At 42.4% G+C, this 72089-nt stretch overlaps 2 long non-coding RNA genes across 17 annotated transcripts; one reads left to right on the top strand and one right to left on the bottom strand.

Moving 5' to 3' along the window:
* Window positions 1-5021: 5021 nt before the first annotated feature.
* On the bottom strand, window positions 5022-22028 carry LOC101788046 (uncharacterized). 8 transcript variants are annotated; one of them, XR_010046671.1, is made up of 5 exons: window positions 21902-22028; window positions 15409-15480; window positions 13755-13935; window positions 11890-11987; window positions 5022-10006 (listed from the first exon to the last, which is right to left on the bottom strand). It is a non-coding gene; the product is annotated as an uncharacterized LOC101788046 (long non-coding RNA). The 8 variants fall into 8 exon arrangements; XR_010046670.1 differs by having other exon boundaries at window positions 13755-13915; window positions 21902-22024; XR_010046672.1 differs by lacking the exon at window positions 21902-22028 and adding an exon at window positions 17088-17102 and having other exon boundaries at window positions 13755-13915.
* On the top strand, window positions 17096-58235 carry LOC134475506 (uncharacterized). Of its 9 annotated transcripts, none has more exons than XR_010046666.1 (5): window positions 17096-17247; window positions 47775-47846; window positions 49342-49502; window positions 51270-51367; window positions 53251-58235. It is a non-coding gene; the product is annotated as an uncharacterized LOC134475506 (long non-coding RNA). The 9 variants fall into 9 exon arrangements; XR_010046668.1 differs by lacking the exon at window positions 17096-17247 and adding an exon at window positions 41212-41348 and having other exon boundaries at window positions 49322-49502; XR_010046664.1 differs by lacking the exon at window positions 17096-17247 and adding an exon at window positions 41214-41348.
* The last annotated feature ends 13854 nt before the right edge of the window (window positions 58236-72089 follow it).

The raw sequence follows: 72089 nt of genomic DNA on the forward strand, positions 1-72089 counted from the left end.
CTTTGTCCATGGTACCATTCCATGCAGGACCTCTCACACCCTGGGGCTATAATGAGGTGAAGCAGCCAAGAAATGCACGTGCCTGCTTCTCTCTTATGAAGAACTCGTCCATTCTGGACCAAAGTCCCCGAGAGAAGCATCTATCACATTTGCCTTCAAAATCTTTCTGCTTGTATTGTTGAGACGATATTGATGAAGAGCAGGCAGTGGGCTCTGTGGTGTTTAAGGGTACCTTTCCACTTCCCTCAGAGGCCATAGAGTCTTCTAGACATGATGGCTCTACTTTTGAAAGTTAGTGAAAAGTCCACAAGTATCATGTAAAGCAAACCTGATCAAGTCACGGCTGATAGCTCAAATATTTTGACCCAAGAGAAGCCAGCCGTAGGACTAGAAGCCCTGTGAGAGGGACGTATTGAAAAAGATCTCTTCCCAGAGAAATGCATGGAATATCCAGAGAGTGACTAAGAAAGACTGGAAATGGGAATTCTGTAACAGACTAACATTGAGAAACTAGAGAAAAAGTTGACTGGAGGATTGAGGGGGCTGCAAACTGGAAGCAGTGTGGGCTGCAGAAGCCTGAATGATCGATGAGCTGGTAGAAACAGAAGGTGCCTCCCCGAGAGCAGTCACCCATTCCAAGCATCAGCCCTGTCCTTCTAGATAAGGTGCAGAGGATGCTCCCTGCAGCCCTTCCTCTCTTCCCAAATGCGTGCCTCCTCACATGCTTCCTTGCTTCTGGAGCATTTCACATCCTCTTTCTGTCTTTTCTCCTGCTCCTACATTTCAGAGCTGTTTCTCTCTCTCCGCTTAACCTGGTCTCTTCCCGGTTCTTACCGTGGGGAAGAAATAAACATCTCTGTGTCCTTTCTACCTTCTTCTCTATTCCTGTGCTCTTAGGTGTCCACGCTCTGATTGTATAGTGTCAAGATACAGCCTCTGTTTGTCCTCAGAGGTGCAGGTGAGCCTGTGGGACAGGACAAGTTGCATTTGAACACTTGGTACCTTGACCCCTGAACAGTTTATGCAGCATCGCACTTTGGCTGTAAGAACCAGGTGTGCATGTCCCCAAAATGGCAGCACTTGGGAGGCTGAGGCAGGAGGATTCCCATGAGGTTGAGGCCATCCTGAGATACATAGTGAGTTCAAGCCAACTTCAAATTACGGAGTGATACACTGTTTCAAAAGAAAAAAGAAAAAAAAAAAAAAAAAAACTTGAACCAGGTATGGCAGGGAAAGCCTATAATCCCATTACTCAGAAGGCTGAGGATCACTGCAAGTTTCAGGCCAGCCTGGCCTACCCAGTGAACCGAGCCAGCCTGAACTACACAGCAAGAATCTGTCTCAAAAACCAAACAAGAAAAATGAAAGAAAAACAATCTTTGCTTGAACAGAGTAAGGAAGAAAAGCTTAGCATGAAAAATCATCGCGTGAGTAAGTAGGAGAAAAGTAGAGTAGCATAGAGACAAAGAATCACTCTCCTAAACTCCATGACCACCCAAGTACAAAGAGTATTTAGCACAGAGCCGGTGGTCACTCAACAGCTGGGAGGAAATTGTACAAGGATCTCACTGAGGTGAAAAATATATGTCTCGAAGCCCGGAGCTGAGGTAATGAAGCATGAGGAGCGGAACTGTCTTGCTAAAAAAAAACATATAACTACCCCTGAGGGCAGGTGTTCTTTACTATCCAGAACCTAACCTCAATTGTACATGTTCTGTGGTTCTGGATTCAGCCCTCACCACCACACATGGTTTTCTCATTATTTGAGACCCCTCTAGAAAACTTAGGAAATCATCTAAACTGCATGAATGGGAAGCATGGAATTTACTCACTAAGATGAGTAAACAATCCAGTTGAGGGCTAGTTTCACCATTCAGTGGCGTCCAATTTGCCCTTCACCTACTTCTGTCACTTTGTGTGTGTGTGTGTGCGCGTGCGTGTGTGTATAGGAACTACTAGATACTCCACGTTCATCTTATGTAATCTTAGCCTCAGCCTTGGAATCAGTCATTTTTCCAGTTATCAGTTTTTTTTTCTGTATGGCAGTGAGGCTCATTCTGGCCATAGATGGCTTGATTTAACCCTACGAATGCACATGCCTTTCACCTTCTTAAAGAGTTGGTCACAAATTAAAGGAAACACTATTTTCTTGATACTGAGAATTGAACTCAGGACCTTGTGCTTGCCAGTCAAATGGTTATGGTACCAAGCCAGATCCCTGACCAGTCAGAAATTAAAAAAATAACAACAACAACAACAACAGCAACAAAACAGGAAGACAGTGGAACACATAGAGCAAAGATTTCCAATAATGGCTAATATACTCACTATTTCGCCCTCTCCAGTAGAGTTTTGTGTCGACTGGACTGTGGCAAAGACATAGAGAAAAAGAAATAATTGGTAGTTTTGTGTCTAATTTGCATTTCATCACATACCGGGTGGGACTTGTAGGATTTGCTGTACTTCCCTCATTACAGAGCTAAATCTTGGGGCTAGGGACATAGCTCAGCAGTGTGAGTGCCTGCCTGGAAAGCGCTAGGTCATCAGTTCCATTCCCTGCAAAAAAAAAAAAAAAAAAAAAAAGAGCCAGGCATGGTGGTGCACTCCTGTAACCCCAACAGCACTGGGAAAGTTGAGGCAGGTGGATCGTTTCAATTTCCGGAACAGCTTGGGCTCAAAGTGAGCTCATGGCCAGCCTGAACTGCATAGTGAGAAGTTGTCTTTAAAAAAAAATAGCAAGCTGGATCTCAGTGTCCCTTGCAGTGAGCTTACAGGGTGACTCTGGTGTTCCCGAGAGGAGCATTGTGAGATGCCGCTAGCATGTTTGGTTAATCAAAGACATTTCTAAGAGACAATTCCAGCATGGCAGTAACCAGCCCACAAGAGGGCCTGTTTGCGCAGGCGCCATGAGCCTGGAAAAGCACCCTCTGGGTGTAAAGGGGCGGAGCTTCCTTTGGCGCCTCCTTCAGTCTAGGAAGCAAACGCGTGGGAGTCTTGGTGGCTGATGTGGTAGATTCTGTGGTAGATTCTGTGGTAAATTCTGTGGTAGATTCTGCATGACAACACAGCCATGCAGGCCTCTGACAGAGATTCAGGACAGGAAGATGACCAGGATGACTCCGGAAACTTTGAAGACCAGGACAGCTTTACTGCTGCGGTCATTGACATGGGCATCGACTTAGGAACCATCGCGCAAGTGGTGGCGATACCTCAGGGCGCTGGGTCCGGTGGGCAGGCTATGCTCATGATCTGCAGGACCAGGCTGTACCTGCATGAATTGTATCCTTTGGGATGTGGCTGTGTGGCCAGGGCCCTCGGGGACACCAGGCCGATGTCAAGGTTGAGGCAGGAAGACATTCAGACAGGAGAGTGGCTTGGGGATGGAGAGGAGATGCCTAAGCCAGAGGGGGCAGGAGGCATGAATGACAGGATACCCAAGAACACCAGATAGGAGCAAACAGCCCCAAAGGGAGAGAGACATCACCTGTGCTGAAGAGAGAGTGGAGGAGCTGTGGCCTTAAGGTTACACCACCAAGGGGGGCACGGAGGCCGATCCCTGAAGTGCCGGGGGGGGGGGGCGGTGGCTAGGGACAGCCTGAGAGAACCTAGGGCAGCCAGCTGGAAAGTCCAGGAGGCCGCCACATCCAGGCAGTACAGGACTGTGCCTTAACTCTTTCCCCATCAGCATCTTCAGGGTGCCTTTCCCGTCTTCCAGGGAGGCAGAGTTTGCTCTAACGTCCCTCTCCCCATTTGAGGGCTATCCTGAGATTTACAGGGAGCTCACAGTGAATGGACGCTTCATGATTGTGTCAGTCCTACAAGGAGCTGGGGCTCTAGGGATTGTGGCCACAAGTGCTCAGAGCTGAATTTTAATGGAGATGGGAGGCTCTGCAGAGTTATGTCTAAGTGCAATGTGTGGGGACTCTTTCCACTGATTTGATGTTCATTCTCTCTCACTTTTAGGAGATGGACTGCTCCAGACCCTAGCTGCCTGCAGGCAGTGTTTGCTGCCTTCATCCAAGACCTTTACTTCATCTTCTAGGTCATGCAGCTCTTGAGAACCCTGTCTACCTGCGTGTCTGGGTAGGAAAAGGGGGCTGAAACCCACGTGTCCCTTGTCAGACTAGGCATTATTCCCTACAGCTTGTTTATGAGATTAAGGGACACATTCTTCTTAGACCCCATTTTCTTGCCTTTAATGGTTATTGAGGTCTCATGCCTGCTTGTTTTGTTTCACTGTTGCTGGTGGAGAGACATGATGAAATGTTTGTCACTGCAGAAAATAAAGCTGAGCAATGATGCCAAGCTTGAGTTTCTTTTCAGGTACAACATTTCCTTATTTTCTAGCTTTTGCTGTCTGGAGACAGAGGGCAACATCTCATGGAGCACATATATTTACAGGTTAACAGATGTGGAGTTAATACATTGAACAAAAGTTAGATATAAATAACAAAGTTGACACAGGCCTTCGGATCTAGTGGGCAGGAGGTGAGGAGGGCAGAATTATTGTGCTGCCAGAGTGGGGGTTTTGGTCTTGTCAGCTCCTCCTCCTGCAAGGTCCCAAGCAAGGCACTGAGAAAGGAGGCTCAAGTGTGACTGAAGGGCCCGTGGCTCAGTGACCATCCCTAGTGGCCTGCTCTGTGACACCCCACAGGAGGTGAGCTCCCTGGGTCCCCAACTGGACACAGCCACTACCCTTGGTGGGAGGACTCTGGAGCCCGCTCCTTTCTGAGTCTGTCACCCTCAGCTGATACTATTCTGCCCCAACTTGCACTCCCAATGAGGCATCTCTGACCAGGGCAGTGAGAAGCTAGGACAGAAGGGTCCCCTGGAGCTGGACTCGGAGGAACCATTTCCTCCAGCACCAAGCTCCCAGTACCCAGCTGGGATCTCATTTCCTACATTCCTCACATCATCCGTCTCACCAAAAGGCCCTCTGACACTCATGACTCCATTCTTTCACATCTGAAAAAAGTTTTAAAAACTTGTTTATCCAAACAGCAATCCCAATGACAGACATATAAAAAGGAATAATGGTATTTATTGGGGAATAGAATAGTACTGCAACAGGAATGTGCATGCCATGACACATTATGAGTGCAGCTGAGGAGGTTGAAGCCAAGGAAAGTTTTTAGGGCAAAAATGGGGAGGACCACATAAAAAAGTGGGGTTTTCTTGAGAAGAGTTCTCACCATGTAGTGCAGGTTGGTCTTGATCTCATGGCAATCTTCCTGCCTCAGCCTCCTGAGTACTGGGATTACAGGTGTACACGGCCCTGCCTGGTACTCATCAGATATTCTGAGACACAGTAATCCTTGGCCACAAAGCTGGATCACAATGGGACACATGTTTGATACCTTGCACATTGTCCTTCATGTAGGCTAAATGATCCTGTGAGGAAATAACCTGAAACCAACAGTAAGGAAAAGTGGAACTGAAGGAGAATGGGTGGGGAGGAAACTTGGAGAGGCAGAGGCAGGTGGTTTCTTTGGAAAGGCTACGAGGAAGCCTCAGAGAACTCTCCGCCACGGTGATATTCTAGAGGGCCCAAAGGGCCTCCCAAGTCTTCCAAATTATTTTAGAAATGTCCATCACAACTGTGAGGAAGCCTCTCTTGGCTAATTTGTGTTTCTCTATTCACAGCAGAGGCATGATGACGTTAGGGCCCCAGGCAGCCCTGCAATGTAGCAACTTTCAGACTTCCTCTGAGTCAGGTGTCCCTGGGATCTCCAGAATCTGCATGAACTTAGTGATCGCAAGGGCAGGGTCACAGAATGGCTGGCAGGTTCCTTCTGGGCCTACAGGCAATAACTTCATGGTAGGATCCGCTGGTTCCCAGGCTCAAGGCTACCCAGACCTTTAGAAGTGACATTTCTCTGTCTTTGTCTTTGTCTCTGTGTCTCTCTCTCTGTGTCTCGGTCTGTCTCTGTCTCTCTGTCTCTGTCTCTCTCTCTCTCTCTATTTTACAGGGAATTGAACTCACAGCCTTGCGCTTGTCAGGCAGGCGCTGTACGACTGAGCTGTGTCCCCAACAGGAGTGACATTCTTCATTCATGTTTGGCAGAAGTAGACAAGTGATGCCTGATGCCACTAGATAACAAATAAAAGCACTGTAAATGCAATGACTGTAAGGTTAGATGCACAATCGAATGATCTGCAAAACTAATTTCTCTAAAAATGAATAATGAATCTTCATCATGTTATGTGAGATGTAAAAGATAACAATTTTCCTAAAATATTTATGTAACTATTGAGTGATTCTCCTGAATCAGGCACTGCATATAATCCTTTCTGTAGGCATGTAATGCTTAAAATCAGCACATCAGGCTGTCATGCTTCCCCTTTCAGATGACAGAATCAAAGGACAAAGACCACAGTGAGTAGAATAAAAAAATGCCATGTGCAGGATGCAACAAGGTGAGCTCAGATTAGCAATTCAGCAAGGATGACAAACAGGATAGGCAATCAGAGGAGGGGCGAGGAAAGAAAAAGGGGATTAAGAAGGAAAAAACTATATTACGTGCATGTACACAATCTCCAAGATGATTAGAAACTGCATGTACTGCAAACATGCTACTAAAGCAAAAGTGGTAAACTATGCACATGTTAGAAAATAATCAGATACGGTTTTATATGTATGAAAGCGAGTTTCTGTGTTTTCATTGAAGTTTGAAAATTTTTATGACAAGGTCTGTCAGTGCAGTTCAGGCAGGTTTGAACTCACTGTGTAGCCCAAACTGGCCTTAAATTCATGGCCATCTTCCTGTCCCAGCTATCCTAGTGCTGGGATTACAGGCATGTTTCATGATGCCCAGCTGGATTTTTCTTTATTACATAAATGCACCTAATTTAGTATTGTCTACAGGTGAAGCAGAGAAAAAGCAATGATTAATATACATAAATCAGGATGTTTACTGTCAGGTGAAGACAAGATGTAAACCATGTGTTGTCAGAGAATTCTGATATTATACGTTTTTCCAAAATTTTTTTCAATTTTAATGAATTATGAAAAAAATTTAAAACTTATTAGCTAGGCATGACAATGTCTGTCTATACTCCTAGCATTCTGAAAGGCTGAGACAGGAGGTTTTCAAGTTATAGCTTAAGTTAATTTTCTCATTGCTGAGAAAATACCCAACATCTACAAGTTAAAGGTGCAAGGATTTATTTAGCTCACAGTTTGGGAAGGTTTCAGTCCATAGTCGGCAGGCTCTGAGACAGGATGACATGGCAGAGGGGCTCTGAAGTTGAGGAAGGGTCCATGGCGTGGCAGAGCAGGTAGAAGAAAGCAAGCCACCAGCACCAGCATTACCAGCAGCAGAAAGATCCCTTTTATCCTTCCAGGCTACCAGCCTTTTGGGTGGTGCCATCCACGCACAGGATGGGGCATTCTTAGTCCCAGTATCACACACCCTAATACAGCCACCTTCAAATCTCCCCACCTAGGATCACGTGAGGATTTGGAGGAACATGTAGCAAAAGACATAACAGAGCTCAAGCTGGGTAACTTAGCAATTAGAAGACCATGTCTCAAAACTCAAAGAACTAATAGGTGGCTGGAGATGTAGCTCAGTGCAAAGGATCAGGATTAAATCCTCAGTTCCACACACAAAAAATGGAAACATCATACAGTGTGAGTATTAAATTAAAACAGTATCGTCAAATATTGTTTTATTGATTTTACAACCTTCCTTTATTTACTCTTGGAATATCTTGGAGTATATCACCAGACACGTCAATTTACCTCCATGAAGTGCCATCAAGTTACTGCATGAACAGCCTACTGGTGTAAAAAGGAACCCATTCCTTTAATACTCTTCACTGGGACTAGTTCCCCACTGGTCTAGGAATAGGGAAGTGAAGAAAGAAGACTGAAATCTATTAGTGATTCACACTCCCATTTTAAGGGAGCTTGTCTAGAACTGTCTCTCCTAGCCTCGGAAGTTATATTTAAGGGGCGCTTCCACACCAACTTCTTAGAATAGGACTCAGGAAAACAACGTTAACTGCATTTAGTTGCCAATAACTGCTTTTGGTCTAATCTCCACTTATCGCTTTTGTTCTTACCACATTTATTCTTGATTGCCAGATTCTGAATTTGATTTTGATGCCTATTTTCCCCTGTCTATATTGGAAACTAGTCAGACTACATTCTGTAATTTAAGGTAAGATTGGTTTTTCCTCAACTGCTTCCTTCGTCCAGTATCATGAATTCCTCCTCTCAGAGAATGATTTGATGGCCGTGCCTGGTGGTACATGCCTGAATCCTAGCACTTGGGAGGCTGAGGCAGGAGGACTGACAAGACGTTGAGGCCAGGTAGAGCTACATAGTGAGTTACCAGCCTGAATGACAGATTGAGACCCTGTTGCAAAAACAAAACAATGAAAAGATTTGTTTATGGTCATAGGTACCATAAGTACGATATTTGCTCTTCAAGCATTTATCTTATTTTTCCTGTTTAATTCACAAAAATAGTGTGTACTCTTACTTAAAGTGAAATCAGTACAGTTACTTGAGCAGGCAATCTTATGAGGTATAGAAGCTTTGTTTGGTACTGGGGATTGAACTCAGGGCCTCACACTTGGCAGGCAGGCAATTACACTGCAGATCTAAATTCCTGGCTGGAGTTGAGCAGCATGTAGAAAGTTGTTTGACACTGAAAAGCAATTATGATAAATTCTGCTTTTGTTGTCCTTATTACTATTATTATTACTGGCTTTTTAGATGGTCTTGAACTCACTACACTGCCCAGGCTGGACTTGAACTCACGGTGTTCATCCTGCTTCAGCATCTGAAATGTTGGCATTCACGGTGCATACCACCACACCTGGCTGGTTGTCATTGTTTTCAGAAAAAGGGAAGCAGGCAGCAGAACCAGGGCTGAAGCCAGGGTCAATAAGTAGGCTTTTGTCTTCCTCCTGGAGGCAGCAGCTCGAGGACTTTCCATTTACAACACTTGAATCATCCTATGACAAGGGAATAGCTTGGGGCCAGGGTACGGCCTGGGACCCTGTGGAACAGACAACCTGCCACAGCTTGAGGCATGTCACCCACTGGTCTGAGCTTGGAAGTGTTCACCTAATAACCTTCCACCAAGAAGTTGAGGCCTGAGTATAGGCCTGCTTTCCAGAGAGGGAAACAGTGACACAGGGAGATGATGTAGTTTGCCCAAGGTTATAGGAAGTAAGCAGGAAAATGGGACTTCAGTGCAGGCAGTCCAACTCCAGAGCCCTCCCTGGAGCCCTGAGCTGGGCAGCTTCCAGGTAGCTGTCTGCAGGTAGACACGCCTGCAAAGTCTTAACTACACAAATGAAGCAAATACGTGTGTGATACTGACCCGCAGCTGCTCAGCAGCACACTCCTCCTACCTTAACCAGGACAAAACTTGATGGCCTGTTTGCTGGCCGGGAAGGCTAAAGCATCCTTCCTAGTGCTTATAACTTAAGAGAACACTGCCTACACCACACTCCCACCACAACGATGAGATCATGGGACAAGGTATGCTAAGGTTCTTCTGTTTCATCTGTTTGGAAACGGATTCTCCCCTGGTTGCGGCAGAGGCTGGCCGTGTGCTAGAGCGCAAGCCACTGCCGGCTGAGCTATTCCAACCCGCAAACTGAAGACAGTGATAACTTCTCCTCCTGTCTTTCTGTCTGGAAGGAATTTGACACAAGGTCTGATTTTTATGTAAAACAAACACATTTAGAGAAAAATTGTGACTTCAAAGATAACGATGGTTCAGTTGGATGAAGAATAAATTGTCTATGAAGAGGCAGGTATAATTTTCACATCACTTAACGCCTTGCTACCTTCGTCGATGTTTTACACATCACCATGCCTTGCTGCTTTCGCTGGACACGTCCCTCGTTCACGAGACTCCACTGATGAGACCCCAGCGCAGTCAGGGAGCTGTGTGCTCTGACTAGGGAACTGGGTACTGTGTGGGCTGATGTAACTTACAGACTGGAATCACTTTATTCTGAGGTCCATGTCCTTGTCATTAACCTGCCAACACAAAGCACAGGCCATAAAAACACATCAGAGAAGTCAAGAAAGTGGAAGAATCCATACAGTGCAAAATCAAGTCAGGAGAACAATGTGCTGTTCATCTTTCACCCTACCGTCTCCCATTTTGTTTTCCTTTTTCCTCTCCCTCTGCAGTCTGCTTCTCTTCTTTCATCCCTCCCTCTCCCTCTTCCTTGCCTGCTTCCTTTCAGACCTCACACATTGGTCGTGAGTCATTCCTGAACTCAGTTTCCGGCCTAGAGGCAAGTCTATGGGAATGGCCTGTGAGCTGTGTTCTACTGATCAGTGAGGTTGATCCCCATGGCATCAGGGACTGCCTGCATTGACAAGCTGTGGTTCTGGGTTTTCATCTTGGTATTCAGCATCTGCCCTCCCTCCCTCCCTCCAGGGGAACACCACTCTGGAATAACGCTTCAGTGCAACGCAGGGCTCACTTTGGAAGCTGAAGAAGGGAGGTATCCCTGTCTTTCAGGCACTCCCTTTCCAGCTTCATAGCAGCCAGCCACTGGACAGAGACTTGGGAAGATTACTTGAATCTCTGCTTGGTGCTGTGAGCCTGGTGCAGGTGACACACAAATGAATGAAGGATGCTGAGAATCATTTCCCCCAAGCTGCAGTGGTGTACAGGTGGCACCATCCTGCAGGGGACGCTGTGTCTGCCTGTCAGTGTCCAGGGATGGCAGGCATCTGCGAAGACCGTTCTGGCTACACTGTGTGGCCTCACTGAGCCGGCTGCCCCCATCCATTTCCTATAGCTCCCTTCTAGATTTCCACTGATTCTTTGGCTTCCAATCTCCACACAGTACATTCTTCATTCTTTCAAAAAATAACCTGAGTTGGATGTAGGCATCATGTGACCCAACAGTTTCAACCTAAATGTGTACACCACAGAAATGAGCTCATGTATTCATCAAAACAAATATGTTAAAGTGTTCACGGCTGCACTGTCTATCACAAGCCCAACCTTGAAAGTGCCCAAATGCCCATGAGGAGGAAACAAACATTTAGGGACAATCACAGAACGAATTCCTATACAGCATGGGCAACAAGAGTCTGTAGCACCCCCTTCCCTAACAAGGGAACCCAAATTCATGGATGTGAGGTATGACAATTGAATATCACGCTGTTGCAAGTAGGGACCAAGTTACTCCTAAGGGCACAGTAACCCAAAGTGAGGCATGGCACGGCTTCTAGAAAGTTCTGTTCTTGACCATGGAGCCTGTCATCCATTGTGTTCAGACTGTGAAAATTCTCACAGCTGGACACTTTTGGTTTGGTTGCTCATCTGTATGTACATTTTACTTCAATACAAATTTGAGTTTTGTAGCTCCCAATAAACGAAAAACTAACTTCACTTTCTAATGCTTCTGCAGGAGAGCAACCAGAGTATATCCTCATCTAATACATTAAAGGGCAGATTAGGTGCAGGAGCATGAGCACCAGGTGAGTATACACTGGAAGACCGAGTATCACTTTCCGTGATTAAAACCACATGTGGATAATATAGACAACTTCAAAATTCATCCGTTTAGTAACAGAAACCGAAAAAATAAACGAAGGGGGTAGTAGATAGACATTGTGGCTCAAGGTTAAATTTGCCAGACAATTAATAACATAACAATGGCTGGATATTTACACAGGGCCATTCTGTTTTACCCATCTTAAATGGAACATGGTTGCTTCCCTGTCTAAAAACATATATGATGGGGAAAATAGGACTTAAAACTTCAAGTTAAACATGCAAACATGTTGAAAAATACGACAGTACTCTACAGAGGCTTCTTTCTCTTATTGCTAGCCACCACAGTTAAATACTTTTGGTTTGGTATGAAAATGGAAAACACATCTGCGATAGAACTCACTTCTATTGCTCCCAGATGTTCTCATAGTAGCCTTGAGTGTTTCCTTGGTGACTCCATCATAGGGAAGCGGTCTCAAGACTGTTCTTTCCAGCAGGCCCCTGAGAACATATAAGGACAGTCATCAGGAGGAATAAGTCTTTCAGAACCATAGGTCACTTGATACATTTCAGTCTTCTCCACTTCTTGAATTTGGTCTCTTAACACCTGTGCCATCGTGGCTCAGCCTGTTCTGCAGGCCTACTCTCTCCATGCAAATTCTTCTATATTCAAGAACTCAGAACCTGAGTTTAAATTCTCTGACCATAGACTTGGGTCTTCACACTTTTGATATCTCTTCAGTCCCATGGACCTTATCGTGCATTTATTCTGATTCCCCATTCCTTGCAAACGCCTTATTTTTCCAATTCAGCACTTTTGATCTGGCTTCATGTGGCTCCCTCTTTGATTAAAAAAAGCAATGGCTCACTTTGGGGAAAGGGGATCATCATCATATAGACTGCTTAACAGCATCGTATTTTTAAGAATTTCTGCTATTGCTGTGTAACAAATGTTTGGCTTGGACTCTTCTCACAGATAATCCTGACTGTGTTCCTAAACTGGCAGGATGTTACCAAACCTGTTTACATAGTGAATATCAACGGAGTACCACATTAACCAACAATATTTAATATGTGAATGGGAGAAATTTACAAACAGAAGACAATATTGTAAAACCTGTTGAAAGCCACACTGTCCCTGGGAAAATGATGTCAGACTGACACTGACACTGGAGGGTGTCTTTAAATTACAGGTAGTGGGAGAAAGACTGAGTCACAAATTGCAAGGACGTACACAGGCATGAAATATTTTTAAATTTTGGGGTGTGGTGTGGTGAAGCCTCCGGTCAGCTGAAGAGAGTCACATCCACTGAGAGAGAAGTCCAATTGCTCTCCCACCAATTTAAGTTCTGTTATTCGCATAGCTCATTTTGCTTCTCACTGATCTGCATGACCTTTCCTATACATCAGATTTCCACATGTTTCTGGTCTTTGTCCCCTTCTATTGATACACTTACACTGAAAACAAACTTTAGCTTTCGGGACTATTTTCCCTGTGATAAAAATGATTATATTAAATTGATTTGGACATACTGAGGCTTAAATACGACTGCTGGAGACAGCAATCATGGACTTTGAAGCTCAACATAAAATAGGAGCTTCAGGAGAGGCCGGGCTAGGAGCTGAGCAGCTTGGCTGTGGTAGCAGCTGCAGTGGCAGCAGGGATGGCAGGGCTGCCACATGGCAGGCCTAAGGTGCTTTAGACTTTCTGCACAGGGTCCAGCAAATTGTTACCCAATCTGATTCAAGTCTTCCCTAGAATACTTCTACAGCTGTAGTGGACCAGTCAGTGTATGGATATGGAGTACAGAAGAGGGGGCTGGATGATGGAGTAGGTAACCAGTCAGGGGCTCTGGCACATCAAAGGGCAGTCACAACAAAAAAAATCCAAAGTGCCTGATAAAATGGTTGCAAAGCAGGCAGGAACCTCTGGAGCATCAATCAGCAGTCAGGAGTTTCCCAAGGTGCTTCACAGGAACCCAGCCCCAAAAGGGAGCCCAGCCTGAGGACAGTCACCATTAGGGGCATCCCGCAGCAGACTGAGGTGGTGAGACATCTCATACACAAGCAAATTGGTGAAATCGGCCTCCGTGGCCCCCAAGCCTTTGGGCAGAGCCCCTTCAGCCATCTGCCCTGCCACCCCAACACCACCCTGAGTGACCCAGGGGAAGCAGCCGCACAGCAGGTCCCGACCCACCAGAGCCAACTTCAGAACAGCTAGCCAGACCGCAGGGGAGCCTTGGAAAATTAGAACAAAAGCAGACTCACCCAGATCATGTGGCCAGCGCTGCTCCTTGGGCCAGCTCCCCGGCATACTAACACTGCCTGCCCTGAAGTGCCCAAAGAAACTTCCGTGGGAGGAAATTCGCGCAGGCGCAGTGCAGGCTCGCGGCCCAGAGCAGTGAAGCCCCGCCCTGCTGCTGCTGCTTCTGGAAATCAGAAGGAACACCTGTGTGTAACAGGGGGTTTTAGATTTGCAAACCTTCTGAGGAAGAACCTTTATTTGTTCTGTAAAACGTTACGCTTAGAGTCTGACTTTCCCTAACAGTTGGCAAAATTAGATACTAAGAATTGCTGATAATTTTTGTTTCCTTAATTTTGTTGGTTATTTCCAAAGTGTGAGCTCTGGGATTCTTTTTGGACAATACCTGTAAATTCAGGTGCCAGAATTTGCTTTGGAGCAGTGACATTTCAACTGGAGTTTTTCTGTTTGTTTGTTTGTTTTTTTCCTTTTTTTTTTTTTGGATTTGTTTCATGACTTTTCATTACATTTTTTTTTTTTTTTTTTGGTTTGTGGATTTTTGTTTCTTTTTTTTTCCTGCTGCAAAAGAAAGTGGCTTGGAATTTTTAGGTAGTATGTAAGCAAATCTTTAAAAAAATTTAAAACAGTATTTAAATAGTCTTGATTGTATAAAGTCTCTAAATGTCTTAGTTCTAAGTTCTTATATCTTGGATGTCTGGTTTTATTACCTTTATAAAATGAATTATTATGTGTTGATGTGTTGCTTTTATTTATTTATTTAGAAACAAGGTCTCACTACATAGTTTCCGATGGCCTTGAACTCACTGTGTTGCCTAGGCTGGCTTTGAATTTGCAGGGATCCTCCTGCTTCAGCTGCCTGGAATGTTGGGATTATAGGCATGCACCACCATGCTTGGCGAAATCTGAAATATTGTGTAAAGTAATTAATCACATGAACTCTGAATTGAGCAGATAACTGTACTGTTGATCAAAGGCATTGGGAAGGGAAGCTTTATACAACTTGTATAACTTCTAGAGTTTCAAGGAGGTAAAATAAAACAGTGTCAATGTGCTCAGCTTTTATTTTCATGTCTTCCTTCCTGCTTGCAATTGTATGTCTAAAACCTCCAAGCTGATTGTACAAACAAACAAACAAACAAAAAACCTGACATTCTGGATGGACATGGTGGCACACTGCTGTAATGCCAGCACTTGGGAGGCTGAGGCTGGAGGATCTAGCAAGTTCCAGACCAGCCTGAGCTACAAAGTGAACCCATGCCAGCCTGAACTGCAAAATGAGATCCTGTCTCAAAAAGACAACAAAGAACCAAACAACGCCCTCCATTTTCTCAGTAATATAAATACGGTTGTTTTTACTATTAAAGAGGAATTCAATATAAGTTTTAATAAACACTGTGGAATATTACACTGTATAAATGTAATTAATTTTTAATTCCAATATGTTTTTTGCCTATTTCTTTAAATTATTTTCCTAATATTTCTTCATTAACCAGGTGAATAAATAATTCTAGCATGGTCTCTAGTATGAATTAAATAATTTTGATTTAATAAAGAGATAATAAAATTTCTGATGCTACTGTAGTATATATTGAAGAGATAACTTGTATTTTAAAGGAGAAAAATGGAATTGCAGCTATTTGTCTTGTATTTTTAACTTACCTGAGAGTCATTCTATGTGAAGTGTACTGAAGCTCCGGCTTCTGGTGATTCCTCCTTAGTTTCTTTACAGTACTTGAAAGGTGTAAGGGGTAAAAAGGCAAGCGGAGAATGTTTGAAAAATAAAATCAGTAGCTTCACAAGTGTTGGTCATATTCCCTAACAACAGCATCATAAAAAGTCAACTACGTAGAAATTTAAGTCTAGCACTGGGTGGGAACATCACTGAGCTTAATGTCCTTACACTGTGAAAAAACTATCCTCCAAGATTAAGGAGTTCACTCACCCTCACATATCAAATAGTAATAAAATCAGAAACCATATGAAATTTCCTAAAACTAAGGTTCTGTCCATGCTATTTCAGCTGGCTCTTTGTGAGAATCCAGTGAAAACAAGAATGAGAAGGAAAATAAAACTGGAAACCAGGAACGTTTGTTGGATTTTTTTTTTGTACAGGGAAGCACATTCCTAACCTTATTTTTGCCGGGCAGGTGCTAAATCATCAGCCTGTCATTGGGGACAATTGTCCTTTAAGCAGTCCTTGAGTTCCTTCATATGAGTTTATTATATCTATCTAGAAATAACAAACAACGAAGCAAAACTACAGGCCTCGAGGAGCCCCAACTCTGCACAACCCAGGATCTCCCCTCCATAGAAGGGCATGCACTTTTTTTTTTTTTTTTTGCTTTTTATTTGTTTGTTTTTCTGTGTGTTTCTTTCTTTTGAGACAGGATGTTGCTATGCAATCCCGGCTGCCTTTGAGCTCAATTTGTAGCCCAGGCTGGTGTCAAAATCACAAGGATCCTCCTGCCTCGGTATCCCAAGTGCTGGGATTAGAGGTGTGTACTGTACCACCACGTCTGGCTAGTGCATAAACTTTAATGCTAGGATTAGTTCTTGTGCACTGAACAAGGAGCACCTTGCAGAGGTCCAGTATCTTCAGGGCCCCACCCAGAGCCCCTTGCTCTGGCTGTCCCTGACCCTAGCTAATGCTGCTCCACTTCCACCCCCATCCTTCTGTGTGGCCATCCCAGTTTATTTTCTTCGTAGCACAGAGTCACTACCTTGCATTGCACTGTTTATGTGTTTACTTGTTTATCACCTGTCTTCTCCACCAGAGGTAAACTACATGAGAGCAGGAGCTTTGATTCAGTGTTATATCCAGTGCCCAGCACGGCGGCTAGCACTCAAGTGTTCAATAAATGATTTGTTGAATGAATGAAGAAAGCACGGAATGACAGATTGGGAACACATTCATGCCTAGAAAGTAAGTGATGCAAAAAGCAAGAGGATCCCTATGGGTTATTGCCCAGGATGGCAGAAACAGTGATGCCTTGGTTCATTTTTCCTACCACCAGGGCTCCTAAGGTCTCTGGACTAAACCACATTACAAAGGGAGGGCGAGAGGGGTAACTCTGAAGGGAGACAAGTTCACAGGCTGTTATCTTCTTCCTCCCTGCTTTGGACACTCAGATCTCCTCCTCCAACTAAAGTTAAAAATGTATAATGTTTCTACCAAAACATAAGTCTAACATAGCGGTGTTGTTGTGTCTGGGTGCCCCTCCAAAGCTGCAAACAGTAATGGAAGTGGCTGAATCCAGCGTTTGTGATTGGTTCACTGTCTAGCTGGGATTGGCTGTGTGAGCGCTGCCCCCGCCCAGAGGCCAGTAACCAGCACAAACCTTCAGGAAAGGGAGGAGGCCGGCTTTTCCCGTTTTAGGGGGGTTTATTTTATTTAACTTTACCCTTTTCCTTCTTGTTAATTGCTGCCGTGAACGCTTGCCTCAGCCATGCCACCCTGCATTGGAGCCAGCTAAGTATCTACTGAAATCACCAAAAACTGTAAGTTAAATAAACCTTTCCTTCATTCATTTTGGGATCAGGTATTTTCAAGACACATAGAGAAAAAGCGTTTTGCAGAATGCACAAAATAAAAGTTTCAGAACGTGTATACATGCCAAAGATTTCTCTGATACATCAACTTAGCGGGCACTATGTGTCAACCAAAATCTAAAATCAAATAGAATGCCTTCTCAGAAGGGATGGATATAGGTGGATGTGAAGATAAGTGGGTGCACAAATAACTGGACACAAGAAAAGCTTTGTCAGGGCTCAGTGATGTGGTTACTTTGGAAATGCCACACATGGTCCTAGTGGGAACTCTCCTTCTTCAAATTCACTGAGCAGGAGGGGATTAAGAAGCAGGGAGGGGTGTGAATTCTCTTGTTCTTTTAATATTAACTATTTAGCATGTGTCATGCCCTCTGCTAAGTGTTGAGATACATACCATGAGTCACCTCTGGAAAGAGTTTGTATTCATTTTTTTTATTATTAATCCTTTTGAGACAGTGTCTCACTATGCTCTTCAGGATGTCTTTATGCTCAATTTGTAGCCCAGGCTGGTCTCAAACTTGCCACAATCCTCCTGCCTCAGCCTCATGTATTTTTGAGGGCAGCTGGCAAAAGGCAGCTCAGAATGCTGGGATATAGTAACATTTCAGCTATGGAGACAGCCTGCCGGAATCCTGTGACTGGGATACAAGAGGCTATTTTGGACACACATTCAGGGTTCCTTCCGTCAAAATCAAGTGATGCAACACACTTGACATGAATCAGTGAATCAAAAAACCTTACCAAAATCTTGTAAGAAGAAGCAATGTGCTGGTGAATGCTGTCAATCTTTACTGGGCCTGTGCAGCTACATACAGGGTTTCTCTCCAACTGGCACAGCTTTTATGTTTATTAACTGTTAAAGAATGTTTTATATGACTGATATTTTGGATAGTTTTTCTCCTTGGTGTGGACTCTGTTGGGTGCAGTGGTGGGAGCTCTGACTGAAGTCCTTCCCACACTTGTAGTATTTATAGAGCTCCTCTTTTGTGTAGACTCTTTGATGCACAGAGTACAAGAGATGAACCTAAAGTAATTCCACAGTGTTCCCATTTGAAGGGTTTTTCAACTATTAGCAAAAATAAAACACCAAAGTAAAAATAAATAAGTGTTGTGCGGGTTTATGTTTCCAGCTGAGAAACACGGAAAGTCTCTGAATGTCACTTTTGCTGTCCATCAGACTAGAAGAACCAGGCCAATAGAGGACCAGGGAGATTTGATTTGAAATAATGCCTTTGTGTGGTCACAGAAACCAAGCCAGAGAGGGAATTCAATGTAAATTGTTGCATTCCTTGGCAAGGGAGCGAGGACACCCCACAGAAAGGGACAGGATCTACTAGAACCATAATGGAAGAATGAGGAGGGGGAGCAGGTTGGGCAGCATGTTGGAAGACATTATTCTCCTTTATATATCAGCAAACAGAGCTCATAGAATATAAATCAAAAAAGAAAGGAAAAGACAAAAAGAGATGAAGGCAGAGAAGAGATAGATAGACTTATAGAGCCCAGAAAGCACTCAGATGTTAGGACATGAAGAAGGTTCAGAGTTTATATACCTGGTGCTTTCAGGTCAGAGGGCCAGAGAAGTGAGAGCCACAGAGGGAGAGAACCATGCCGTCCTCAGTGGGCCCCGTCTGAGGCTTCAGCAGAGCAGAGATGAAAGCAAGCAACGTGAGGAATCTGTAGGGCCTGGAAAAGCACCTGCCCTCAAGTGGATGCAGGGTACAGCAGCCCAGGTGTCCAGGAGAGAAGTTCCTAGCAGTCAAGGAAAATGGCAGGACTTGACATCCATCAAAAGAGAAACTACTAGAGATGCAAAAGCAGCAAGAAAACACAATCCTTCAGTAGGAAAGAAATCAGTGAACAGATGGTATCCAGATTGGGAAGGAGGGGAAAATACCTGCCTTTGTTTACATATATGGCCATGAATGAAGAAAATCCAATAAATTTATAGGGTTTACATCAATTTGAGCTCAACAGGTTTCAGGACATAATTTATTTTACAGAGCTACTAAGAAGCTTAATTCTTCCTGTTGAAGAGATTCCTCCTCTTTGTAAAATATGTGCTTGAGAGAACTAGAAGGGATATAAAAATGTCTCAAAGCTAAAAGAAAGCTTCACACCACCCTTATAAGCAAGGATGGTGTTTTTTTTTTAGGAGCTAGGAACCATCTCTTTGAAATTAAATATAGACAGCAGCAAAGAGGATGATGCACTCCTTCATTTGCAGTGAGAGGGTAGAAGCCTAACTTCATTGGGTACCTCCATTTGGCTAAACTATCTCTTGTCATCAAAGTTGTGTTATGCACATATAGCAATGCTCTCAAGGATGTGTAATTTGTGTGAGCACCCAAAGAGGGGATAAAAACCCATTGACTGATATATATATGGTGACCCAGTCACCACGTACACTGTGGAAACCATGTGTAATTTATCGAAGCTGCTTTTTTCTTGTATATTTAACTCACCTGAGAGTTCTTCTGTAAGGGTACATTTATGCAAATTGCAAAGACATTGTTATAAAGCAGTAAAATTACAGACATGATATAGCAAGTTAAAAATCACATACCGTCATATGCCTAAGCTGCTACTGCTTGTTACGGAAGGAGTCTGCTAAATTCAGTTAGCCTTTGACTGTCTCAGACCAGATTGTTGCTTCTGACAATGTGATTGGTCAGTTTGAATATTTCAAGCTTATATTTTCCTTAGTTAGAAGAGTTTGTATTGTTTCTAGCTTACTTCATGGTCTTTGTATTTGACAGAGTGGCTCAGTCTAGGACACCCTTAACTTTTCTTGCTCCACTTGAATCCTCTCCCCTCATACATTGTGGTAAACAATGCCTTTAAGTAAATCTATTTACTTAAGTAAGTATATATATTACCTGACATTATGTGACTCAATACAATTCATTCAACCCATCCTGTAATAACCTGTCATATGCCTTGTACTTTACGCTTGTAAACTATATATAAACTGAACACAAATCTAACTTGGGGCCTAGTGATTTGGATTCAGTGCTGGCAGCCTGCCAGCATAATAAAGAAGTTGCCTTCTAGATTCCTTGGGAAAAAGAATCTTCCATTCAGTTTGATACTGCTTTTTTCCAATTCCATTTGAAATATACTGAGGATACAGTTTCTCATTTTTTCTCCTTATTTTCCTTAAAGTGCTTCAAATGTCTGTTTAAAAAAGGCAATGGAGAGGTTAAAAATAATTAGTAGCTTCACTCAGTGGACACTTATGTTCAAAATCAAGATAGCACAGGAGAGAAGATCTATAAATGTGTTGATTGTGATAATTCTTTTATCACTACAACAAAACATAATAAGCATAAGAAAACCTGCACTGGAGACAATTTACACCTGTAGTGAGTGTAAAAGTGACTTCAGTAATAGTTCAAACCTTTGTATATAGCAGAGGGTCCACAAATTATACATCAATGTCCTAACTAGCCCTGTAGTTATAAGGAGAGATTTCAGCTCTGAGAGGTGCAATCATTATGTACTACAAATATCTATCAATAAAAATTAAAACTAAAAAATAAAAGATGTGCTTATTTTCATTTGTATAAATTAAGTTGTATTTAATCTGCTAGGGCAGCCATGACCACCCTCGATAGCTGGTTTGATCAAAACAAAGAGATTTCCTTCCTCACTGTTCTTGAGGGACCTACCTGTCCATGATGAAAGTGCTGGTGAATTCTTTCTGGGGAGGGTTCTGCTCCTTGCTTAGTCAGCCACTCACATGTCCTTGCCCTAGCACCTGTGTCCTGATAAGAGTGCAAGAGCCCCTATCTTTTCTTAAAAGGACAAAATTCATATTTGCATGAGTACAAAACTCAGGGGCCTCCTTTACCTTCACTGCACCCTCTGAGATGAAATCTCTGCATATAACCATGGGACTGCTTAGGATTTCAATGTGTAGTATACACGAGGACACAGATAGCCTGTTACCTCAAGTGAATAATATACATATGGTCACCAGTCACTGTGTATCCAGCAGACAAACAATGTATGAGTGATGCTCAGGCAGCGATGACAAACCCCCCTGGTTGGCTGGCTAAAACAGGAGACTCATTTTCTCACTGTTCTAGAGGCAACTGTCCATGATGAATCAGTTGGTAAAATCTTTTTGTGACTACTCTGGCCCTGGCTTATTTGCAGACAACTGGCATGGCCTTTCATTAGCACCTGTGCCGTGGGAGGCCCCAGAGCCCCTGTCTTTTCTTAAAAGGGTACAATCTTTCAGCTTCAGACTACCAAACTCAGGGTCTTCTTTAGCCTTTCCTGCACCCTCAAAGATGAAATCTCTGCATATGACCATGTGACTGCTCAGGACATCAATGTGTATCATACACAAGGACACAGACAGCCCATTACATCGAGTGATTCATTCACGTAGGGTCACCAGTCACCTTGTACACTGTAGACAAACCCTTTGTGAGTGATGGGCTGTCCAGCCTGTCCTTGCTGAGGATGGGTGTAGAGTGGGTGCACCTGCCTAGCTGCAGAAAAGGGGAAGACTGATTGCTGCCCGTGCAGTCTCCTAGTCTTCACTGCTGTGAAGCGCATCACACTCTTATTCAGGCACAACCTTGCTTCCTACCTTTGTGCAGATATGTTCCTGCTGAGTTGCGAGGTGATTTTCCCAGTATTTTCCCAACACTGCAGCCACTCCTACTCCAGAAATTCAACTGCTTCTCCCAACATTTTCTTCACTGGTTTGACACAGGAAAAGAATGTCAGAAATTTTTTCACCCAGTCTTTCTGGATTGGTTGCTCTTCTGCAGTGAAGTAAGTAACTACTTTTGTTAAGTACTTCTGTTTGCTTGTCTTTATACCGTGAAACAGATGCAGCAACAATGGTGTGAGGAAAGCAGCATTCTAGTAGGAAGACATCAATCCTGGAGAGAGATTTTGCACTGTAGAACCAGCGCCTCAAATTAGTAGCTGGATGAGTAAATGAGTGTGTCTGTGTGACCTGGAATCAATGGTAAGCAAACCACCATGCGCCCAGGGAAAGATGTGCAGAATCCTTAGGAATTCTCGTCATACAACATGGGAAGTAGATGGACTGTGCAGACTTTAAATGTCCAACTATTACACTATAGCACATATATTTTGCTTCTATTCAATAACACGCTTTTAACCATTTGTTAGAAGTCAAACACATATTACATGCAAAAATTTCAGGGAAAAATCTAATAGGTTGCAAAATGAAGTTTTTTTACATTTTGTAGTTGCTAAAATTTCATGTATGAGATCAACTCTCAAAGTAGCAATATGTTTCAAAATGCTGAGGCTAGTTCATGCTGAACAGTAAGACCTAGTTGATGTTTATGTTTTTCCATTTCCTAAATTGTCCTCAATTACCTTGTCTAAATCTCAGGATCTTTTGTCCCCTGAAAACAATGGCAGCAGGATGTGGGCAATCAAAGACTGAAAAAAAACTCAGAGATGCAACAGCCATTAATTTTATTTTCAGCATGAACAAACATTTATGCAGCAGAGGGCAGTGCAGAGAAGCCATGGGGCCAGCCCAAAGAAAGTGGCAGGGCACCTCAGGAATCCCTGCCCCAGGGAAGTCACTGCCTGGGCCTGGAAAGCAGATGAAGAACAGGAAATCATCTTTTGCAGCGGAGGCTTGTCCAGACCCTAGGGAAAGTAATCTTCCAACTGAGGAATCACTGCGGAAAGCTGGTTCAGGAAGGTGGTCACAGAAGCCTCCAAAAGGCGGACATTTTCTGCAGTTAACCGGCTAAAGGGAAGGGAAACAATCACACCAACAGTGCTCAGATCTCTTTTCCTCTGCCAATCCCTCTGTATATCACTCACAGTGTCCCTGTCAGGCCCTGCAAATCACACCCTCTCCTTGGACTATCTTTTTCTTTCTTTTCTTTTTGTTGCATGGAATCAAACTCACAACCTCATGCTTGCCAGGCAGGCGCTTATGCTGGTGAGCTAAATATCCAGCCCTCTCTCCTTAGACTAAAGCTCTGGGATCTAAGCCTGTCCCTGGATGCCCTGTCAGCCCCAGACACGTGCTGCCCCCTCTCCATAGCCCACCGCCACCCATGGCTTACACATGCAGGTTATGCTCGCTCACTGTGAGCTCTCTTTGAACTCCTTGTGCAAGGCACTCAGGTCCCTGAGCCAGGATCATGCAGGTAACATCAGCGTCCACAGAGAAGCGGAAAGGCACAGTGAGCTGGCTGGTGGACACTTGGTTAAGGCGACTGTGACCGCGGCTGCTTTCTCCATCTGGCCACCTGGCCACCGTGCAGGGTCTCTCTGGCCCCATTCCCAGTCCTGGTAACTCGGCCTCAACTCAGCCTGCTTCCTCCAGCCCCGGGTTCCCGACCTCCTCTACTGACTCTGAGGGGCCCCTCTTTATCCTACCCTCCCCTCCCCCCCCCCCCCCGCGAGTCCCGGACCCCTCGAGCTCGTCCCTCAGGAAGGATACACTTCCAGACGTTTATGAGTTGGGTTTTCAAACAAGGCCCAGATGCATCTAACTGGCACAGGGTCCTGTGCTGTCACCTGGTTCTGATGACCTTCCTGGGCCACAGCACCTTCTCTTCTGGCACCTTCCCCGTCTTCATTGGCTCCGGGGCGTCCAGGCATACCTGGCGCCCCAGCATAACCCTCCCTTGTGTTGGCACCACTCTGGGCATTTTCAGGGACCTGCATGACTGTCTAACCTCAAAAGCTGCGTGGAGCCCTGCCACACGCACAGCGGCCTCCTCAGAGAATGAAGCGAATGCGAGGCGCCTCAGAACATCCCCCACAATGCAGTGGGGTGAAGCCCACAGCGCATGCGCAGATATGCCTTTAGGGTTAGGCGCCAACCAATGGTGGAGTCCCACTGCAACTCCCATGCCATCCACGGGTCCCTCAGAGACCCCGTGGGACAGAGAGAGCAGTGCCTTTGGTTGGGGGCTAGGCCCTTGGATCTGAGGGCACCTCGGGCTCCACAGAGCACAGACAGACAGGCCACTAAGGGGACCTACTGAGCTGTCTTCAGTTCCTTACTTTCAATGCAGAGCTGCAGGTGCCTGTGGCTCCTCACCGGGAGTTGTAAAATCATGCATATGGAGATATCACTGTGGAATGATACTTTTAATACTTTGCTGAAGATACATAGAAGTCCCAAAGTTGTATCAAATGCAACCTTTAGTTTTAATGTTTTGAGTGATGTCCATATTGATTTCCATAGTCGTTGCACCAGTTTACTTCCCCCAACACTGTAGAAGGGTTTCTTTTCTCCCAGAGCCCCAGCAGCACTTGTTATTGGTTAATATCTTGATAATATCCACTCTTTCTGGATGGACATGTAATGTCACTGTTGTTCCAATTTGTATTTCTCAGGTAATAATGATATTGAACATTTTTTTATATATTCATTATCTCTGTGTTCTTTTTCATCTGAGAAATATGTCTTCATTTCAGGTGCCCATTTTTGGACTGGGTCTTCATTATTGGGGCACTCTGACTTTTTAAAAGTTTTTCACTTACTCTTGATACTAGTCCTTTGTTTGAGGAGTAGTTGTTAAAAATATTTCCTTTTCTGTGGGCTGTCCTGTCTCTTTACTCTGTTGGTGATTTCGATTGTTATGCAAAAACTTTTTAATGTAATGTGATTCTTGTTGTTTTTTCTTGATACTATTTTCTTTGTGATATGTGTTGTGTTCATAAAGTTTTTGCCTACATCAAAAGACGAAACTATTCTGGGTTTCAGCAGATTGTTTCTGTTTTTATATTTAGATCTTTGACCCATTTCAATTTTGTTTAGTGTATGGTGGGAAACACGTATCTTTGGCATGTGGAAAGCCAGTTACCCAACACAATTTGTTGAAGAAGCTGTCTTTTTTCCAGTGAAGGTCCCTTATTTTGGCCCCCTTTGTCAAAGATAAGGTAGCTGAGTGTGCTTGGAGCTCTTTAGGAGTCTTTTATTCTGTTCCATTCATCTTTGTGTCTTCTTCTTTGCCCGTCTCATGTAGTTTTTGATCACCATAACTTTGTAGTACAAATCGTACTACATGTTGATGCTTCCTGCCTTTACCTTGCTGCCCAGAATTCCTTTTGTAATTCTTGGTCCACCGAGACTTCATGTGCATTTCACAGTCATTTTCTCTAGTTCTGTGAGTTATGCTGTTGAGAATTTAATTGAAATTGCATTAAGTCTGTATAACAATTTTGGATGTAAGGCCATTTTTACTATATTGGCTCTGCATAAATAAGAAAAATGGATGTCTTGCAATTTTCTGATATGTTCTTCAGTCTCCTTTTTTGGAGTATGGTACTTTTTAACATAAAATTATTTTACTTCCTGCAGACATCCGGCTGCTTCCCAATTATTTCACTTTTCTTCATGCTATTGTGAAAAACCCTTTGTTTGACTTGTTTCTCATTGTGTTTGTTATTCATGTATAAGAGTGCTATTGATTTTTAACTCCTTAGAAGAAGCAATGAACTATGAAAACTCAGTCCATCAGATGTTAGACAATGGAAAGATGAATTATATAATGTTAATTTTAGTAAAGGAAATTTCACAACATAAAACAATGGACTGAAAAAAATCTGTCCACAGAATTACTAGCAGAAAACTATCCAATTATGGAAAAAGAATTTCACATGCAGATAAGTGAGGCATATAGTTCTCAACTAGCCATAATCAGAAGAAAGGTGTGCCAAGGCTTATAATACTTAAGTTTAAAGAAATTCAAAGCTGTTAGAAAATCAGAAGCTGTTAGAAAAATAACGTATAGGCTAAAAGCAATCAAGACAAAGAAAAGAAGCATTATTGGTCTTAAATGCCCTTATGGCTCTCATTCTTATGTTTTGATTGCTTTTATACTATTTTAATGAGTATTAACTTATTGTGTGTGAAAGTATGGACAACTATTTTGAAGAAAACAAGAGACATTTAGGTAGCCAGTGTTGATTTCCTATTGTCTTCTTCTGTAGTCCTGTTTTACACTTTTCTGCATTGTTCTGTATTGTTTTGGATTACTTCGTTTTGTGTTATTCTCTTTAAAATAAAAATTAAAGAAGCAAAAAAAAGAAAAAAATCATAAAGAAAGCCATTAGAGTCAAAGCAGACTTCTCTACACAAATTGTTACATGAAACGAAACAAGAAGTAATTCAAGCATAAAAAGAAAACGAGCTCTAACTCACACTGGTATACTACACAGTTATATTTCAAAACTGATGAAAAATAAGATACATCCATGTTGAAGTAAACTTAGAGAAATATATTATAATCAAACCAGTACTCCAGAAATTTCTGAGGGACATTCTACCAAAAGACAACAATTGCCATCTTCCCAATGGGTTGAATCCACAAAGAAAATCAAACACTTAAAAGAAGGGAAAGAAGGGGAATCAATAACAGGAAAATAGTAATATTAAAAGAAAAGTCAATAATTAGCAGTCACAACTATCAATGTAGATAGTCTCAATTCATCAATCAAAACACACAGGCTCGCACAACGGATTTATGACCAAGATCCAACAATATGGTTTATACAGGAAACTCACTGAACTAAAAACGAAATGTATATACAGAAATCAATGGAAAAAAATAATTCTGCATGCAACAGGAACCTGTAAAATCCAGGCGTAGGTATTCTACTTGTAGACAAAGTGGATTTCAAGCCAAGATTGATCAGAAAACCAGTAGAAGTTACCCCATACTTCTTAAAGGATTGATCCAGTATGAAACTTGATCCATATAACAATCTTAAAAACACATGCATCCAAATCAAATGTACCCAAGTATATAAAAGAAAGAAAATAAATGAATCTTAAATACAGGATAAGAATGAATGCAGTTCTACCGGCAGAACTCCAATAATCCATGGTCACAAATCTATTTAAAAATAAAATATGTAGACTGACCAAATATCAACAAAGAAACATCACAGCTGAACGGAACATTTGAACAAATGCGTTTAGTGAATATTTTCAAAAGATTCCATTGCATAACCATAAAATACACATGCTTCTCAGCAACACAAGGGATTGTCTCCAAAACAGACCACATCCTAGCTCATAGAACATGCTTAAGTAAATGCAATGGGGATAAAAATTATCCTATAGAAATTTCCAGGTCACTGTGCAGTGAAATTTGAAATAACTGGCAGAAGAAACCACAAAAATACATAAACACATAGAAATTAAATGATGCCTTCCTGAACAACCAGAGGGTCAAAGATGAAATTAAAGAGAACTTAAACAATTTCTACAATTAAATAATAATGCAGATATGGCATACTGGAACTTATGGGGCACAATGAAAGAAGTTTTAAGAGTAGAATTTATAGTAATGGATTCCGACATCAGAAATACTGAGTGAGCTCAAATAAACAATCTAATGTTGAACCTCATGCTTCTAGAATAAGAAGAACAAATTAATCTCGAAGATCATATGAGGAAGGAAATTTTAGATATCAAAGCAGAAATTACTGCAATTGAGGCTAAGAAAAAATATAAAGAGTCAATGAATGAAACATTCATTGAAAAATTAAATAAAATAAAGAAAACCTTATACAGCCTAGGCTAAAAGGGAGCTCAAGGCCAGCCTTAACTGCATAGAGAGACCCTGTCTCATAAAGACAAAAACAAACAATCAAACAAACAAAATATTTAAAGAAAGAATAAAAGCAATGGTATAGGATTTCAAAACAAGTTAATGGGAGACTAACAATGGTTAACATCTTCCATATTGCTATCTTCAAGTAGTGTACAGATTACAGGATATAGGTCTGGGGGTGGATCATGGGATGGCCAATGCTGTACTGGAGGAAGGAGAGAGCACCATTCACTGTGCTGGTAGCCTGAATGGGATAAAAGGGAAGGAGAAGCTTGATGCTGCTAATTTGCTGCCTGCCCTGCCATGGACTGTTTCCCTTCTACCAAGGCCCTCTGCCATGCTGCCCAGCCACAGAACCAGCCAGCTATGCGCTCAAAGCTCTACAGACTTTGAGCTAAAATAAACTTTTCCACCTTTACCTTGTGAGAGTAAGTTGTTTTGTATTGCAAAAAGAAATAACTAAAACATATTTATATCTGGAATACATGTTCTTACTAGGTAAATATGACTATGAAAACCTTGATATGAATTTGAGATTTAACTGGCATGGACGAAGCATACATTATCCATGAAATAATTTTTAAACATGTAAAATAATAAAGCAAGATCACTCAGTATCTCCAAGCCTTGGTGTCAACCTATTATGAATTTATCTTATTTTTGTGTGTCCATATATTTTGAATTGCCCACAAAAATCAGTGTTGTATCAGATCATAAACTGCATAAGCATTATGTGGTTACTGAGATAAAAAAAAAAATGACTGACCTTGGATGTCGTTCCATTCCCAGAACACGGGCAATCCTTTATTATTTTCACTATTCTGAAACTTATCTCTGTAATATTGGAAGATCACTGAGATTTCAGTCAGCTGGTAAATATTTTATTTTATTAGACTCATTTAAAAACTGGAATTTTGACTATGCCACTCATTAGGAACATGAAGACAAAGTTTTGAATTTAAAATTTGAGCATATTACTTAAACCACACCTTTCTTGACAGAGAAGTCACAGTGTATACAGTTGTGTTTAGAATTTGCATGTGATTAGGAATAAATGTGATAAGCCATAAAGCAATGGAAATAGTTTAACTTTCAAAGGATTTCCTGATTTATGTCTAAGACATATTCTTACTCGGCCATAAAGAAGGATGAATTAAAGACATTTCTAGGTAAATGGATGCATCCTTTGAACATACTCTTAAAATGGAATAAATTAGACACACATGAGTAAATATAGCATTGTCTTCCTGGTATGATAAACACAAAGAGTAAAAAATACCAAATTGTACAATAGTTATTGTAAAATAGGAAGAAATTGTTCAAAAGGAAGTAAGAACTAGGGAGGAGGAACGGGTAAGGAAGGTTGGAAAAAGGGAAAATATGATAAAAGAAGGAAAAAGTGGAGGTAAACCTGCTTAAGTAAGGAGAAGAAGAGGGACTGAAGTGAGGGAAGGGATTGGGGAAAAACGAGAACTCAAAGTGTAAGATAGATACAAATCCCCTGCGATAAATATAATCATTATGTCAATTGTAACAATAAACTTAATGTTAAAGAGGAAAAATAGGATACGTTTCTACTGTCTACCTCAAATAAATTATATCACAACATATGGTTTTTAGATTTTATTAGTGCATATTCTTTACATAAAATAGTTTTTGTTTTTGATATAGTCAGGCATGCATATAAATATACTTTGATCACTGCCTCATTACCCTTCCTCCCCTTTCCTCCCTCCTCCCCTGATCCTGTTCCTCTTCTTTAATAGCCTATGACTCTCACCATTCAGCATTTGAAAACAAGTATTATTCTAATTCATTAGTGGCTTCCAATTACTTCTTGTTTTAAGAGCACATATAAATAAACATATATTTAAGAAAGGAATTTAGGGACAAGATGAATTGTATTTTTGTCAGATATTAATGAACAGAAGGGAAAAGTAGTGCAAGCGGATGGGAGTGGAAAGAGGCTGGGCACACAGAGAGGGAGAAGAGCAAGCGATTGCTTAAAATTTAATTCAGATTCTGATTTGTTTGAAAGTTTCCATTATCATAGACCAGGTAGATGAAGCACAGAGAGATTAAAAAAATAAGCTTTTGGAAATTCAGCATGGACATTTTAGCAAGGGAATAGTCTTTGACTGTTTTATATGCATTATTCCACCATCGCTGTTTCTGTTTCAGAATTTCAATTTTTTTCTCCCTACTACCTATTACCTGGCTGCTATATATTTAATTCATTCTCTATTATCTGCTTCATTTTATTCATTTTTGTTGCATGAGATACATACGAAGCACTCATAGATGCTTGCTGATCAGGTTTTGCATATGTGAAATGTCAGTCTAGTACAGACTAAAATTTACTAAGAAATGTTGATGAACAACACTGTCTTGAATTATTGTTATAAGAATAACTAATGCACTTCCTAAAGGGTAGAATATGTTTGGCTTATTTTTCAAGTTCTCTTGAAACTTGCTAAATAACAGAATCCCATTTATAGATTTTTGTACCGCATTTAATATTGAGGAAAATGGGACTGAGGATTTAGCTCACCTGCACAAGCACCTGCCTATGTGCAAGCATAGGGTCTTGAGTTTGAACAGTGGTACCGATAAAAAGACTATTAATATTGAAGGAATTTATTTTCAGAGCCTTAAGTAACTGTGTCAAAATCACAGAGATGGCCAGCCATGATGGCTCCACTGAAAATTCCTGCACTCAGGAGGCTGAGGCAGGAAGATCCCTGTGAATTTGAGGCCACCCTGTGCTACACAGTGACTTCAAGGCCAGTCTGAACCACACAGTGACACCTGTTTTAAAACCTCACAGAAATGTTATAAGAGGGAATTGGAAGTCCAGGTCCTTAGCACATGGCTCAAGATTCTGTGTTCACAATTCATTTTGTTGTTCCCTTTCACAACTAAGTGCTCCTGGCTCTTTCCTCTGTTCCTTCCCTTCATGGGCTCCAGACCTCCAGTTGGACTCATGGGAGGCATGATCACGGGCTCTAGGTTTTCATCTCGACGCATGTAGGACATTGCTGTGGGAATCAGGCCTTTGGATGAATATTCTGAGTCTTTAGTGTTTTGGATAGATTTTCTGCACTTCCTTGTATTAACTCTAGGTGGAAATACTACAATAATATTGTAAATTCCAGGACATGGTTGTAATGTTTCTCCTCATAACCCCTGACTACAACAGTTTCCCACAATTCCTTCTCCCTGTCATCTTTTTATGTCACTTCCCTAAAGGGAAACATGGAAGTTATAGCTGCTGTCTTGCATGTTGTGAGAATCATGTGTGATCATCTATGTGAAGAGTCCAGCACACAGGAGGTACTTAAGACATCTGAGGCACAAATCTTGAATTCACTTCTTAGTGAAAAGCTTTAGGGTGGCTGGATAAACTCCTCTCCTAATCACTGCTGCCCTGCTCTTTTGCAAGTTGATGTATTTTTGACATCATGTCTCTTTCTAAGTGTTTACTGGACCTCTTCTTGGAAGCCATACTCAAATACTAATGGAAAAGCAGAGGCAGCCTAGTACCTGGCCTTTCTGATCTTCCAAGACACCTTGTGTCCTGGCCAGCTGAGACATCTCACCTGGAGTCTAGCAGGGCTCAGCACTGAGTATCTATCAGGACTTGCTATCATTTGTGAATGATGAATCCAGAGGCCGTTTTCCTGGAACTTCCAAAAAGGTTTCTGCTATTTTTTAAGTGAAGTCACTTCTCTTGAAAATGGGAAATAATCCATTGAAATTCAGGTGGAGACATCTGACAATGCAAAGGAAAGAAAGTGGTATTCAATGTAAATGTGCACTGTCTTCTTCAGTCAGTTTCAGCTTTCTGCCTTTGGTCTCAAAGTAAACCTCCTGATCCTCTGATTTTCTACTGCTACAGTTTTAATTCAGAAGATGCTACCACAGACCAGGAAGCTCATTCAATTTTTCAATGGGAAGAGAAAAAGCTGGCAAGAAACAGAAGATAAAAGAAAGGGAAAAAAACACGCAGGAAGTAACACAAAGACGCAAATTTAAAGGTAGAAAAACAGTAAACGAGAAAAGGAAAGAGTAAAGAAAAATAGAAAAAAGAAAATAGAAGTAGAAAAAGAGATAACAAGGAAGGAACAGGTCCCTGAGCTCTAATAAACTGGTGACTGTTGGAAGAACAGGGAAAGGAAAAGAAGACACACAAAAAAGAATAAAACCACAACAAAACTAAACTAAGCTAATCTAAAAACAAGGTAAACTCGAAACAAATACAAATACAAAAAAGAGAGATTTCTCTGTGATTTCAAACATCTGGTTTTCTTCTGGGATCTATAATTCTGGGGCAGTGTCCAAGTCACGATTACTCCCTGCTCAGGTTTGTATGTAAAGAAGGAAGCTAGACCCCAGATCTGTGCTAGATGCCAGCACTCACAGGATATAGGATCAATAAGGGGCCAAGGCTGTGACTTTCAATAGCAGAGTAACTCAGGCTGAGCTTGGTCTCTGGCCATACAGGTGAGGTCTCTGTCCTGTAGCACAGACCTCTCAGCATGTTGCTCTCCAGCTGGCCCCGCTTCCCTGACCATGACTTGCCCATGGCAGTGTATTCCACAGTTTCTGTGGGCACATAATGCTGGATGCCCTGAATTGTTGTTGTTCTGCAGGTGCTCCAAGTTCCCGGCTCAGATATTCAGCCCCGCACTGCAGTGGCTCTCTCTGGGTACTGTGCAGGTCACTTGGGCTGGAGTCGCTCACCAGCTACTGCAGCTCACAGCATGTCCTGGTCCACTCCCCCGCAGTGCTTCTCTGTGAATCCATCTGGAGTCCTTGTTTTCACTTTGTCTCCGTAGACTCGGGTTTCCTTTCTAGGAGCCAGGAGCTGGGAAAAGGGACAAAGTGCAGATTGTCCCTTCCCTTCTCTGTGACATGTGCTGTCTCTTTAGTTTCCTTTAGGTTTTAAATTTCCCATCAATTCCTTCCTGGTTCTTAGATCTACAATCCTTTTTTTTTCCTTCTTCTTCTCTTTCCCCAATTTTGTATTTTTCAGTTTATAGGTTTTGGATCTCAAAGAGGCTTAATTTTGCTATAGACATTATGACCCCATTATTATCCTTCACCTTCTCTGATGTTCTATGAGGATTCACAAACATAATCTGAGGAAAAGGGAGTATATTCAAGCAATGACATTGTGGAAACTGAGTAGTCACATGCAAAATGAGGAAACTATACACTTAACTCTCCTCCGTGCTAAAATCACACAAAATGGGTCATAGACGTGGACAGAAGCCCATAAATTTTGCAACTGCTGGGAGATAACACAGAGAAAACTTTTGAAGCGTTTCTCACAGGAAAAGACTTCCTGAATCCCAATAGTACAGCAATAATGTCAAGAATCAACAAATGGGACTCCAGTTGGGGATGCAGCTCCAAGGTAGACAACCTGCCTAGCACGTGTGAAGCCATACCTTTAATCCCTAGCAGTACAAGAACAAAAACAAAAAGCATACTCAACAAATAGGAATACATCAAACTAAAAACTTTAGCACAACAATGGAAACTATCAAGAAAGAAGAGAAGAAACCTATAAAATGCAAAAAAAAAAAAAAAAATAACTGTCAGCTAATCTTTCCACAAAGGACTAATCTCTAAGATACAGAATGTCTCAAAAACGTTTACAGCAGATAAAACAAAATAGCCCAATCAGTAAATGGGCAAATCAATCGAGCACTCATTTCTCAAAAGAACTACTAGTTGCCAATAAGAATATGAAAAGAAAATGTTCAACATCTTCAAGCGTTAGAGAAAAGCAACTCAAAACTGCACTGAGCTTCCATCTCATCGTAGTCAGAACATCTATCAAAAAGGTTACATAAATCAAAACATGCTCGCAAGGATATGAGGGCATAGAAAACCTTATACACTGTCCATGGGATTACGTTGCATGAAGGTAGCAATAAGCCAGGGTTCCAAGACTCCCAGACGCATGTATGAGGGGCACAGCAAAGGATGAAGTAAAAAGAGACAACATCAGGAATGCATAAAGGGAGGCTGGGCGGTCAGAGTTTCAGGTTGGGCAAAGACAGAGATCCCTTCTGCTGGCCCACATTTACTTTGCCAGTGAGAAGTGCGGGGAGGGAGGGCATGCTACTCCTGGAACAGCAATGAGGCAGGAGAATGAACCAGTTTAACATCACAAAAGTTAAACAAGTTAAGATCCTTCCCCCACCTCAGTCCTTGCCCTCCCTTTATTGTCCTTAGCAGGTCTCATCCTGCCCTGTGAGCACCTTGGCATCACAGACCACTGAGTCCTCAGCTGTGGCCAGGAGGAAGCAGCAGTTTCCACATTCCAGTGCAGCATGCAGAGCAAGGCGAGAATGGGCTCTGCCAGATCCAAACCTCAATTCATAATTTCTAGTCTCCATCACCAGGATACCAAATTTAATCAAATTCTTCCGTATTACTAACAACACACACACACACACACACACACACACACACACACGCACACACCCCACACAAAATGTTGGTCAGTCATAGATAAATTTTATTAAGGTTCTCAGTTTGATTCCTAGTACCAAAAAAGAAAAAGAAAAAAAAAAAACAACTTATTCAGGCATAGTGGCACACACTTGTAATTCTAGGACTTGGAGGCTGAGGTAGGCAGATCCTTGCAAGTTTGACACCAGCCTAAGCTGCAAAGTGAGTTCAAGGCCACAACAAACTGCATAGTGAGAGCCTGTCTCAAAAAGACCAAGAAATTAAATTATTAAATTTTAAAAACAAAGAATTGAGATACCTTTTGTTTTCATTTTCTGTGGGGTTTTTATCATGAATGGATGCTGGACTTTGTCCAAAGCTTTTTCTGCATCTGTTGAGATGATCAGGTGGATTTTGTTCTTAGGCCTATTAAAGCAGTGTATTACATTTCTTGATATCTATACATTGAGACATCCCTATATCCTTGCATTCCTAGTATGAATCCTACCTGGTCATAGTGTAGCATAGTTTTGATGATTTGCTGCAATTAGTTTACCAGTATCTTAGTGAGGTTTTTTGCATGTATGTGCATTAAAGAGATTGGCCTATACTTCTCTTTTGTGATTGGATCTTTGTCTGGTTTGGGTATGAGGGTAATGTTTCCAGGAATGACTTGAGAAGTATTGTTTTCCTTTTAATTTCATTAAAGGTTTTGAGGGGTAGTGGTATTCTATATCCTTTAAAGTTCTTGTGGATTTTAGCATTGACTTCATCAGGTCCTGGGCTCTTCTTTGTTGGTAGTCTGTATATTACTACTTTAATATCATTAACTGACATAGTGTTACATGGATTATTTCATATCTTCACTTAGATTTGGTAATTCATGTGTATCTAGGAATCTGTCCATGTTCTGAGTTTTCGATCTCATTGGAGCACAGGTTGTCAAAGTAGGTACTGATGATCCGAAGAATTTAGGCAGGATGTCTTGTGACTTTGACCTTTTAATTCCTAAATGCAAGGATTTGAGTCTTCCTTTTCATTCTAAAATAAGACTGTCTAAGGTTTTCTTTATTTTATTTAATTTTTCAATGAATGTTTCATTCATTGACTCTTTATAATTTTTTCTTAGCCTCAATTGCAGTAATTTCTGCTTTGATATCTAAAATTTCCATCCTCATATGATCTTCGAGATTAATTTTTTCTTCTTATTCTAGAAGCATGAGGTTCAACATTAGATTGTTTATTTGAGCTCACTCAGTATTTCTGATGTCGGAATCCATTACTATAAATTCTACTCTTAAAACTTCTTTCATTGTGCCCCATAAGTTCCAGTATGCCATATCTGCATTATTATTTAATTGTAGAAATTGTTTAAGTTCTCTTTAATTTCATCTTTGACCCTCTGGTTGTTCAGGAAGGCATCATTTAATTTCTATGTGTTTATGTATTTTTGTGGTTTCTTCTGCCAGTTATTTCAAATTTCACTGCACAGTGACCTGGAAATTTCTATAGGATAATTTTTATCCCCATTGCATTTACTTAAGCATGTTCTATGAGCTAGGATGTGGTCTGTTTTGGAGACAATCCCTTGTGTTGCTGAGAAGCATGTGTATTTTATGGTTATGCAATGGAATCTTTTGAAAATATTCACTAAACGCATTTGTTCAAATGTTCCGTTCAGCTGTGATGTTTCTTTGTTGATATTTGGTCAGTCTACATATTTTATTTTTAAATAGATTTGTGACCATGGATTATTGGAGTTCTGCCGGTAGAACTGCATTCATTCTTATCCTGTATTTAAGATTCATTTATTTTCTTTCTTTTATATACTTGGGTACATTTGATTTGGATGCATGTGTTTTTAAGATTGTTATATGGATCAAGTTTCATACTGGATCAATCCTTTAAGAAGTATGGGGTAACTTCTACTGGTTTTCTGATCAATCTTGGCTTGAAATCCACTTTGTCTACAAGTAGAATACCTACGCCTGGATTTTACAGGTTCCTGTTGCATGCAGAATTATTTTTTTCCATTGATTTCTGTATATACATTTCGTTTTTAGTTCAGTGAGTTTCCTGTATAAACCATATTGTTGGATCTTGGTCATAAATCCGTTGTGCGAGCCTGTGTGTTTTGATTGATGAATTGAGACTATCTACATTGATAGTTGTGACTGCTAATTATTGACTTTTCTTTTAATATTACTATTTTCCTGTTATTGATTCCCCTTCTTTCCCTTCTTTTAAGTGTTTGATTTTCTTTGTGGATTCAACCCATTGGGAAGATGGCAATTGTTGTCTTTTGGTAGAATGTCCCTCAGAAATTTCTGGAGTACTGGTTTGATTATAATATATTTCTCTAAGTTTACTTCAACATGGATGTATCTTATTTTTCATCAGTTTTGAAATATAACTGTGTAGTATACCAGTGTGAGTTAGAGCTCGTTTTCTTTTTATGCTTGAATTACTTCTTGTTTCGTTTCATGTAACAATTTGTGTAGAGAAGTCTGCTTTGACTCTAATGGCTTTCTTTATGATTTTTTTCTTTTTTTTGCTTCTTTAATTTTTATTTTAAAGAGAATAACACAAAACGAAGTAATCCAAAACAATACAGAACAATGCAGAAAAGTGTAAAACAGGACTACAGAAGAAGACAATAGGAAATCAACACTGGCTACCTAAATGTCTCTTGTTTTCTTCAAAATAGTTGTCCATACTTTCACACACAATAAGTTAATACTCATTAAAATAGTATAAAAGCAATCAAAACATAAGAATGAGAGCCATAAGGGCATTTAAGACCAATAATGCTTCTTTTCTTTGTCTTGATTGCTTTTAGCCTATACGTTATTTTTCTAACAGCTTCTGATTTTCTAACAGCTTTGAATTTCTTTAAACTTAAGTATTATAAGCCTTGGCACACCTTTCTTCTGATTATGGCTAGTTGAGAACTATATGCCTCACTTATCTGCATGTGAAATTCTTTTTCCATAATTGGATAGTTTTCTGCTAGTAATTCTGTGGACAGATTTTTTTCAGTCCATTGTTTTATGTTGTGAAATTTCCTTTACTAAAATTAACATTATATAATTCATCTTTCCATTGTCTAACATCTGATGGACTGAGTTTTCATAGTTCATTGCTTCTTCTAAGGAGTTAAAAATCAATAGCACTCTTATACATGAATAACAAACACAATGAGAAACAAGTCAAACAAAGGGTTTTTCACAATAGCATGAAGAAAAGTGAAATAATTGGGAAGCAGCCGGATGTCTGCAGGAAGTAAAATAATTTTATGTTAAAAAGTACCATACTCCAAAAAAGGAGACTGAAGAACATATCAGAAAATTGCAAGACATCCATTTTTCTTATTTATGCAGAGCCAATATAGTAAAAATGGCCTTACATCCAAAATTGTTATACAGACTTAATGCAATTTCAATTAAATTCTCAACAGCATAACTCACAGAACTAGAGAAAATGACTGTGAAATGCACATGAAGTCTCGGTGGACCAAGAATTACAAAAGGAATTCTGGGCAGCAAGGTAAAGGCAGGAAGCATCAACATGTAGTACGATTTGTACTACAAAGTTATGGTGATCAAAAACTACATGAGACGGGCAAAGAAGAAGACACAAAGATGAATGGAACAGAATAAAAGACTCCTAAAGAGCTCCAAGCACACTCAGCTACCTTATCTTTGACAAAGGGGGCCAAAATAAGGGACCTTCACTGGAAAAAAGACAGCTTCTTCAACAAATTGTGTTGGGTAACTGGCTTTCCACATGCCAAAGATACGTGTTTCCCACCATACACTAAACAAAATTGAAATGGGTCAAAGATCTAAATATAAAAACAGAAACAATCTGCTGAAACCCAGAATAGTTTCGTCTTTTGATGTAGGCAAAAACTTTATGAACACAACACATATCACAAAGAAAATAGTATCAAGAAAAAACAACAAGAATCACATTACATTAAAAAGTTTTTGCATAACAATCGAAATCACCAACAGAGTAAAGAGACAGGACAGCCCACAGAAAAGGAAATATTTTTAACAACTACTCCTCAAACAAAGGACTAGTATCAAGAGTAAGTGAAAAACTTTTAAAAAGTCAGAGTGCCCCAATAATGAAGACCCAGTCCAAAAATGGGCACCTGAAATGAAGACATATTTCTCAGATGAAAAAGAACACAGAGATAATGAATATATAAAAAAATGTTCAATATCATTATTACCTGAGAAATACAAATTGGAACAACAGTGACATTACATGTCCATCCAGAAAGAGTGGATATTATCAAGATATTAACCAATAACAAGTGCTGCTGGGGCTCTGGGAGAAAAGAAACCCTTCTACAGTGTTGGGGGAAGTAAACTGGTGCAACGACTATGGAAATCAATATGGACATCACTCAAAACATTAAAACTAAAGGTTGCATTTGATACAACTTTGGGACTTCTATGTATCTTCAGCAAAGTATTAAAAGTATCATTCCACAGTGATATCTCCATATGCATGATTTTACAACTCCCGGTGAGGAGCCACAGGCACCTGCAGCTCTGCATTGAAAGTAAGGAACTGAAGACAGCTCAGTAGGTCCCCTTAGTGGCCTGTCTGTCTGTGCTCTGTGGAGCCCGAGGTGCCCTCAGATCCAAGGGCCTAGCCCCCAACCAAAGGCACTGCTCTCTCTGTCCCACGGGGTCTCTGAGGGACCCGTGGATGGCATGGGAGTTGCAGTGGGACTCCACCATTGGTTGGCGCCTAACCCTAAAGGCATATCTGCGCATGCGCTGTGGGCTTCACCCCACTGCATTGTGGGGGATGTTCTGAGGCGCCTCGCATTCGCTTCATTCTCTGAGGAGGCCGCTGTGCGTGTGGCAGGGCTCCACGCAGCTTTTGAGGTTAGACAGTCATGCAGGTCCCTGAAAATGCCCAGAGTGGTGCCAACACAAGGGAGGGTTATGCTGGGGCGCCAGGTATGCCTGGACGCCCCGGAGCCAATGAAGACGGGGAAGGTGCCAGAAGAGAAGGTGCTGTGGCCCAGGAAGGTCATCAGAACCAGGTGACAGCACAGGACCCTGTGCCAGTTAGATGCATCTGGGCCTTGTTTGAAAACCCAACTCATAAACGTCTGGAAGTGTATCCTTCCTGAGGGACGAGCTCGAGGGGTCCGGGACTCGCGGGGGGGAGGGGAGGGTAGGATAAAGAGGGGCCCCTCAGAGTCAGTAGAGGAGGTCGGGAACCCGGGGCTGGAGGAAGCAGGCTGAGTTGAGGCCGAGTTACCAGGACTGGGAATGGGGCCAGAGAGACCCTGCACGGTGGCCAGGTGGCCAGATGGAGAAAGCAGCCGCGGTCACAGTCGCCTTAACCAAGTGTCCACCAGCCAGCTCACTGTGCCTTTCCGCTTCTCTGTGGACGCTGATGTTACCTGCATGATCCTGGCTCAGGGACCTGAGTGCCTTGCACAAGGAGTTCAAAGAGAGCTCACAGTGAGCGAGCATAACCTGCATGTGTAAGCCATGGGTGGCGGTGGGCTATGGAGAGGGGACAGCACGTGTCTGGGGCTGACAGGGCATCCAGGGACAGGCTTAGATCCCAGAACTTTAGTCTAAGGAGAGAGGGCTGGATATTTAGCTCACCAGCATAAGCGCCTGCCTGGCAAGCATGAGGTTGTGAGCTTGATTCCATGTAACAAAAAGAAAAGAAAGAAAAAGATAGTCCAAGGAGAGGGTGTGATTTGCAGGGCCTGACAGGGGCACTGTGAGTGATACACAGAAGGATTGGCAGAGGAAAAGAGATCTGAGCACTGTTGGTGTGATTGTTTTCCTTCCCTTTAGCCGGTTAACTGCAGAAAATGTCCGCCTTTTGGAGGCTTCTGTGACCACCTTCCTGAACCAGCTTTCCGCAGTGATTCCTCAGTTGGAAGATTACTTTCCCTAGGGTCTGGACAAGCCTCCGCTGCAAAAGATGATTTCCTGTTCTTCATCTGCTTTCCAGGCCCAGGCAGTGACTTCCCTGGGGCAGGGATTCCTGAGGTGCCCTGCCACTTTCTTTGGGCTGGCCCCATTGCTTCTCTGCACTGCCCTCTGCTGCATAAATGTTTGTTCATGCTGAAAATAAAATTAATGGCTGTTGCATGTCTCAGTTTCTTTTCAGTCTTTGATTGCCCACATCCTCCTGCCATTGTTTTCAGGGGACAAAAGATTCTGAGATTTAGACAATGTAATTGAGGTCAATTTAGGAAATGGAAAAACATAAACATCAACTAGGTCTTATTGTTCAGCATGAACTAGCCTCAGCATTTTGAAACATATGGCTACTTTGAGAGTTGATCTCATACATGAAATTTTAGCAACTACAAAATGTAAAATACTTCATTTTGTAACCTATTAGATTTTTCCCTGAATTTTTGCATGTAATATGTGTTTGACTTCTAACAAATGGTTAAAAGCGTGTTACTGAATAGAAGCAAAATATATGTGCTATAGTGTAATAGTTGGACATTTAAAGTCTGCACAGTCCATCTACTTCCCATGCTGTATGACGAGAATTCCTAAGGATTCTGCACATCTGTCCCTGGGCGCATGGTGGTTTGCTTACCATTGATTCCAGGTCACACAGACACACTCATTTACTCATCCAGCTACTAATTTGAGGTGCTGGTTCTACAGTGCAAAATCTCTCTCCAGGATTGATGTCTTCCTACTAGAATGCTGCTTTCGTCACACCATTGTTGCTGCATCTGTTTCACGGTATAAAGACAAGCAAACAGAAGTACTTAACAAAAGTAGTTACTTACTTCACTGCAGAAGAGCAACCAATCCAGAAACACCGGGTGAAAAAAATTCTGACATTCTTTTCCTGTGTCAAACCAGTGAAGAAAATGTTGGGAGAAGCAGTTGAATTTCTGGAGTAGGAGTGGCTGCAGTGTTGGGAAAATACTGGGAAAATCACCTCGCAACTCAGCAGGAACATATCTGCACAAAGGTAGGAAGCAAGGTTGTGCCTGAATAAGAGTGTGATGCGCTTCACAGCAGTGAAGACTAGGAGACTGCACGGGCAGCAATCAGTCTTCCCCTTTTCTGCAGCTAGGCAGATGCACCCACTTCACACCCATCCTCAGCAAGGACAGGCTGGACAGCCCATCACTCACAAAGGGTTTGTCTACAGTATACAAGGTGACTGGTGACCCTATGTGAATGAGTCACTCGATGTAATGGGCTGTCTGCGTCCTTGTGTATAATACACATTGATGTCCTGTGCAGTCACATGGTCATATGCACAGATTTCATCTCTGAGGGTGCAGGGAAGGCTAAAGAAGACCCTGAGTTTGGTAGTCTGAAGCTGAAAGATTGTACCCTTTTAAGAAAAGACAGGGGCTCTGGGGCCCTCCCACGGCACAGGTGCTAATGAAAGGCCATGCCAGTTGTCTGCAAATAAGCCAGGGCCAGAGTACTCACAAAAAGAGTTTACCAACTGTTTCATCATGGACAGTTGCCTCTAGAACAGTGAGAAAATGAGTCTCCTGTTTTAGCCAGCCAACCAGGGGGGTTTGTCATCGCTGCCTGAGCATCACACATACATTGTTTGTCTGCTGGGTACACAGTGACTGGTGACCATATGTATATTATTCACTTGAGGTAACGGGCTATCTGTATCCTCGTGTATACTACACATTGAAATCCTAAGCAGTCCCATTGTTATATGCAGAGATTTCATCTCAGAGGGTGCAGTGAATGCTAAAGGAGGCCGAGTTTTGTAATCATGCAAATATGATTTTTGTCCTTTTAAGAAAAGATAGGGGCTCTTGCGCTCTCATCAGGACACAGGTGCTAGGGCAAGGACATGTGAGTGGCTGACTAAGCAAGGAGCAGAACCCTCCCCAGAAAGAATTCACCAGCACTTTCATCATGGACAGGTAGGTCCCTCAAGAACAGTGAGGAAGGAAATCTCTTTGTTTTGATCAAACCAGCTAGCGAGGGTACTCATGGCTGCCCGAGCAGATTAAATACAACTTAATTTATACAAATGAAAATAAGCACATCTTTTATTTTTTAGTTTTAAATTTTATTGATAGATATTTGTAGTACATAATGATTGCACATCTCAGAGCTGAAATCTCTCCTTATAACTACAGGGCTAGTTAGGACATTGATGTATAATTTGTGGACCCTCTGCTATATACAAAGTTTTGAACTATTACTGAAGTCACTTTTACACTCATAGCAGGTGTAAATTGTCTCCAGGGCAGATTTTCTTATGCTTATTATGTTTTGTTGTAGTGATAAAAGAATTATCACAATCAACACATTTATAGACCTTCTCTCCTGTGCTATCTTGATTTTGAACATAAGTGTCCACTGAGTGAAGCTACTAATTATTTTTAACATCTCCATTGCCTTTTTTAAACAGACATTTGAAGCACTTTAAGGAAAATAAGGAGAAAAAATGAGAAACTGTATCCTCAGTATATTTCAAATGGAATTGGAAAAAAGCAGTATCAAACTGAATGGAAGATTCTTTTTCCCAAGGAATCTAGAAGGCAACTTCTTCACTATGCTGGCAGGCTGCCAGCACTGAATCCAAATCACTAGGCCCCAAGTTAGGTTTGTGTTCAGTTTAAATATAGTTTACAAGCATAAAGTACAAGGCATATGACAGGTTATTACAGGATGGGTTGAATGAATTGTATTAAGTCACATAATGTCAGGTAATAGATTTACTTACTTAAGTAAATAGATTTACTTAAAAGGCATTGTTTACCACAATGTATGAGGGGAGAGGATTCAAGTGGAGCAAGAAAAGTTAAGGGTGTCCTAGACTGAGCCACTGTGTCACATACAAAGACCATGAAGTAAGCTAGAAACAATACAAACTCTTCTAACTAAGGAAAATACAAGCTTGAAATATTCAAACTGACCAATCACATTGTCAGAAGCAACAATCTGGTCTGAGACAGTCAAAGGCTAACTGAATTTAGCCGAGTCCTTCCCTGACAAGCAGTAGCAGCTTAGGGAGGTGCCAGTATGTGATTTTTTAACTTGCTACATCATGTCTGTAAGTTTACTGCTTTATACCAATGTCTTTGCAATCTGCATAAATGTACCCTTACAGAAGAACTCTCAGGTCAGTTAAATGTACAAGAAAAAAGTAGCTTCGATAAATTACACATGGTTTCCACAGTGTACGTGGTGACTGGGTCACCATATATGTATCAGTCAATGGGTTTTTATCCCCTCTTTGGGTGCTCACACAAATCACACATCCTTGAGAGCATTGCTATATATGCATAACACAACTTTGATGACAAGAGCTAGTTTAGCCAAATGGAGGTGCCCAATGAAGTTAGGCTTCTACCCTCTCACTGCAAATGAAGGAGTGCATCATCCTCTTTGCTGCTGTCTATATTTAATTTCAAAGAGATGGTTCCTAGCTCCTGAAAAAAAAACACCATCCTTGCTTATAAGGGTGGTGTGAAGCCTTTTTCTTTCTTTTAGCTTTGAGACATTTTTATATCCCTTATAGTTCTCTCAAGCACATACTTTAGAAAGAGGAGGAATCTCTTCAACAGGAAGAATTAAGCTTCTTAGTAGCTCTGTAAAATATATTATGTCCTGAAACCTGTTGAGCTCAAATTGTTTCTAAGCCCTATAAATTTATTGGATTTTTTTCATTCATGGCCATATATGTAAACAAAGGCAGGTATTTTCCCCTCCTTCCCAATCTGGATACCATCTGTTCACTGATTTCTTTCCTACTGAAGGATTGTGTTTTCTTGCTGCTTTGCATCTCTAGTAGTTTCTCTTTTGATGGATGTCAAGTCCTGCCATTTTCCTTGACTGCTAGGAACTTCTCTCCTGGACACCTGGGCTGCTGTACCCTGCATCCACTTGAGGGCAGGTGCTTTTCCAGGCCCCACAGATTCCTCACGTTGCTTGCTTTCATCTCTGCTCTGCTGAAGCCTCAGACGGGGCCCACTGAGGACGGCATGATTCTCTCCCTCTGTGGCTCTCACTTCTCTGACCCTCTGACCTGAAAGCACCAGGTATATAAACTCTGAACCTTCTTCATGTCCTAACATCTGAGCGCTTTCTGGGCTCTATAAGTCTATCTATCTCTTCTCTGCCTTCATCTCTTTTTGTCTTTTCCTTTCTTTTTTGATTTATATTCTATGAGCTCTGTTTGCTGATATATAAAGGAGAATAATGTCTTCCAACATGCTGCCCAACCTGCTCCCCCTCCTCATTCTTCCATTATGGTTCTATTAGATCCTGTCCCTTTCTGTGGGGTGTCCTCGCTCCCTTGCCAAGGAATGCAACAGTTTACATTGTTTTCCCTCTTTGGCTTGGTTTCTGTGACCACACAAAGGCATTATTTCAAATCAAATCTCCCTTGGCCTCTATTGGCCTTGTTCTTCTAGTCTGATGGACAGCAAAAGTGACATTCAGAGACTTTCCGTGTTTCTCAGCTGGAAACATAAACCCGCACAACACTTATTTATTTTTACTTTGGTGTTTTATTTTTGCTAATAGTTGAAAAACCCTTCAAATGGGAACACTGTGGAATTACTTTAGGTTCATCTCTTGTACTCTGTGCATCAAAGAGTCTACACAAAAGAGGAGCTCTATAAATACTACAAGTGTGGGAAGGACTTCAGTCAGAGCTCCTGCCACTGCACCCAACAGAGTCCACACCAAGGAGAAAAACTATCCAAAATATCAGTCATATAAAACATTCTTTAACAGTTAATAAACATAAAAGCTGTGCCAGTTGGAGAGAAACCCTGTATGTAGCTGCACAGGCCCAGTAAAGATTGACAGCATTCACCAGCACATTGCTCCTTCTTACAAGATTTTGGTAAGGTTTTTTGATTCACTGATTCATGTCAAGTGTGTTGCATCACTTGATTTTGATGGAAGGAACCCTGAATGTGTGTCCAAAATAGCCTCTTGTATCCCAGTCACAGGATTCCGGCAGGCTGTCTCCATAGCTGAAATGTTACTATATCCCAGCATTCTGAGCTGCCTTTTGCCAGCTGCCCTCAAAAATACATGAGGCTGAGGCAGGAGGATTGTTGCAAGTTTGAGACCAGCCTGGGCTACAAATTGAGCATAAAGACATCCTGAAGAGCATAGTGAGACACTGTCTCAAAAGGATTAATAATAAAAAAAATGAATACAAACTCTTTCCAGAGGTGACTCATGGTATGTATCTCAACACTTAGCAGAGGGCATGACACATGCTAAATAGTTAATATTAAAAGAACAAGAGAATTCACACCCCTCCCTGCTTCTTAATCCCCTCCTGCTCAGTGAATTTGAAGAAGGAGAGTTCCCACTAGGACCATGTGTGGCATTTCCAAAGTAACCACATCACTGAGCCCTGACAAAGCTTTTCTTGTGTCCAGTTATTTGTGCACCCACTTATCTTCACATCCACCTATATCCATCCCTTCTGAGAAGGCATTCTATTTGATTTTAGATTTTGGGTGACACATAGGGCCCGCTAAGTTGATGTATCAGAGAAATCTTTGGCATGTATACACGTTCTGAAACTTTTATTTTGTGCATTCTGCAAAACGCTTTTTCTCTATGTGTCTTGAAAATACCTGATCCCAAAATGAATGAAGGAAAGGTTTATTTAACTTACAGTTTTTGGTGATTTCAGTAGATACTTAGCTGGCTCCAATGCAGGGTGGCATGGCTGAGGCAAGCGTTCATGGCCGCAATTAACAAGGAGGAAAAGGGTAAAGTTAAATAAAATAAACCCCACCCAAAACGGGAAAAGCCGGCCTCCTTCCTTTCCTTAAGGTTTGTGCTTGTTACTGGCCTCTGGGCGGGGGCAGCGCTCACACAGCCAATCCCAGCTAGACAGTGAACCAATCACAACCGCTGGATTCAGCCACATCCATTACTGTTTGCAGCTTTGGAGGGGCACCCAGACACAACAACACCGCTATGTTAGACTTATGTTTTGGTAGAAACATTATACATTTTTAACTTTAGTTGGAGGAGGAGATCTGAGTGTCCAAAGCAGGGAGGAAGAAGATAACAGCCTGTGAACTTGTCTCCCTTCAGAGTTACCCCTCTCGCCCTCCCTTTGTAATGTGGTTTAGTCCAGAGACCTTAGGAGCCCTGGTGGTAGGAAAAATGAACCAAGGCATCACTGTTTCTGCCATCCTGGGCAATAACCCATAGGGATCCTCTTGCTTTTTGCATCACTTACTTTCTAGGCATGAATGTGTTCCCAATCTGTCATTCCGTGCTTTCTTCATTCATTCAACAAGTCATTTATTGAACACTTGAGTGCTAGCCGCCGTGCTGGGCACTGCATATAACACTGAATCAAAGCTCCTGCTCTCATGTAGTTTACCTCTGGTGGAGAAGACAGGTGATAAACAAGTAAACACATAAATAGTGCAATCCAATTTAGTGACTCTGTGCTACGAAGAAAATAACCTGGGATGGCCACACAGAAGGATGGGGGTGGAAGTGGAGCAGCATTAGCTAGGGTCAGGGACAGCCAGAGCAAGGGGCTCTGGGTGGGGCCCTGAAGATACTGGACCTCTGCAAGGTGCTCCTTGTTCAGTGCACAAGAACTAATCCTAGCATTAAAGTTTATGCACTAGCCAGACGTGGTGGTACAATACACACCTCTAATCCCAGCACTTGGGATACCGAGGCAGGAGGATCCTTGTGAGTTTGACACCAGCCTGGGCTACAAAGTGAGCTCAAAGGCAGCCAGGATTGCATAGCAACATCCTGTCTCAAAAGAAAGAAACACACAGAAAAACAAACAAATAAAAAGCAAAAAAAAAAAAAAAAAAAAAAAAAAAAAGTCGGGGAGATCCTGGGTTGTGCAGAGTTGGGGCTCCTAGAGGCCTGTAGTTTTGCTTTGTTGTCTGTTATTTCTAGATAGATATAATAAACTCATGTGAAGAAACTCATGGACTGCTTAAAGGACAATTGTCCCCAATGACAGGCTGATGATTTAGCACCTGCCCGGCAAAAATAAGGTTAGGAATGTGCTTCCCTGTACAAAAAAAAAATCCAACAAACGTTCCTGGTTTCCAGTTTTATTTTCCTTCTCATTCTTGTTTTCACTGGATTCTCACAAAGAGCCAGCTGAAATAGCATGGACAGAACCTTAGTTTTAGGAAATTTCATATGGTTTCTGATTTTATTACTATTTGATATGTGAGGGTGAGTGAACTCCTTAATCTTGGAGGATAGTTTTTTCACAGTGTAAGGACATTAAGCTCAGTGACGTTCCCACCCAGTGCTAGACTTAAATTTCTACGTAGTTGACTTTTTATGATGCTGTTGTTAGGGAATATGACCAACACTTGTGAAGCTACTGATTTTATTTTTCAAACATTCTCCGCTTGCCTTTTTACCCCTTACACCTTTCAAGTACTGTAAAGAAACTAAGGAGGAATCACCAGAAGCCGGAGCTTCAGTACACTTCACATAGAATGACTCTCAGGTAAGTTAAAAATACAAGACAAATAGCTGCAATTCCATTTTTCTCCTTTAAAATACAAGTTATCTCTTCAATATATACTACAGTAGCATCAGAAATTTTATTATCTCTTTATTAAATCAAAATTATTTAATTCATACTAGAGACCATGCTAGAATTATTTATTCACCTGGTTAATGAAGAAATATTAGGAAAATAATTTAAAGAAATAGGCAAAAAACATATTGGAATTAAAAATTAATTACATTTATACAGTGTAATATTCCACAGTGTTTATTAAAACTTATATTGAATTCCTCTTTAATAGTAAAAACAACCGTATTTATATTACTGAGAAAATGGAGGGCGTTGTTTGGTTCTTTGTTGTCTTTTTGAGACAGGATCTCATTTTGCAGTTCAGGCTGGCATGGGTTCACTTTGTAGCTCAGGCTGGTCTGGAACTTGCTAGATCCTCCAGCCTCAGCCTCCCAAGTGCTGGCATTACAGCAGTGTGCCACCATGTCCATCCAGAATGTCAGGTTTTTTGTTTGTTTGTTTGTTTGTACAATCAGCTTGGAGGTTTTAGACATACAATTGCAAGCAGGAAGGAAGACATGAAAATAAAAGCTGAGCACATTGACACTGTTTTATTTTACCTCCTTGAAACTCTAGAAGTTATACAAGTTGTATAAAGCTTCCCTTCCCAATGCCTTTGATCAACAGTACAGTTATCTGCTCAATTCAGAGTTCATGTGATTAATTACTTTACACAATATTTCAGATTTCGCCAAGCATGGTGGTGCATGCCTATAATCCCAACATTCCAGGCAGCTGAAGCAGGAGGATCCCTGCAAATTCAAAGCCAGCCTAGGCAACACAGTGAGTTCAAGGCCATCGGAAACTATGTAGTGAGACCTTGTTTCTAAATAAATAAATAAAAGCAACACATCAACACATAATAATTCATTTTATAAAGGTAATAAAACCAGACATCCAAGATATAAGAACTTAGAACTAAGACATTTAGAGACTTTATACAATCAAGACTATTTAAATACTGTTTTAAATTTTTTTAAAGATTTGCTTACATACTACCTAAAAATTCCAAGCCACTTTCTTTTGCAGCAGGAAAAAAAAAAGAAACAAAAATCCACAAACCAAAAAAAAAAAAAAAAAAATGTAATGAAAAGTCATGAAACAAATCCAAAAAAAAAAAAAAGGAAAAAAAAAACAAACAAACAGAAAAACTCCAGTTGAAATGTCACTGCTCCAAAGCAAATTCTGGCACCTGAATTTACAGGTATTGTCCAAAAAGAATCCCAGAGCTCACACTTTGGAAATAACCAACAAAATTAAGGAAACAAAAATTATCAGCAATTCTTAGTATCTAATTTTGCCAACTGTTAGGGAAAGTCAGACTCTAAGCGTAACGTTTTACAGAACAAATAAAGGTTCTTCCTCAGAAGGTTTGCAAATCTAAAACCCCCTGTTACACACAGGTGTTCCTTCTGATTTCCAGAAGCAGCAGCAGCAGGGCGGGGCTTCACTGCTCTGGGCCGCGAGCCTGCACTGCGCCTGCGCGAATTTCCTCCCACGGAAGTTTCTTTGGGCACTTCAGGGCAGGCAGTGTTAGTATGCCGGGGAGCTGGCCCAAGGAGCAGCGCTGGCCACATGATCTGGGTGAGTCTGCTTTTGTTCTAATTTTCCAAGGCTCCCCTGCGGTCTGGCTAGCTGTTCTGAAGTTGGCTCTGGTGGGTCGGGACCTGCTGTGCGGCTGCTTCCCCTGGGTCACTCAGGGTGGTGTTGGGGTGGCAGGGCAGATGGCTGAAGGGGCTCTGCCCAAAGGCTTGGGGGCCACGGAGGCCGATTTCACCAATTTGCTTGTGTATGAGATGTCTCACCACCTCAGTCTGCTGCGGGATGCCCCTAATGGTGACTGTCCTCAGGCTGGGCTCCCTTTTGGGGCTGGGTTCCTGTGAAGCACCTTGGGAAACTCCTGACTGCTGATTGATGCTCCAGAGGTTCCTGCCTGCTTTGCAACCATTTTATCAGGCACTTTGGATTTTTTTTGTTGTGACTGCCCTTTGATGTGCCAGAGCCCCTGACTGGTTACCTACTCCATCATCCAGCCCCCTCTTCTGTACTCCATATCCATACACTGACTGGTCCACTACAGCTGTAGAAGTATTCTAGGGAAGACTTGAATCAGATTGGGTAACAATTTGCTGGACCCTGTGCAGAAAGTCTAAAGCACCTTAGGCCTGCCATGTGGCAGCCCTGCCATCCCTGCTGCCACTGCAGCTGCTACCACAGCCAAGCTGCTCAGCTCCTAGCCCGGCCTCTCCTGAAGCTCCTATTTTATGTTGAGCTTCAAAGTCCATGATTGCTGTCTCCAGCAGTCGTATTTAAGCCTCAGTATGTCCAAATCAATTTAATATAATCATTTTTATCACAGGGAAAATAGTCCCGAAAGCTAAAGTTTGTTTTCAGTGTAAGTGTATCAATAGAAGGGGACAAAGACCAGAAACATGTGGAAATCTGATGTATAGGAAAGGTCATGCAGATCAGTGAGAAGCAAAATGAGCTATGCGAATAACAGAACTTAAATTGGTGGGAGAGCAATTGGACTTCTCTCTCAGTGGATGTGACTCTCTTCAGCTGACCGGAGGCTTCACCACACCACACCCCAAAATTTAAAAATATTTCATGCCTGTGTACGTCCTTGCAATTTGTGACTCAGTCTTTCTCCCACTACCTGTAATTTAAAGACACCCTCCAGTGTCAGTGTCAGTCTGACATCATTTTCCCAGGGACAGTGTGGCTTTCAACAGGTTTTACAATATTGTCTTCTGTTTGTAAATTTCTCCCATTCACATATTAAATATTGTTGGTTAATGTGGTACTCCGTTGATATTCACTATGTAAACAGGTTTGGTAACATCCTGCCAGTTTAGGAACACAGTCAGGATTATCTGTGAGAAGAGTCCAAGCCAAACATTTGTTACACAGCAATAGCAGAAATTCTTAAAAATACGATGCTGTTAAGCAGTCTATATGATGATGATCCCCTTTCCCCAAAGTGAGCCATTGCTTTTTTTAATCAAAGAGGGAGCCACATGAAGCCAGATCAAAAGTGCTGAATTGGAAAAATAAGGCGTTTGCAAGGAATGGGGAATCAGAATAAATGCACGATAAGGTCCATGGGACTGAAGAGATATCAAAAGTGTGAAGACCCAAGTCTATGGTCAGAGAATTTAAACTCAGGTTCTGAGTTCTTGAATATAGAAGAATTTGCATGGAGAGAGTAGGCCTGCAGAACAGGCTGAGCCACGATGGCACAGGTGTTAAGAGACCAAATTCAAGAAGTGGAGAAGACTGAAATGTATCAAGTGACCTATGGTTCTGAAAGACTTATTCCTCCTGATGACTGTCCTTATATGTTCTCAGGGGCCTGCTGGAAAGAACAGTCTTGAGACCGCTTCCCTATGATGGAGTCACCAAGGAAACACTCAAGGCTACTATGAGAACATCTGGGAGCAATAGAAGTGAGTTCTATCGCAGATGTGTTTTCCATTTTCATACCAAACCAAAAGTATTTAACTGTGGTGGCTAGCAATAAGAGAAAGAAGCCTCTGTAGAGTACTGTCGTATTTTTCAACATGTTTGCATGTTTAACTTGAAGTTTTAAGTCCTATTTTCCCCATCATATATGTTTTTAGACAGGGAAGCAACCATGTTCCATTTAAGATGGGTAAAACAGAATGGCCCTGTGTAAATATCCAGCCATTGTTATGTTATTAATTGTCTGGCAAATTTAACCTTGAGCCACAATGTCTATCTACTACCCCCTTCGTTTATTTTTTCGGTTTCTGTTACTAAACGGATGAATTTTGAAGTTGTCTATATTATCCACATGTGGTTTTAATCACGGAAAGTGATACTCGGTCTTCCAGTGTATACTCACCTGGTGCTCATGCTCCTGCACCTAATCTGCCCTTTAATGTATTAGATGAGGATATACTCTGGTTGCTCTCCTGCAGAAGCATTAGAAAGTGAAGTTAGTTTTTCGTTTATTGGGAGCTACAAAACTCAAATTTGTATTGAAGTAAAATGTACATACAGATGAGCAACCAAACCAAAAGTGTCCAGCTGTGAGAATTTTCACAGTCTGAACACAATGGATGACAGGCTCCATGGTCAAGAACAGAACTTTCTAGAAGCCGTGCCATGCCTCACTTTGGGTTACTGTGCCCTTAGGAGTAACTTGGTCCCTACTTGCAACAGCGTGATATTCAATTGTCATACCTCACATCCATGAATTTGGGTTCCCTTGTTAGGGAAGGGGGTGCTACAGACTCTTGTTGCCCATGCTGTATAGGAATTCGTTCTGTGATTGTCCCTAAATGTTTGTTTCCTCCTCATGGGCATTTGGGCACTTTCAAGGTTGGGCTTGTGATAGACAGTGCAGCCGTGAACACTTTAACATATTTGTTTTGATGAATACATGAGCTCATTTCTGTGGTGTACACATTTAGGTTGAAACTGTTGGGTCACATGATGCCTACATCCAACTCAGGTTATTTTTTGAAAGAATGAAGAATGTACTGTGTGGAGATTGGAAGCCAAAGAATCAGTGGAAATCTAGAAGGGAGCTATAGGAAATGGATGGGGGCAGCCGGCTCAGTGAGGCCACACAGTGTAGCCAGAACGGTCTTCGCAGATGCCTGCCATCCCTGGACACTGACAGGCAGACACAGCGTCCCCTGCAGGATGGTGCCACCTGTACACCACTGCAGCTTGGGGGAAATGATTCTCAGCATCCTTCATTCATTTGTGTGTCACCTGCACCAGGCTCACAGCACCAAGCAGAGATTCAAGTAATCTTCCCAAGTCTCTGTCCAGTGGCTGGCTGCTATGAAGCTGGAAAGGGAGTGCCTGAAAGACAGGGATACCTCCCTTCTTCAGCTTCCAAAGTGAGCCCTGCGTTGCACTGAAGCGTTATTCCAGAGTGGTGTTCCCCTGGAGGGAGGGAGGGAGGGCAGATGCTGAATACCAAGATGAAAACCCAGAACCACAGCTTGTCAATGCAGGCAGTCCCTGATGCCATGGGGATCAACCTCACTGATCAGTAGAACACAGCTCACAGGCCATTCCCATAGACTTGCCTCTAGGCCGGAAACTGAGTTCAGGAATGACTCACGACCAATGTGTGAGGTCTGAAAGGAAGCAGGCAAGGAAGAGGGAGAGGGAGGGATGAAAGAAGAGAAGCAGACTGCAGAGGGAGAGGAAAAAGGAAAACAAAATGGGAGACGGTAGGGTGAAAGATGAACAGCACATTGTTCTCCTGACTTGATTTTGCACTGTATGGATTCTTCCACTTTCTTGACTTCTCTGATGTGTTTTTATGGCCTGTGCTTTGTGTTGGCAGGTTAATGACAAGGACATGGACCTCAGAATAAAGTGATTCCAGTCTGTAAGTTACATCAGCCCACACAGTACCCAGTTCCCTAGTCAGAGCACACAGCTCCCTGACTGCGCTGGGGTCTCATCAGTGGAGTCTCGTGAACGAGGGACGTGTCCAGCGAAAGCAGCAAGGCATGGTGATGTGTAAAACATCGACGAAGGTAGCAAGGCGTTAAGTGATGTGAAAATTATACCTGCCTCTTCATAGACAATTTATTCTTCATCCAACTGAACCATCGTTATCTTTGAAGTCACAATTTTTCTCTAAATGTGTTTGTTTTACATAAAAATCAGACCTTGTGTCAAATTCCTTCCAGACAGAAAGACAGGAGGAGAAGTTATCACTGTCTTCAGTTTGCGGGTTGGAATAGCTCAGCCGGCAGTGGCTTGCGCTCTAGCACACGGCCAGCCTCTGCCGCAACCAGGGGAGAATCCGTTTCCAAACAGATGAAACAGAAGAACCTTAGCATACCTTGTCCCATGATCTCATCGTTGTGGTGGGAGTGTGGTGTAGGCAGTGTTCTCTTAAGTTATAAGCACTAGGAAGGATGCTTTAGCCTTCCCGGCCAGCAAACAGGCCATCAAGTTTTGTCCTGGTTAAGGTAGGAGGAGTGTGCTGCTGAGCAGCTGCGGGTCAGTATCACACACGTATTTGCTTCATTTGTGTAGTTAAGACTTTGCAGGCGTGTCTACCTGCAGACAGCTACCTGGAAGCTGCCCAGCTCAGGGCTCCAGGGAGGGCTCTGGAGTTGGACTGCCTGCACTGAAGTCCCATTTTCCTGCTTACTTCCTATAACCTTGGGCAAACTACATCATCTCCCTGTGTCACTGTTTCCCTCTCTGGAAAGCAGGCCTATACTCAGGCCTCAACTTCTTGGTGGAAGGTTATTAGGTGAACACTTCCAAGCTCAGACCAGTGGGTGACATGCCTCAAGCTGTGGCAGGTTGTCTGTTCCACAGGGTCCCAGGCCGTACCCTGGCCCCAAGCTATTCCCTTGTCATAGGATGATTCAAGTGTTGTAAATGGAAAGTCCTCGAGCTGCTGCCTCCAGGAGGAAGACAAAAGCCTACTTATTGACCCTGGCTTCAGCCCTGGTTCTGCTGCCTGCTTCCCTTTTTCTGAAAACAATGACAACCAGCCAGGTGTGGTGGTATGCACCGTGAATGCCAACATTTCAGATGCTGAAGCAGGATGAACACCGTGAGTTCAAGTCCAGCCTGGGCAGTGTAGTGAGTTCAAGACCATCTAAAAAGCCAGTAATAATAATAGTAATAAGGACAACAAAAGCAGAATTTATCATAATTGCTTTTCAGTGTCAAACAACTTTCTACATGCTGCTCAACTCCAGCCAGGAATTTAGATCTGCAGTGTAATTGCCTGCCTGCCAAGTGTGAGGCCCTGAGTTCAATCCCCAGTACCAAACAAAGCTTCTATACCTCATAAGATTGCCTGCTCAAGTAACTGTACTGATTTCACTTTAAGTAAGAGTACACACTATTTTTGTGAATTAAACAGGAAAAATAAGATAAATGCTTGAAGAGCAAATATCGTACTTATGGTACCTATGACCATAAACAAATCTTTTCATTGTTTTGTTTTTGCAACAGGGTCTCAATCTGTCATTCAGGCTGGTAACTCACTATGTAGCTCTACCTGGCCTCAACGTCTTGTCAGTCCTCCTGCCTCAGCCTCCCAAGTGCTAGGATTCAGGCATGTACCACCAGGCACGGCCATCAAATCATTCTCTGAGAGGAGGAATTCATGATACTGGACGAAGGAAGCAGTTGAGGAAAAACCAATCTTACCTTAAATTACAGAATGTAGTCTGACTAGTTTCCAATATAGACAGGGGAAAATAGGCATCAAAATCAAATTCAGAATCTGGCAATCAAGAATAAATGTGGTAAGAACAAAAGCGATAAGTGGAGATTAGACCAAAAGCAGTTATTGGCAACTAAATGCAGTTAACGTTGTTTTCCTGAGTCCTATTCTAAGAAGTTGGTGTGGAAGCGCCCCTTAAATATAACTTCCGAGGCTAGGAGAGACAGTTCTAGACAAGCTCCCTTAAAATGGGAGTGTGAATCACTAATAGATTTCAGTCTTCTTTCTTCACTTCCCTATTCCTAGACCAGTGGGGAACTAGTCCCAGTGAAGAGTATTAAAGGAATGGGTTCCTTTTTACACCAGTAGGCTGTTCATGCAGTAACTTGATGGCACTTCATGGAGGTAAATTGACGTGTCTGGTGATATACTCCAAGATATTCCAAGAGTAAATAAAGGAAGGTTGTAAAATCAATAAAACAATATTTGACGATACTGTTTTAATTTAATACTCACACTGTATGATGTTTCCATTTTTTGTGTGTGGAACTGAGGATTTAATCCTGATCCTTTGCACTGAGCTACATCTCCAGCCACCTATTAGTTCTTTGAGTTTTGAGACATGGTCTTCTAATTGCTAAGTTACCCAGCTTGAGCTCTGTTATGTCTTTTGCTACATGTTCCTCCAAATCCTCACGTGATCCTAGGTGGGGAGATTTGAAGGTGGCTGTATTAGGGTGTGTGATACTGGGACTAAGAATGCCCCATCCTGTGCGTGGATGGCACCACCCAAAAGGCTGGTAGCCTGGAAGGATAAAAGGGATCTTTCTGCTGCTGGTAATGCTGGTGCTGGTGGCTTGCTTTCTTCTACCTGCTCTGCCACGCCATGGACCCTTCCTCAACTTCAGAGCCCCTCTGCCATGTCATCCTGTCTCAGAGCCTGCCGACTATGGACTGAAACCTTCCCAAACTGTGAGCTAAATAAATCCTTGCACCTTTAACTTGTAGATGTTGGGTATTTTCTCAGCAATGAGAAAATTAACTTAAGCTATAACTTGAAAACCTCCTGTCTCAGCCTTTCAGAATGCTAGGAGTATAGACAGACATTGTCATGCCTAGCTAATAAGTTTTAAATTTTTTTCATAATTCATTAAAATTGAAAAAAATTTTGGAAAAACGTATAATATCAGAATTCTCTGACAACACATGGTTTACATCTTGTCTTCACCTGACAGTAAACATCCTGATTTATGTATATTAATCATTGCTTTTTCTCTGCTTCACCTGTAGACAATACTAAATTAGGTGCATTTATGTAATAAAGAAAAATCCAGCTGGGCATCATGAAACATGCCTGTAATCCCAGCACTAGGATAGCTGGGACAGGAAGATGGCCATGAATTTAAGGCCAGTTTGGGCTACACAGTGAGTTCAAACCTGCCTGAACTGCACTGACAGACCTTGTCATAAAAATTTTCAAACTTCAATGAAAACACAGAAACTCGCTTTCATACATATAAAACCGTATCTGATTATTTTCTAACATGTGCATAGTTTACCACTTTTGCTTTAGTAGCATGTTTGCAGTACATGCAGTTTCTAATCATCTTGGAGATTGTGTACATGCACGTAATATAGTTTTTTCCTTCTTAATCCCCTTTTTCTTTCCTCGCCCCTCCTCTGATTGCCTATCCTGTTTGTCATCCTTGCTGAATTGCTAATCTGAGCTCACCTTGTTGCATCCTGCACATGGCATTTTTTTATTCTACTCACTGTGGTCTTTGTCCTTTGATTCTGTCATCTGAAAGGGGAAGCATGACAGCCTGATGTGCTGATTTTAAGCATTACATGCCTACAGAAAGGATTATATGCAGTGCCTGATTCAGGAGAATCACTCAATAGTTACATAAATATTTTAGGAAAATTGTTATCTTTTACATCTCACATAACATGATGAAGATTCATTATTCATTTTTAGAGAAATTAGTTTTGCAGATCATTCGATTGTGCATCTAACCTTACAGTCATTGCATTTACAGTGCTTTTATTTGTTATCTAGTGGCATCAGGCATCACTTGTCTACTTCTGCCAAACATGAATGAAGAATGTCACTCCTGTTGGGGACACAGCTCAGTCGTACAGCGCCTGCCTGACAAGCGCAAGGCTGTGAGTTCAATTCCCTGTAAAATAGAGAGAGAGAGAGAGACAGAGACAGAGAGACAGAGACAGACCGAGACACAGAGAGAGAGACACAGAGACAAAGACAAAGACAGAGAAATGTCACTTCTAAAGGTCTGGGTAGCCTTGAGCCTGGGAACCAGCGGATCCTACCATGAAGTTATTGCCTGTAGGCCCAGAAGGAACCTGCCAGCCATTCTGTGACCCTGCCCTTGCGATCACTAAGTTCATGCAGATTCTGGAGATCCCAGGGACACCTGACTCAGAGGAAGTCTGAAAGTTGCTACATTGCAGGGCTGCCTGGGGCCCTAACGTCATCATGCCTCTGCTGTGAATAGAGAAACACAAATTAGCCAAGAGAGGCTTCCTCACAGTTGTGATGGACATTTCTAAAATAATTTGGAAGACTTGGGAGGCCCTTTGGGCCCTCTAGAATATCACCGTGGCGGAGAGTTCTCTGAGGCTTCCTCGTAGCCTTTCCAAAGAAACCACCTGCCTCTGCCTCTCCAAGTTTCCTCCCCACCCATTCTCCTTCAGTTCCACTTTTCCTTACTGTTGGTTTCAGGTTATTTCCTCACAGGATCATTTAGCCTACATGAAGGACAATGTGCAAGGTATCAAACATGTGTCCCATTGTGATCCAGCTTTGTGGCCAAGGATTACTGTGTCTCAGAATATCTGATGAGTACCAGGCAGGGCCGTGTACACCTGTAATCCCAGTACTCAGGAGGCTGAGGCAGGAAGATTGCCATGAGATCAAGACCAACCTGCACTACATGGTGAGAACTCTTCTCAAGAAAACCCCACTTTTTTATGTGGTCCTCCCCATTTTTGCCCTAAAAACTTTCCTTGGCTTCAACCTCCTCAGCTGCACTCATAATGTGTCATGGCATGCACATTCCTGTTGCAGTACTATTCTATTCCCCAATAAATACCATTATTCCTTTTTATATGTCTGTCATTGGGATTGCTGTTTGGATAAACAAGTTTTTAAAACTTTTTTCAGATGTGAAAGAATGGAGTCATGAGTGTCAGAGGGCCTTTTGGTGAGACGGATGATGTGAGGAATGTAGGAAATGAGATCCCAGCTGGGTACTGGGAGCTTGGTGCTGGAGGAAATGGTTCCTCCGAGTCCAGCTCCAGGGGACCCTTCTGTCCTAGCTTCTCACTGCCCTGGTCAGAGATGCCTCATTGGGAGTGCAAGTTGGGGCAGAATAGTATCAGCTGAGGGTGACAGACTCAGAAAGGAGCGGGCTCCAGAGTCCTCCCACCAAGGGTAGTGGCTGTGTCCAGTCGGGGACCCAGGGAGCTCACCTCCTGTGGGGTGTCACAGAGCAGGCCACTAGGGATGGTCACTGAGCCACGGGCCCTTCAGTCACACTTGAGCCTCCTTTCTCAGTGCCTTGCTTGGGACCTTGCAGGAGGAGGAGCTGACAAGACCAAAACCCCCACTCTGGCAGCACAATAATTCTGCCCTCCTCACCTCCTGCCCACTAGATCCGAAGGCCTGTGTCAACTTTGTTATTTATATCTAACTTTTGTTCAATGTATTAACTCCACATCTGTTAACCTGTAAATATATGTGCTCCATGAGATGTTGCCCTCTGTCTCCAGACAGCAAAAGCTAGAAAATAAGGAAATGTTGTACCTGAAAAGAAACTCAAGCTTGGCATCATTGCTCAGCTTTATTTTCTGCAGTGACAAACATTTCATCATGTCTCTCCACCAGCAACAGTGAAACAAAACAAGCAGGCATGAGACCTCAATAACCATTAAAGGCAAGAAAATGGGGTCTAAGAAGAATGTGTCCCTTAATCTCATAAACAAGCTGTAGGGAATAATGCCTAGTCTGACAAGGGACACGTGGGTTTCAGCCCCCTTTTCCTACCCAGACACGCAGGTAGACAGGGTTCTCAAGAGCTGCATGACCTAGAAGATGAAGTAAAGGTCTTGGATGAAGGCAGCAAACACTGCCTGCAGGCAGCTAGGGTCTGGAGCAGTCCATCTCCTAAAAGTGAGAGAGAATGAACATCAAATCAGTGGAAAGAGTCCCCACACATTGCACTTAGACATAACTCTGCAGAGCCTCCCATCTCCATTAAAATTCAGCTCTGAGCACTTGTGGCCACAATCCCTAGAGCCCCAGCTCCTTGTAGGACTGACACAATCATGAAGCGTCCATTCACTGTGAGCTCCCTGTAAATCTCAGGATAGCCCTCAAATGGGGAGAGGGACGTTAGAGCAAACTCTGCCTCCCTGGAAGACGGGAAAGGCACCCTGAAGATGCTGATGGGGAAAGAGTTAAGGCACAGTCCTGTACTGCCTGGATGTGGCGGCCTCCTGGACTTTCCAGCTGGCTGCCCTAGGTTCTCTCAGGCTGTCCCTAGCCACCGCCCCCCCCCCCCCGGCACTTCAGGGATCGGCCTCCGTGCCCCCCTTGGTGGTGTAACCTTAAGGCCACAGCTCCTCCACTCTCTCTTCAGCACAGGTGATGTCTCTCTCCCTTTGGGGCTGTTTGCTCCTATCTGGTGTTCTTGGGTATCCTGTCATTCATGCCTCCTGCCCCCTCTGGCTTAGGCATCTCCTCTCCATCCCCAAGCCACTCTCCTGTCTGAATGTCTTCCTGCCTCAACCTTGACATCGGCCTGGTGTCCCCGAGGGCCCTGGCCACACAGCCACATCCCAAAGGATACAATTCATGCAGGTACAGCCTGGTCCTGCAGATCATGAGCATAGCCTGCCCACCGGACCCAGCGCCCTGAGGTATCGCCACCACTTGCGCGATGGTTCCTAAGTCGATGCCCATGTCAATGACCGCAGCAGTAAAGCTGTCCTGGTCTTCAAAGTTTCCGGAGTCATCCTGGTCATCTTCCTGTCCTGAATCTCTGTCAGAGGCCTGCATGGCTGTGTTGTCATGCAGAATCTACCACAGAATTTACCACAGAATCTACCACAGAATCTACCACATCAGCCACCAAGACTCCCACGCGTTTGCTTCCTAGACTGAAGGAGGCGCCAAAGGAAGCTCCGCCCCTTTACACCCAGAGGGTGCTTTTCCAGGCTCATGGCGCCTGCGCAAACAGGCCCTCTTGTGGGCTGGTTACTGCCATGCTGGAATTGTCTCTTAGAAATGTCTTTGATTAACCAAACATGCTAGCGGCATCTCACAATGCTCCTCTCGGGAACACCAGAGTCACCCTGTAAGCTCACTGCAAGGGACACTGAGATCCAGCTTGCTATTTTTTTTTAAAGACAACTTCTCACTATGCAGTTCAGGCTGGCCATGAGCTCACTTTGAGCCCAAGCTGTTCCGGAAATTGAAACGATCCACCTGCCTCAACTTTCCCAGTGCTGTTGGGGTTACAGGAGTGCACCACCATGCCTGGCTCTTTTTTTTTTTTTTTTTTTTTTTTTTTTTTTTTTTTTTTTTTTTTGCAGGGAATGGAACTGATGACCTAGCGCTTTCCAGGCAGGCACTCACACTGCTGAGCTATGTCCCTAGCCCCAAGATTTAGCTCTGTAATGAGGGAAGTACAGCAAATCCTACAAGTCCCACCCGGTATGTGATGAAATGCAAATTAGACACAAAACTACCAATTATTTCTTTTTCTCTATGTCTTTGCCACAGTCCAGTCGACACAAAACTCTACTGGAGAGGGCGAAATAGTGAGTATATTAGCCATTATTGGAAATCTTTGCTCTATGTGTTCCACTGTCTTCCTGTTTTGTTGCTGTTGTTGTTGTTGTTGTTATTTTTTTAATTTCTGACTGGTCAGGGATCTGGCTTGGTACCATAACCATTTGACTGGCAAGCACAAGGTCCTGAGTTCAATTCTCAGTATCAAGAAAATAGTGTTTCCTTTAATTTGTGACCAACTCTTTAAGAAGGTGAAAGGCATGTGCATTCGTAGGGTTAAATCAAGCCATCTATGGCCAGAATGAGCCTCACTGCCATACAGAAAAAAAAACTGATAACTGGAAAAATGACTGATTCCAAGGCTGAGGCTAAGATTACATAAGATGAACGTGGAGTATCTAGTAGTTCCTATACACACACGCACGCGCACACACACACACACAAAGTGACAGAAGTAGGTGAAGGGCAAATTGGACGCCACTGAATGGTGAAACTAGCCCTCAACTGGATTGTTTACTCATCTTAGTGAGTAAATTCCATGCTTCCCATTCATGCAGTTTAGATGATTTCCTAAGTTTTCTAGAGGGGTCTCAAATAATGAGAAAACCATGTGTGGTGGTGAGGGCTGAATCCAGAACCACAGAACATGTACAATTGAGGTTAGGTTCTGGATAGTAAAGAACACCTGCCCTCAGGGGTAGTTATATGTTTTTTTTTAGCAAGACAGTTCCGCTCCTCATGCTTCATTACCTCAGCTCCGGGCTTCGAGACATATATTTTTCACCTCAGTGAGATCCTTGTACAATTTCCTCCCAGCTGTTGAGTGACCACCGGCTCTGTGCTAAATACTCTTTGTACTTGGGTGGTCATGGAGTTTAGGAGAGTGATTCTTTGTCTCTATGCTACTCTACTTTTCTCCTACTTACTCACGCGATGATTTTTCATGCTAAGCTTTTCTTCCTTACTCTGTTCAAGCAAAGATTGTTTTTCTTTCATTTTTCTTGTTTGGTTTTTGAGACAGATTCTTGCTGTGTAGTTCAGGCTGGCTCGGTTCACTGGGTAGGCCAGGCTGGCCTGAAACTTGCAGTGATCCTCAGCCTTCTGAGTAATGGGATTATAGGCTTTCCCTGCCATACCTGGTTCAAGTTTTTTTTTTTTTTTTTTTCTTTTTTCTTTTGAAACAGTGTATCACTCCGTAATTTGAAGTTGGCTTGAACTCACTATGTATCTCAGGATGGCCTCAACCTCATGGGAATCCTCCTGCCTCAGCCTCCCAAGTGCTGCCATTTTGGGGACATGCACACCTGGTTCTTACAGCCAAAGTGCGATGCTGCATAAACTGTTCAGGGGTCAAGGTACCAAGTGTTCAAATGCAACTTGTCCTGTCCCACAGGCTCACCTGCACCTCTGAGGACAAACAGAGGCTGTATCTTGACACTATACAATCAGAGCGTGGACACCTAAGAGCACAGGAATAGAGAAGAAGGTAGAAAGGACACAGAGATGTTTATTTCTTCCCCACGGTAAGAACCGGGAAGAGACCAGGTTAAGCGGAGAGAGAGAAACAGCTCTGAAATGTAGGAGCAGGAGAAAAGACAGAAAGAGGATGTGAAATGCTCCAGAAGCAAGGAAGCATGTGAGGAGGCACGCATTTGGGAAGAGAGGAAGGGCTGCAGGGAGCATCCTCTGCACCTTATCTAGAAGGACAGGGCTGATGCTTGGAATGGGTGACTGCTCTCGGGGAGGCACCTTCTGTTTCTACCAGCTCATCGATCATTCAGGCTTCTGCAGCCCACACTGCTTCCAGTTTGCAGCCCCCTCAATCCTCCAGTCAACTTTTTCTCTAGTTTCTCAATGTTAGTCTGTTACAGAATTCCCATTTCCAGTCTTTCTTAGTCACTCTCTGGATATTCCATGCATTTCTCTGGGAAGAGATCTTTTTCAATACGTCCCTCTCACAGGGCTTCTAGTCCTACGGCTGGCTTCTCTTGGGTCAAAATATTTGAGCTATCAGCCGTGACTTGATCAGGTTTGCTTTACATGATACTTGTGGACTTTTCACTAACTTTCAAAAGTAGAGCCATCATGTCTAGAAGACTCTATGGCCTCTGAGGGAAGTGGAAAGGTACCCTTAAACACCACAGAGCCCACTGCCTGCTCTTCATCAATATCGTCTCAACAATACAAGCAGAAAGATTTTGAAGGCAAATGTGATAGATGCTTCTCTCGGGGACTTTGGTCCAGAATGGACGAGTTCTTCATAAGAGAGAAGCAGGCACGTGCATTTCTTGGCTGCTTCACCTCATTATAGCCCCAGGGTGTGAGAGGTCCTGCATGGAATGGTACCATGGACAAAGTTCCCTGTTCATTGTAACCCCAGAAGGCTGGTCAAGGGAAAATAGGTACTTCAAATAGGTACTAATGTAATCTTAATCGATACTTTCTTTTACAGAATGTGGTAAGTACAACTTATATATCCTACTTTTGGCTTCCAAGACTGAAATTTGAAAATATAAATCTTAATTTTGTGTTACATATATAATGGAAACAAGCTCCATGTGTTTGTAATAGAATTAAATGTGTGTGTGTGTGTGTGTGTGTGTGTGTGTGTGTGTGTGTGTGTGAATTAACTTATTTTAATGCTGGTAAAAAGGCAACTCATCCCTGGATTTGCTCAGGTCAATATCTACAACTCACTGACATAGATCCAAATCATTTCTAGGCCTTCCCAGTTGTCTACTGATTAAGTAGGTCAGGACGTTTTAGAGACCTTACAGAGATCTAACTCTATTTGACTTTTTCTCCATATCCACTTCTTATGAGCTTGGACTGGCATCTGATCGTCCTTTATCCGTGACATGTAGCCTTCACCCATGGGCTCAGGAAGATAGCACAGCTGAGAAAGCCTAACATAGATGGTGGAAACCAGATAAGCAGGTAGATTCGAAGAACTTTTCCTCACTGCCACTTGAGGGAGGGAGGGAGGGAGAGAGAGAGAGAGAGAGAGAGAGAGAGAGAGAGAGAGAGAGAGAGACTACTAGCAGTTTTCTTAAGAGATTTTTTTGGGTGATGATTTCATTTGCAATGCAGGTATGGGTCCTTTGGTTATTCTCTACACATCACTCTGGGTCCAGAATTGCTGTTGAGTTTCACTGACACCTTTCCAATCCCAGTTTCATATGCTAAATGTGTGGACTCATAGGATAGGTCCTCTAGAAATGGCTTACTGAGCAAAAATATTCCAGGTAGGGCCCCAAGGAAGTCGTGACGATACAATATGGAAAACCTTGGAATTTCAGTTCTTGGTAGAATCCTAACACTGGCCTCTTCACCGTCACTTATCCTGGATCAAGGTTAAATAAGGGATTGGAAGGTGCCATGAGAGTAAGTGGATATGCCCAGGCATGAGAATCATCATATAGGTCTTCCCTGAATTGGAGGGTCAATTATCTTGATCTCCAAGTTTTTCCCTTTCATGTGCAAAATCGCCCCATTAAATCTGTGTGAAGAATCCACAGCACCCATGTTATCTCCACTGGTCCCCTGATTGGTGTTCAGAAGTCTTGGCCTCCAGTTCCAATCAGGAACTAGATTCAGATAGAACACTATACTCAATCTCTGGACCCAACTTATGTCATGTTTCTGCTGTTACTAGCTTTATAACACACAGTTCATGTACAAGAAATATTTATTACAGAAATTTTGGCAGTGAATTATCATACGTCTCAAGCCATAATACTTACCAAGTACATGACCTAGAATTGTGATTTTAGCATTAAACTGTGACCCAGATCACAGGTGACTGTGTGTGTGTGTGTGTGTGTGTGTGTGTGTTCACATGCTCTGCAAGTACTCTACCACCAATGCCTACTCAAGTTTTTTAAGTTTTGACAGTGTTGTCTTCCAGAGGATCTAAAATAACTATTATGGGGATATGCGGCTTGCCCCCATACAGATAGCTCCACTTAGGCTCGTGTACCAACTGAGGACCCTGAGATACAGTTGCCTGTATATATGACTCAGATCATACAGTTCCATTTGTGAGTACAGAGAAGGCTCAGTCATTGGAGTTTCCACCCGACCTAGAACTATACAAGGATAATCTGATACCTGTTTTCAGTGTCTCGGACAAAATGGAGAGAGTTGGTGACTTACTAATATTAGTGTTATTAGTATTTTGTTAACAAAATCAAGTGACAATTTGCCTTTCTCTTCTAAAAGGACTGCCTTCACAAACAAACAAGATAATCCCGAGGTAGGTGGGCAAGAAAATTTCATGACATAAAATGCATTAAGTAGTCCCTATTCTTTTAATAGCTATGGAATATAATAGCAATTAAATATTCTAATGTTTGTTTGACACTGGACAGTGGCACACTTCCTGGCATCCCAGGCCTCTGAAATCTGGGTGGAAGCGTTAACCCCCAAACCCCTTAACTCTTGTGTTATGCATGCATGTAAAACCTGTGCCACATGAATCATGTCAATGTCTGTTGCCAGTTAGCACAGTAGGTAGGCTTTCTTCTTTCTTGTATGTAGCGGCTGGATCACTGTGCACTCTGAATTCAGTTCTGAAGAACAAATTCTCTATGCTGCCACCATTCTGGAACATGATGAGGCCACTGCCATTCTGGAATATGGTGCTCTGGGGCTTTCTTCTCAAAGCAAAGTCTTGCATTTTTGCAATTTCCAGGATAAAAATTCTGGAGTCCTGCTGCCATCTCTTCTATTTTCCTGTCCCTTCTAAGCAGTCAAGTTTTCCTCAGCTATGTCTTTGCAGTTCAAATTTATCGGAGCTTCCTCTTTGGACAAACTCACAGTGTTTAAATAATTCTGATAGGCTGTTTGCTTGTGGTTCTCAACACAGTCTGGCCCAAAACCTGCAGGAGTAACCATGCCATGTCTCCTTTTTTTTTTTTTTTTATCGGTACCAGGGATCGAACTCACGACTGCCTCTTGCAAGGCAGGCGCTTATGCCGCTGAACTAAATCCCCAGCCCCTGTTTTTTTAAATTTTTTTTCATTCCATCTCTTCAGCATTTGAGTGCCTTGAAATTTCTTCTGCCACATTAACTATTCAGTCACCCTTAATCTCAGTCTCAGGCAAATACCCTGGATATGAGTAAAATACAGACGAACTTTCTGCCAAGCCATAACACACATCATCTGGAGTCCCACAGCAATGCTGTCCTTCTTCCCAGCAAAAGCCTCCCAAGCCTGATCTTAACCAGCAGGATTTCTATCAGCCTCAGATTTGCTGAGTTCTGAACAGAATCTCCCATCCAGAACTGCATAAGGCATTCTAGCTCTACTTTTCTCAGCCTCTATTTCCAAACCTTTCCAAACTCTTGCCACAAGGCACTCAGAAAGGATCCTGAACCACATGCTGAGGTACAGGCACAGCAACAGCTCCACATCTGTGGCCCCAAACCTCGTCTCAATTACTTTTCTTTCGTTGCTGAGAAAAAAATACCTGAAACCCAAAATTAGAAGGGCAAGGTTCAATTAGCTCATGGTTTGTGGAGGTTTCAGTCCACAATCAACTGGTTCCAAGCAGGGTGGCATATGGAAGAGGGGCACCAGCTCACGGTGGCAGAACGCAGCAAAGCCAAGCAGGCAAGGGGAAGAGAGAGGGCAAGACTCTTCCTGTCCCTGGTACCTGTGTGCAGGCTACCTTCCCTAGGACGGGTGTAGAACTCACACCCTTAACCCCAGCACTGGGCCATGAGTCAATTTCAAACTCCAGAAGCCCATCTCCTGGGCTGCACGTGGCTTTGGGAAGACATCTACACAGAAATGATGACACTTTGTTTATGTAAAGGAGAGAACAAGCTAAGACAGAATCAAAATACAGAAATCAGTGTAGAATATTTGTATCATTGTCTGTCCCTTATATATAATTATACGCTTACAAATCATTTAAAGTAAACTGGAACTTATTTTTCACTCTAGAGATGAGTATGTTTTAAATATTTTAGCCAGTAGTACTTTGAGTTGGTGACTCATCCCAGCATGCCTTCTAGGGAATTTTGCAATCAGACCTCAGTTATTTAAGGGACCTTTGCAGTGCAGATGTTAACATCATTTTCCAGATGCAAAAGAGTAAGATTTCTGTGGCGTTTCTGCTGGAAGAGGTGCCATGCTCAGTGGTTGAGCCCCGATGTCTTGCCGGGATATCATATAGAACACTGATGTAGGGGTCAGCAATTCCATTGTTGCCATTTACTCTAGAGAACCCCAAGCTGAGAAGTTGCATGTTCTCTCTGGAGGCCAAAGCACCCCTGCTCCTGGTCTTCAGTGTTAATGGAATTTCTTATATTATATAACTTTGTATCAACGAATGAGTTACTATTAATATTAAGACCTCCCATCACCACGATTTGTGGTCACTCAAACATGGACAGTACAGAAACATCTGGTGGGATTTGAGGGAAGATAGTTGATGGTACTTTTTCAGGGTCTACCCAAGTGAGGACCTAGAAGAACAGATGGACCTATGGTCAGGCTGTGTTTTTCACATGAACAAGAAGTTCTGGAACTGGGATGTCTTCAGGAGTGTGGGGTTGCTTTCATTAGGTGCTTTCCTCATATTCATTTCATGGATAAATGTGAAGATGGCAGGCACTTACTTCAGACTGTGGACTCTTTAGCACTCCGAGGTTGTATTCTTGGTGCACACATGCATGTGAAGGTGTGTGTACACTTGATACTCTGCACTGCATGTGCCTGTCACCTCTGTCTACTTACATCATTTGCCCTGCCATCCAGTCAGGCCAGCTTCTCTGGGAGGCCTTGTTCATACCCCGCCTCCTATGCACTGGCTTCTCCTGGACCTGTCCACCTCCATCCTGTCTCCTGGGAACCACACCCATTCTCACACCATCACACACACCTCTGCACCATGCATCCTTCTCCAACAATAGTAGTCAACCCTTTGTATAAAAACTCTATGCCTGTTTTGTATTTGTCTGCCACATAGACTCTGCCAGATCTGACAAAAGACAGTGGACCAAAAAATACTAATTGCCAAAGAGAATGTGTTTCTGGAGACCCACAATGAAAAGTACTATTTCAAGGTACCTTATCCAATTCCCATGTATTTCATCCTATATACTGAAATTATCATTATATGAACAGAAAACGGCACTAAGCTATCCAATGCAAAACACATGTCAAAGTTAGAAAGGAGAGGTGAGACATTATTTTCACACATATATGAATATTTGAGACAAGAGTTGATACATTAATTGGCATACACTCCTTGCCATAAATGAAAATATAAAGCTAGATAATCAACAATTAATGTGCTACCAGATGCTAATCATACGGTATGAAAGGTAAATAAAAATGAATATTAAAATGCGTATAGATAGCATCTGTGATGGTGCAGAAAATCTCCAGGAAGAGACAATGTTTGATCTGAAACAAGAAAGAAGCTGGTAACAAAATCAAAGCTATAGTAAGAAAGTGCTTAGTATATTTCAGGCACCAGAGCAATGCTTAGCATAGTTTCCCACCATGTCATAGCAGCCCAATATGGAGGCCCTTATTTATACCGTTATTTAACAAATGAAGACACTGAGGCAAGAGATCACTCAAAGTTACAAGTTACAGTGGTGGAGCACTCACCTAACATGAATAAGAAAGTAGGTTCAGTTCCCACCATATCAAAAAAAAATTAGTCCAGAAAGGAGAATTGTAGGGGTCAGCCTGTGGAAAATAGGCCACACAATGAGACCCTGTACCAAAACGCGCGCGCACACACACACACACACACCATCAAAGCTGCACATGTGGGAGGAATTGGTGAGGCAAAACTGAGTCAGGGCAAGGCACAACACTGAGGAAGTGAGGAAGCAGTTAACAGCTTTATCTTACACCAGTGGTCCTGACTGAAATACCTTCCAGTGCAAGCCAGGCCCTGAGTGCCTGTGAGCCAGCATTTTTACATGAGCCATAAGCACACCTTACAAAGGCAGGACACAACAGCTTGGCAGTTTGTCTGATCAGCTAGCAGGGAGAGATAATCAGTTACAGGGCTAGATGAATGACCGCGAAGCTTGGTACAATCAAACAACCTGTGTGTTTGTTTACACACTTGTGTATGGGAATCAAGAAAGTAATCACAAAACCATGAGGCAATTTCAAAAAGAATAAACATTTTCAAAGGACAACTTTTCCTTTTACAGATTTCCCTTTCACTTAGCCCTCTTGTCATTACTCAGAAAAACCTTTTTCAGTGCTGCTTCTATCTAAAGCTGCATAAGAAAGCTTAGGTCTTAAGTCCATATGAAAGCTTCTGCCTTTGACCCATTATGAAACAAATCAAGCAATCCAATTAATCAGGCAGGACCCTATCAGGAGAATTAACACAAGGGCTCTCAGGAGGCCCTAAAGGGGCTCTGGTCATGGTTTCAAGTCAGATAAACCTCAGAACCACCCCTGCTTCTGGTTTCATTGTCTGACCCAGTTATGTAACCTCTCTTGCATCTGTTGTAGACCTACTTGGACTATTCCATACTTATTGGCCTAGAAACAGGAGTTTTCTTCAAGGGTATTACAAACTCCCCCTTGTTGTAGAAAGGCTAAATCAAAGGCTCTCCTGTTTTGGAGGACTTTTTCAAGAGACTCTATGTGGTCCTGTAACAATAACATTTTATCACATAAACTTTGGAGTTACTGGTCAGTGGACCCAGCTAATTGGTTTCATTCCATTCTCTAGGTGACTACTGTAGTTGTTCTCTCTCTAACCAAACCAACAAGACATCCCACCCAGGATTGGGAATACCTGCATGGCCCTCTTAAAACTGTGTGAGGCCATTAGGATGAAGACACTTATTCCTCCTCTCCCTCCTAGACTTGTATTTGTGGCAAGATGATGACAGAGCACAGGCACAATTTTGGGTACTGTCCAAGGCAAGTTTTTATCTCATTGGGATAAGAGAAATGGGTATTGATGGGTGTGGTCAGGCTCCCACCCAGGCCTGACTGCATGAGGCACAGGGAAGGTACCTGGTAGGAGGATACAAGTTACATTTCCACATTCAGGTAGAGAAGCTGAGTGTTCACATTTGTGCAAGCTTCTTTGAGGAAGTGCATATGTGGAAACTCCATAGTAAAAGGGAGGTACAGGTTTAGGACAAAGCCAACAGTTAAAAGCAACTTCTGGGGAGCTTATGCTCAGGAAGTTATAGGCAGACCGTAGTATATGTTCTATGTCTGGGGGGATTGGGACTGCCTCTTTTATTTCATTTTCATCCTGTTCAGCTATCTGAGGGGTGATCTTACGGTGATCTGTTCCTATCCTCTTGGGAATTGTAGGCAAATTAATCTCTGGAAGATAAAGCATCCTCCTGGATCTTTCCCTGGACACCAGTGTCATATTCCCCAAGTTTGAACAGGATAAGCGGAGGGGTTGCTCAGGTCAGTCAGGAAGAGATGCATCAGATTGCATGATCCTTGTATATATTTTTTATCTGCTTGATGCAGAACAGAACTGAAAGGCTCAAGTGTCATTGGACCCCTTGACAGGAGGCTGTGGACACACATTTCCAAGAAGGACAGTTATATTCCATTCTGGATCTGCACCTAGTTTTTCAATATCTGTCCCTAGGGTACAATAGAAATCAAAGACCACCAGACAAATTCTGTGTGACATCCTCCATGCACTTTTTGGCAAGAGGGTTTCTGTGTCTCTAGAATGGTGATAATTTGGCAAAAGTCAAATCTAAGAATTACTGGGCCCTGTTCCAGACTTTGGGCTGAATTACCTCCCAGGTGTCAGTTTTTACCAAGTGAAACCCACGCAGGGCTCGGGTTCAGTCTATTTGATTTCCCATGTTTAAAGTGAACAGAGCCAACACTCAAATCCCAATATTAAATGCAGGCACATCAGTAGCAATGAACATTTTCTAGTTATAACTGATAGCCTCGGCTTTTTCTAAATGAGGAAAACAGATTACAACAGCAAATCCAATCAACGAAACTATGTATACAGTAAGGAAAAGAGCATTACTGTTTGCCTTCCATTCTTCTGGAGCAACTGTCCACAAGGTCCAGGCATATGTTATAACCAGCGAGAGGGTAGGCAGCAGGAACCAGCTGGATAACCATAGCGAGTGCATATTGGAGAGAACTGGGATAAGCAATCACACTTGGAATCTTGACAACACTGTCAAGTGTCAGCCATGCATTGACCTGTCAGCACCCAGAGTGACAGAAGCAAGGCTTGGCTGTGTGGTCTTCTAATGGTTATTGCATTATCTGCCCGATGAATGCTGTCCTCTAGCTTCAGCTCTGAATTTCCCTGTTAGCATCCAGAATGACTGGAGCAAGGCTTGAAACGCATCATATTTAATGGTTATTTTCAGGGGAATTGACCAGGCTGCATAGAATTTCCAGTAATCATCTGGGTGAGCCTTCTTGAGCCAAGAGTGAGGGATCCAGGCCTGAACATCTGATAACCTGACAGCTTTTGGTCTAGCCAAATAATCACAAAGGAGCTACTGCAGCCGGGTTTTAAGACTCGTTTAATCTTTTATCAAAACCATATCCCTAGAGTTATAGGTATGGGCAGGTGTATCTGTGGGGTATGGCTGATCTTTCAGCTATATTTTTGTTTATCTGAGAAAAAGGTTTTCCCAACTGTGTAAGTTGACCTGCAGGAATGTATTACCTAGCTGAAGTAGGCCTCCCTGAAAACCTCTAAGGGAAGAGATCTCCCATACAAAACTTCAAAGGGTGTATGCTCTGTGGGTCCTGGTGAACTTTGGACCTTGAGGAGGACCGTGGAAAGTAAATCTATCCAAGGTGCCTGAGCTTCTTGGTGATATTTAGTTAATACTGATTTTAAAGTCATATTCATCCTTTCAACTTTCCTAAAACTTTGCACACTGTATGTAAGTTCTACTTGGTTTTTCGTTCTTTAGTTGACCTTTCAATTATTTCTGCCAGAAACGCAAGTCCATTGTTGCTGTCTATAGTGATGGGAAGACTTTATCTAGGAATTATTTTTCTCAGTAGCACTCTGTAAACCTCAGTGGCTTTTTCTGTTCTAGTGAAGTGTGTCTCTGGCCAATCAGAATAAGTGCAGACAAGTACCAGGAGATATTTATATCCTCTGCATGTTTTGATTTCCATAAAGTCTATTTGTAGATCTTCAAAGAGTG

This window comes from Cavia porcellus, unplaced genomic scaffold (genome assembly GCF_034190915.1).
Source record: "Cavia porcellus strain 051 isolate PalLab524CR breed Dunkin Hartley unplaced genomic scaffold, mCavPor4.1 scaffold_3, whole genome shotgun sequence".
Taxonomy (NCBI): Eukaryota; Metazoa; Chordata; class Mammalia; order Rodentia; family Caviidae; genus Cavia; species Cavia porcellus.